Here is a 72,089-nt window from a genome sequence, read left to right on the forward strand (position 1 = left end):
TATGAAACTGCTCTTACTGCTATAAATAACTTTTTCGTGCCAAGAGTAAATGTGGTTGCTGAGAGATATAAATTCTGCCAACCTACAATCTGGTTTTAAGACAGAACACTCCACTGAAAATGCCCTGACCCGACTAACCAATGACCTTTTAACCGCTAAAGCCAACAATCATTTCTCACTACTAACACTGCTTGATCTCTCAGCTGCATTTGACACTGTAGATCACCCTCTCCTCCTCCAGTCCCTCCATTCGCTTGGCCTTCGTGACACAGCCCTGTCCTGGTTCTCTTCTTATATCACCAATCGTTCTCCTACAATGGAGTAGCATCTTCCCCCTACCTCTTTCTGTTGGGGTTCCTCAAGGCTCTGTCCTGGGACCATTACTATTCTCCCTCTATACTTCCTCCCTCTGCAAATTAATCAACTCATATGGTTTCCACTACCATTGTTGGACTGGCCCACCAGGATACCAGGAAAACTCCCGGTGGGCCCAGGTGTCAGTGGGCCCTCTTGCTTCTAACCATTTAGCAGATTTTATGGTCAGTCCCTATTTCTTTATGGGAAACAAATGTGTAATAATGGTAGAATATATTAAGTAGATATAAAAGACTAGGATAATAAAGAGGTTGATTGAGGAGAGTAGGAATAATAGTTTGGAAAGTGAGCCCATGGTCTAAAGTGGGCCCACAGTCTAAGGTTTTCTGGTGGGCCCCTGGCATCCCAGTCCGACACTGTCCACTACCACCTCTGATGATACTAAGATCTATCTCTCATCTCCTGATCTCAACCTAGAACTCCTAACTCGCGTCTCCTCCTGCCTGTCCGCTATCTCTACCTGGATGTCACAATGCTACCTTAAATTAAACCTCTCTAAAACTGAAATGGTTCTCTTTCCTCCAACTAACACCAGTAACATCCCGGAAGTATCCATCATAGCTAACAATTCCACTATCACCCCCTCACCTCATATCCAGTCACTTATTAAATCATGTCACTTCCACCTAAGGAACATATCCAAAATACGATCATTTATCACCCAAGATACTGCCAAAATTCTTATACACGCTCTCATCATATCATGTCTAGACTACTGTAACTCTCTTTTAATTGGCCTCCAGAGACTGTCACCTCTCCAGTCCATAATGAACACTGCTGCGAGGCTCATACACCTCAGCAACCGCTCCTCCTCTGCCTCGCCATTCTGTCAATCCCTGCACTGGCTTCCGTTACCTTTCAGAATCAAATTCAAATTAATGACCCTGACATTCAAAGCACTTCATAACTCTGCCCCACCCTACATCTCTGAACTCATCTCTATATACTCACCCACTCGCTTACTACGCTCCTCTACTGACCTGCTACTCAACTCTTCTCTCATTACCTCCTCACATGCTCACATTCAAGACTTTGCAAGGGCTGCACCCCTCCTCTGGAACTCTCTCCCACGGTCTGTCCGACTTTCTCCCAACCTTTCTGCTTTCAAGAAATCTCTTAAAACGCACTTCTTTCGAGAAGCCTCCCCTCACTCTGCTTAACTACCAAACGCTACACCACATACAGTACCACATTTCTCACCCACTTAATTCAATCTTGCCCCTTGTGTATTACGCCCCTTCCCTTTAGAGTGTAAGCTCTTTCTGCATAGGGCCTTCCTCACCTTTTGTACCGGCATTGATTGTGATCTATGTAACTCCATATGTAGCAGAGGCTAAAATTCTCAGTCAGGGAACTGCTGGGAATATACAGACTGTGAATTCAACACTGTCGCCTAATAATACACAGTCACAGGCAAAATATAGTACTAAGGAAAGGGATTCACTGCAAAACTATACAGCAAATACAAATAGAAAATACTGCTTTCGCTATGGCTCAACACAACACACTGCAAATCATGTTACATGTCCTGCAAAAGATAAACGGTGACACAACTGCACAAAAGTAGGACATTTTGCTAAGATCTGCCGTAGTTCTGCTAAAGATGTTCATGAAGTCACTACTACAAATGTCACAGTATTAAGTGTGAATAAAGCTGGTACATTTATCCCAGACAAGTTTATATGCACTGTCAGTGTCAGTACTGCTTCTGCTGACAAGGGACACTCCATTAACCTGATGCTTGATACAGGTTCAGCTCTTTCTATACTACCAAAGGAGATTTTCTTGAAATACTTTGCAAAAGATCCGCTTGTTGCACCTGCCCTGAAACTGGTCAGTTACTTAAAGAACCAGTAACATCAAAAAATTTTTTTTAAAAAATTCGTTAGTATACATCAAAAAAAAAACCACCAAGGCAAATAAAACTTTTAAATTGCAAAGTCTTTATTAAGAAATAACTTACCAAAACTCCACTTCCGCTCCTCTTCAGAAAAGGCGACACGGCGACCATCCATCTTGCGGCACTGGATTGCTCCTCCCTGGCTATGGACAGCTTGTGAAGCAAGGGACAGAATGGCATTGAGAGGAGGCGAGTGGCGGCGGATCGGGCGTTTGGTGTTTCTTGTGCACCACAGCAGCAGCTTCCACTCATTCCGGGGTGCCATCGTAGCAGCTGCCTGGTGGGGGGCACTTGCGTGTCTTCCTGCCCTGTGGATTGTAAATCCCCCTCCCTCTCTTTTCCTTGCCACCGCAGAGTCGCTGGTAGGAAGGCGCAGCCGGCGCTGTTAGATTTCTACTGCCGCATCCCATTCTTCTGCAAAGCGCAAAGTCAAGTAGAAATCAGCCGGCACTGTTAGGTTTGTGCCGCCCGGATCAGTGCGCACCAGCGCTGCTTCAAAAACAGAAAAACGGCTCGTGTTTTGGAGCAGGTTTAGAATAATGGCGATATCTGGTGCCGGCTGATTTCTACTTGACTTTGCGGTTTGCAGAAGAATGGGATGCGGCAGTAGAAATCTAACAGCGCCGGCTGCCCCTTCCTACCAGCGAATCTGCGGTGGCAAGGAAAAGAGAGGGAGGGGAATTTACAATCCACAGGGCAGGAAGACACGCAAGTGCCCCCCGCCAGGCAGCTGCTGTGATGGCACCCCGGAATGAGTGGAAGCTGCTGCTGTGACGCCCGATCCGCCGTCACTCGCCTCCTCTCAATGCCATTCTGTCCCTTGCTTCACAAGCTGTCCATAGCCAGGGAGGAGCAATCCAGTGCCGCAAGATGGATGGTCGCCGTTAGACTTTGGGGCACATTTACTAATTTTTCTGGTCGGGTTTTTTGTAAAAAAAATTTCAAAAAGTTGCGGGGAAAAAAGCATGATGCAACGAATCTCAATTTACTCCAGCTTCAACCTATTGAAGTCAATGGCAGATGTCCCTTTTACATTTGGAAGATGCTTCTTGCCTTCATGATCTTCAAGGGTTTCTCGCTGTTTGACGCTGGTTTTTATGCGAGTGACATATTCAAACAAGTAGCACAATTCGAATTGTCACACGATTTTGTTGAATTTTTCCGGCACATGATTTTTTTCTGTTCTGATTTTTTGTAAATTAAGGCCATTCATGGGTGGGAGTTTGGTCGCTTTTTTTTAATAAAAATTAGAAAAAGTTTTTCTAAAGTTTTCAATAAAGTTTTAATAAATATCCCCATAACTATAATACTAATATTTTTTCAACCAATGACATGTGAGGCCCCCTAGGCTACACATTCCACATGCCCCCTTTTTGGCTACTCCCACAAGATTAGAAATATCCAACACAAGGGGCCCATGATCTAGTGAGCCAGATGCATCTCAGGAAAATGCCATGCATGTGCCTTGCCTTGTGTGGCTTCTTCCAGCAGGTATTCTCCCCTCCCAACCAGACACAGGCCCAGCAGTGTTAAAGAGTCTCCCAACTGATAGAATTATACAGTAGGTGTAAGGACCCGTATGTGGGGTACCTTGTGCATTCACATTCATTTTAGTACCAATGTGGGTGCCAATGATGGCAAAAGCCTACTCGAGGCATTAAGTACAAGGGTCCTTTGTGTTCCAGAGAAATGCGCCTTTAAGCAGATGTCTCAAAAAATGCACAAGTCGTAGGTGCATGGGCTCAATGTATGGCACCCAAGTGTTCCTTAGCCTACCCCTTCCTGAAGGAGCCCATCCTTAAGTTATAGAGCAATTCGTTTTCATTTACTATTTATAATCCATTTACCCAGGATAAGATAATCCCAGATATCTACATATGTCTCTCAATCACATGTTACTGCTAAAACTGTTATCAACAAGGGCCTAATGTGGCAAGAACCTTAAAAAGATGTAACTTTTCTTGTAATTGAGCAGGAATGAGGGGACCATGGACCAGTCCTACCTCTCCATTTTCAGTGGTGCTTACACTGAACCCCTGATAACAAGAAAGTGAGAAGTGGCTGTATCTTTGCCGTTACCATAAATTCAAATTACTGACCAACTTTTTTCATTGGGATAAAAATTCTCTTTTTTTTTTACTCTCTAACCAAACTATAAACATTAATTCTTGTACATTTTTGAAATTATTTTTATTTGATTTTTTTAACATGGCAGCTGTGCAGAACCAACTTTATGAAATTTATAAACATTTTCCCAGATTACAGTCATTTTAATGCATTTAGAACGGTCATTAATGATCTCCCTCATTTTCTACAGCCCTTCAATTTAAAAGGCACAGAAAGAATTGCAAAGATATTTATTTATGGTTCCTGGTCAAATAATCGTACAGTGAATCAACAAAGCAAACATTTGACTTTTTTTTAATGAGTTCATTTTTAGAGACATTAGCGAGAACGTAACAAACTATTTAGCCCAGTTATACTTTATATTGGTTTATATGAAGCATAGTCGACGTGACTCCACATTACCCCTGAGCTCTGAGACTGTGGTTACGTAGAACGTAGACTTCACCATGACACATTCTTGCATTTACAACTTTTATAGACCAATGTTTTTTGCAGTTCAGTCACTATACCATTATTCAATTGTCTTCTTAAGAGCTATCGTAGAAGAGGAGGAGAACTCAACCAGTTTGTCATGTAAAATCGAGGGGCATATAGGTTAGCGTGTAGTGGAAAGAACGGGAGCCAGGATGTGGTCTTCTTATTCTCTCTTGTTTAGGCATTGCTGCGGAATACAGAAAAATGCAAAATTATATTTTCCAAACTTTTATTACAGTTTCAGCACTTGAAAATGTCATTGCCCTGTATAAATGTTTATTAAACTGGTGCTGTTGATAGGTGTAGTTGGTAGGCACTTCTTAATCTGTTCTGTTGCTGTTTATATTACTCCAAGTTTATGCCTTGACCTTTAAACGTTTGCCCATGAACCAGTTAAAGAAAGACTGTCATCATCTATAATCAAATTTCCACCCATTGTTTTCCATCAACACAAATACTGTCTGTATTATAATATTGTTTGCACCATCTAAGAAGGATCAGTGTCTACTACTGCACGGAAAACATTGGGTCCACTTGTGCCTCATTGCAAGCACTGGCCTTAATAATGTCTTAATAATGTTTAGTTATCCCAACTAAAAACATCCTGAATTGTAGTTTTATCCCTACTCACCAGCTGCTGAGGTCCCGGGCTGTCCATGAAGCAATAAGCTGTACAATGTTTGACACCACTTTTCCACCAGGAGCGACAAGATCGTCTGCGCTAACATCATTGAAGTTGCCGCAAGCTCCGCATAGAGCGCCGGCCAATCCCTCAGCAACTCGGAGTTTTAGTTCTCCACCATCACTCAGCTCTATCTTTAGGTCGGTGCCAATTTGAACTAAAGTGGTCTTTTCAACGACACTAACATCTAAACCAGAGAGCCGAGCTGACAGTGATGATGACCGTCCATTAACCTTTAAGAAAAAGTAGAAAGATAACTTTTAAGTCAGTCTAAAGTTTATTATATGAAACCCTGAAGATAAAGAACATTCTGGCCTTATAACTAATACAATACAATATTGCCTAAAATTATTGTTTTTTTATTATTTCAAAGCATTATCTCTTGATGCATTTTCCTAACATCTCCTTATAGTCATCTTTAACTTTCATCTCACGTTTAATAATAGTTAACCTGATCTTTGATAATTGTTTAAATGTTACAGAACAAAAATTCTCACCCAGATTTCTTTATCCTTAGAAATGGTGACCAGGGAATTTTGAATGAAAATATGGAGTCTAGTAACGCCTTTTCCACAACTCTGGATGTCAGCAAGAATTCTGAACCAAGAAGCCACATCAACTTTGCAAAGGGAAGCCACCTCTATGGGGCCATTTCCAACAGGTCCTCCAGACAGGCCATCAAAAGTCACAAGATTCTGGGGGTTTAAGGAACATTCTCCTTCCTCCTTGTAGCAGCCTCTCACTCCATTTTTAAGACCACAACGTTCCTTGGCACGGCATCCTATATTTTCACAGATGACTCCACCTGCTTGACACTTACACCTTTGGTGGCAATCACTAGAGACAAAAGACTCGCCATCCTGTTAAAGAAAGCAAGTAAACCTTTTTTAAGTAAACCTTAAAAATGAATGTGGCTAAAAATACCATATTTTATATACTGAGCTTATTGCAGCCTAAAGCTTCTCAATAGCATTAATTATCCAGGACTTCAAACTTCTCCCAGGAGGGTCACCATCTTGGAAAGTGCCTGTGACACTTGCATGCTCAGTGGACTCTGGCAAGCTGATGAGAAGCTAAGCTTAGGAGTTGTTGCAGATCTTAAGCAAGGGATGGTCTAACATAAAAATAAGATCTTACACTCAAGTATCTTCCATTGAAGTTGCAGCCACACTTGTCCATAGAGACACATTTTTCTCCATCAAACACAAAGCCAGTGTTGCACTCACATCCTTCAAAGCACTGTGTTGTGCACTTAGTTGGTGCACTGATACCTGAGCAGGTTTGATCACAAGTTCTGGTGCATAGTTCAAAATGACTATTGGCTGGGCAAGACATAGCTGAGAAAGCGAGAAAAATCATTGAAATTAACTTAAATGCTAGGAAAATATGGATGGTTTAAGACACAATTTTACACTCACAATATGTAGTACTTACGGCAGAAAGAAGCAGTTCTCCAAGGTGCAATGGTGACACCCAAGGTTTGGCAAGCAGCAGTGTAGGCTTGAAGGCTTTTGCAGAGGATATCGTCCTTTCCTTCTGCTGCACAGGAGTCATAGGTGCAGTGATCAAAGTATTCTGTTGGGCTAATTTTAGAGTGGCAGGCTCTAAATGGACCTGATGGATTAGTGATAATGCCACAGGATGATGTGCCCTTGAAAGGTTGAAGTTTGGCAGGGTCACACACAAAACACTTGTCACCACAGTCATCATTACATTTTGCACCAGCGATGCTAATTTTCCAGGCTGCACCAAACTGATTAACATTTTTGATGACTTGCTTGTTAGGAAGCTGGAATTCATCATTTTTATCTCCGTTGAAATTGCCACACAGGCCTCCCATTTTCCCTCGGTATGAGCTGGGTACATTTACAATAACATGGTACACGGCGTCATAAAGAACCTTCAAGCCAAAATCTGTCTGGATCACAATATTATTCCCTTCTTGGTTTATCACAACATTGCCATCATCAAGGCTTAAGGGTAGCTTGAGTATCTCTCCATCAACCTGTGTAATAAAGTCATTCATTTGGTTACCAAACACAGTTTATCTAATCTTTAATCATTATAATAAAGAAATTGATGGTTAACACAAACCTTTGCATTCCACTTCATGCCTCTTTCAATGGCTATTGTGTATCCATATACCGAGACCACCACCAGCCTTGTTACTGCAACATTTCCGTTGCCATAGCTTTCATTTTCAACTCCCACTGAGAATTTGACAAGTCTGGAGTCATCATCCACCACCTTTGCCAATGTGTAGGTGCAAGTGCCTTGGAAGTCAAAGGCAAGGCCATCAAAGGAAATATAGTGTGGATCACCTTGAGCCACACATTTACCACATGCTTTGGGTTGACAGCCACGAACACCGTTGACCACTGCGCATTCTTCATTGGGTCCACATTTTTCAGACTGGCAGTTGACAACACCATTTGCCCCACACTGGCACTTCTCACTGCATTGACCAGTGGGATAGAATACTTCATTGCTCTGGTAATATTTGTTTTGGTAGACACAGCCACAGTTGGCAATTGGGACACATTTATGACCACTCAGAATAAAGCCATTGTCACAGTAACAGGATTCCTTGCAGGGTGAATTGCAGCCGGTGGGTGAGTCAAGACCATTGCAGGTAACAGGGCATCCATTTCCACAGATCTCATAGTGGCTGTTTAGGGGACACGATGGAGCTAAGGAAATACAAATAACGATAATAGTGTTAATCTTGTTAATCTTTCATGGTTGTTAATCAATTAGTCCTATAATGTAAATTTGAAGCCTATTACATCACTGCTCTTTTATTTAGTTATAAAACAGAAGTGATGTAAGAGGAGCATAAAAAGCAGAGCACAGTTTTCCCTTGGACTCAGGTGCTTCTTAAGTGGGCACTAAGGGGTGTGCTTTTGTGCCCTCTAATGCTCTAACACTTGCATTCTGGGGATTAAATGACCCTTTATATCTGTAATAACTATCTTTCTGTTCTATTTAAGAGGTTATAATCTATGGTTTTTCTCCAGTTTTATTAAGATTATATATTCTGATATATTCCTTGCCCAGAAGACAAGGAAAGCTTAATAACCTGCGGGTTAGTAAATTGCACAGATCCAGAGATCTTATTCAATAAGCTCTCCACTGACATCTTGGTAGTATTTCTCAAGGCTCCACTGTGGGCACCTTGAGCTTGCACCTATATTTTCCTGTAGTGCACCATCATTTTCATAGCATTAGTTAAAGGCTCTCTTGTGACTATATAGAAAGCTCCAAGGACTTGGGAAATTCTATGAAAATGCTGGTGCTTAGGGAGTAATTTATTAATATAATATAAATAATATAAAGTTCCCCAAAGTATAGCTGGAGCTATATAAACGAATGGTGACCTTGGAGGGGGCTAAAGTTTTGGAACCGACCAATGTATGAACTTTTACTTATACGCTAAGACTGTTGCACAATATTAATTCTGAAATCAAATAAAATACCTGGCTTGGACCTCATGAATCCTTAGGAAAGTCTGCCATGGCAGTATATGATAACTATATGGTTTCTACCAGTTGGAACCCTTGGTTACTAAAGACAAAAGGAACTGCCATATGGACATGGGCATTTGTTTGTGCGGCTTTAAGGGACTTGAGAAATTAAACAAAACTTACCACAGAAAGTTACAGATCTCCATTCTTGTATTTGTACCCCGGCATTCTGGCAGGCAGATACATAGAGGCTGATGGCGTTACAATATGACGTTGGATGTCCACGGTATTGACAAGCATCAAAAACACAATCGTTAAAGAAAGGTGTTGGGTCAATGACAGATATACATTGGCTGAATGGCCCGTTGGCCTTTGTGATGATTCCACAGTACTTCTCACCCTTGTAATCTTGTTTTTGAGCTTCAGAACACAGAGGGCAATTTGATGTACACTCTGGAGTGCAACCAGGGACCTCACCAACTTTCCAGCTGTCACCAAACTGCACCACGTTGCCTGCTGCTTTTCCATTCTTCATAGTGAGATCATCATTGGAGTTTTTGTTGTTGTTGCCGCACAAGCCATTCACAGCATTATTGTATGTGCTGGGAACCGTCACAGCTACGTAGCTATTCCAGTCGTAGATCACTGTGACATCAAAGTCTGTCTTGATAATGCCCTGGCTGCCGCTGATATAAGCACTGATTTTATCTGTTTCATAATAAAACGGTAATGCAGTGACAACCCCATCAACCTATTAGAGAGAAATTGAACAGATCAGCTTTTTGAATTGCCACACTACCATCTTTCTACAGTGGCATAACTAGATATTATTGGGCCCCACATCAAATTATTTTTCTGGCCCCAAAAATGTCTAGAGGTTGACCTGTTTTACCAGTATTTATTCAAAATGTATATGAATAAGGGCCTTGTGGGCCCCTTTACCTCCTTCCTCTATAGTTACTCCCCTGATCTTTTAAATCATCATGAGTTATACGAAAAGAAACATTTTCCTAAAGAAAAGAAGACCATCTGCTTCATTTTTGCATGTGTTGCTCATTATTTTTTATGATTATTCTCTAGTGCAAATGGACCCCATGGGTTTGCCAGAATGCAGTGGCGGAACTAGATATTATTGGGCCCCACAGCAGATTATTTTTCAGGCCCCCAGGTTGATCAGTTTTACCAATATTTATTTAAATTGTATATGAATTAGTTCCTTGTGGGGCCCCTATACCTCCTGGGCTGCCCTGTAGCTGCAGGGTCTGCTTCCTCTATAGTTACGCCCCTGCCAGAATGGAAAACCAAGCCAACCAGTTACCAAATTTGAAATATGAATCGGGTCATTTTTTGACTCAGAAATCCATGGGTCTCAACCAAGTGCTCTTTACTACTTGGTGGTGCCCTCCTAAGGTTGTTTGATGCCAATACATGGTCAAAGGTCCAGTGGAATGACTGGTCAGAAATCCCTCACTGTGGCTCATTGTAGTCAGCTAAATACTGAGTAAAAAGCCAACTGATGAATCTGATTAATTTTAACAACCTTCACCACCATCGCCAGTTTGTTGATGGTTCTATCAAATTTATACATAATAAAGGATCTTACAAAAAATGCATCTTTGTTAGTCATAAAACCTCATTCCAAGGTTTATTAGAATTTATTCCAAATGTGCTCATGCCAGTTAAAGAATTGGAGAATATGTGTATATCGTAAAAGTAAGAAGAAAAAGACAAAAACATACCAGAATGCGACGTGGGAAGTCCATACTGAGGGTCAGTACAATGTCATAAACCTCCAGAGTGACCACCTTGGTATAAGATACTGCTTTGTTGCCTCTGTTATTGTTCTGGACCTTAACAGTGAAGCGAGTAAGAGAGGAATCACTGGAGGTCACTCCGACTAACTGATAGATGCAGGTGCCCATGAAGTCAAACCTTCTGCCATCAAATGTTGTGTAGTGAGGGTCGCCATTAGCTGAGCAAGTGGAAAAGCTGATTGGATGACACCCTCGTACTCCATTAACAACAAGACATCTTTCGCTTGCTTTGCAGCTTTTTGGCTTGCAGACCACCATACCCAAGGTGGCATCACATTTGCAGAGGACGCGACAATTATCATCAGACCAAAATTCTTCATCGGCTTTGTAGTAACCACCATTATAATTGCAACCGCAGCTTTTAACAGCAACACATTTGTCAACACTGAGGACAAAGCCATCGTTACACTGGCAGGTCTCCACACAGGCATCGGTGCAACGTGATGGGGCAGTGCGATCCGAGCAGGTGGCTGGGCAAGCGTTTCCGCAGAATTCATAGTGACTGTTTTCAGAACAAGGCAACACTGAAAAAAAGAATGTAAAAGTCAATAAGAAGTAAAAATGTCCTAGATTCTTTTTCTTTCAGTTGGAAGTGTGGAACAATGATATATGTATGATCAGGGCAGCCATCAGGGGGGGACAGGGGGGAGAGTTGTAGGGGGCCCGAGGGTAAGGGGGCCCTGCCACGCCACACTTACTTGATTAGACGGGCCCCCCATCTTTCTGACAGCTGCTGACTTCGGGAAGGCATGGACATTTAAGGGGCCCTAGCCACCAATTTTCTTATAATGTGGGGGGGGGGGCCTGGCCACCAATTTTGGCCACCAATTTTTTTTCTCATGGGGGGCCACAAATGTTTTTTTATGGGAGGCCCTCACCACCAATATCTTTTTATTTTTTATTAACATGTGGGAACCCTAGCCACCAATATTTTTATTGTTTTTTTACTGTGTAGTGGGGGGCGGACCTGTAGGTGGGGCTTTCAGTGGGCGCAGCCCAGGGGGCCTAGAAAATTTTGTCGTATGGGGCCCTGTGATTTCTGATGGTGGTCCTGTGTATGATCTACAGTATATAGCACTTAAATAATAAAACAAATGAACGTTTCTCCAATTTCTTCAACTTCTATATAAAAACATTCTGAAATGTCATACTTTCCTTAACAAAAATATTTACAATTTATTTTATGTATCTCACTAATGAGGAACTTTGTACAAAATTGGAGAAAAAAAAGTCATGAAAAGTTTGATAAAACATTGAAATAGTAGTAAAATGTTGAGATTTCAGTATATTTTTTTTTTCATGGATGAAATTTCCAAATCAATCCAAAAAAAAAAGTTCAATATCTCGGACAGAGACAGTATGTAGCTGTATTGATAAAAAAAATATATTAATGTCTATTAAGGTAGTGGGTATTTTTACTTTGATCCTAAATAGGGCCATTGTTTCTGAAAGCAAAGGATAAATGTGGTTCCTTTAGGGTTCCTCATCCTCACACAGTACTGATGTTATGGTGGCTGATAATGAAACTAAAAATGAAGCAACTATTAATTTATTGCAGTTGACATCTTTAATTTAGAAAAGCTGTGCCTTACCACATCCAGATGGTGTCCTCCAATCATAAATTTTAACGCCTTGTTTTCTGCAAGTATTGGCGTAGGCATTAAGAGCCTGGCATAGGAATTGTTTTGCTCCACCATTAATGCAAACATCGTAAAGACAGTTGTCAAAGAAGGTGTCTGGGTTAATTTTGGGATGGCATTCCCTAAATGGCCCATTGGTTGCTTTACTGATGAGACCACAGAATTGTTCACCACCATATGTGTTCTTCTTGTTGTCATCGCAAGTTGGGCAGTTTCCTCTGCAGTGGTCCCAACAGAAGGGATCTCTATCATTGACCTTCCAGGTTTTGGCCCAGTCTACGATTGCTGTAACTTTGTTGCCATCTGCTGTGATCATGTCATCATTGAAATTCTGGTTGAAGTTTCCACAGAGGCCGCCCGTTGCTCCATAATAGCTACTAGATAGAGTGACTACCACATACCAGTTGTATTCATATGTTACTTGAAGGCCAAAATCTGTCTTCACCACAGCATTGAGACCACTTATACTAACAGAAATCTTTCCATCGAGTAGTACCACAGGTAGATTAGTGATGGCGTCGTTAATCTAAGGGGGATACATTTAATAAAAGATGAAGATGCCTCAATACTAAAACAGTTGAAATGTTTGAATTCCTATAAACAAAAAGATGAATATCTAGCATCATAATTAAATTTAAATTTATGTTTGACATGGTATGGTCCTGGGGTTTAAGATAGGAATACACGGAACCCACTATTTTGGATTCGGCCAACCCCCTGAATGCTTTGTGAAAGATTACCGAATCCGGGTCCTAATTTGCATATGCAAATTAGGCATGGGAAAGGAAAATATTTTTCCCTCCCTGCCCCTAATTTGAATATGCAAATTAGTATTCGGATTCGGTTTGGCTGGGCAGAATGATTCGGCCAAATATGAATCCTGCTGAAAAAGGCTGAATCCTGGCCAAATCCCGAACTGAATCCTGGATTCGGTGCATCACTAGTTTAAGACACTACTGTGATCAACTTACCCTAACTTTGCCAAATTCACCCTTCAGTATGGAAACCTTGTAGCCATATGTGTAGATATTGACAGTTCTGACATAAGAAACTGACTGGCTTCCTCTGTTATCATTCTTCTCCTCAATCGTGAATGGCACCAGTCCAGGATCATTACCAAGGTATTTAGAAAGAATGTAGGTGCAGGTGCCCTGGAAGTCATAGTTATAGTTGTCGAACGTGTGATAATGTGGGTCACCCCATGCCCAGCAGGTACCAGTATAGTCTGGCACACAGACTGCGTTTCCATCCTGAATCTTACACGTCTCCTTGGTTCTACATTTCATGGATTTGCATGGGTCTGAAAGAAAATTGTAATTGATCTATGTGTGAATACAACCAGATAGATTTAAAGGAATTACATCTCATGCCTGATTAACTGTCACAGATATCAGCTTTGATTAATGTTTCTATTGATTAAACATTTTCTGACCCTCAGGAAAGTTTTGCTAAATGGGGAAGATATCAACCCATGAGATTTTGTCAGTTCGGTATTTAATACATCAGCCTCTAGGGGCAAATTCAATGCAATTTCTAATTTCAATATTTTCATCTTCATGGTTTGTTTTTTTTGAAATTTAAATTTTCAAGCTTAATCCATCCTTCTGAAAATGCAATTGAAAAAAAGTGACCAACTAAAACCTGGCGAACGTTTATAGAAGAGTCAACAGGAGCTGCATTTTTAACATTCAATCTATTTCACCTACTCATTGAAAATTAACAGAACAATGAGCTTTTCATAGCGAAAAGATCACTTTCCATGATAGGATTAACATTTTCCAGTTTAGTTTGAGTTGAATCACAACATTTTTCTTCTCAAATGAATATTGCAAAAACTGAAATTCAAAATAAATAGGGCTTCCTAAGTTCCCTCGGTTTCAATCTTTTTATAAAATATTTCATTTTAGTGTTTAAAGCACAATATAATGGATTACATACAGCTCTCACATCTGACACGTGACAGTTTCTCTGAGTTTTTACACTAAATTAACGTTAATATGGATTAAAGGAGAACTAAACCCCCCTACAGCTACAGATATCATCGTGACTTGAGCGCTAACACTTAAGCCATTAGTGCATGCGCAGTTGGAGTCAAAGAGCTCCGAAAAACAAATTTAGGTCAGAGTTGCTGAATGGGGCACGTATTATTTTTAAACGCTATGCAGGGAGAAAGCAGGGAGGGGGTGGGGCAGTGGAGCATGTGAATGGAGCTTTTAGCTGTAGGGGGGTTTAGTTCTCCTCTAAGGAGGTTATTTCTAAAATTTAAAAAAAATCTAATTTTTAAACAGAAAAAAACTCTACTAAACTCTAAAGAATTTGACTCAAAAAAATTTGGATTGAGAAAAAAATGTGAAAAATTAATTCGAATCATGTCACTTTCGAGTTTCATGCCCGAAAACTCTAATAATTCGATTTTTTGAGAAAAACACAGCGACAAAATCCCGAAAATCCCCAGGGCCAAAAACATCTTCAAACGGTTAAAGGGACCTCTGCCCTTGAGTATTACATAAATTTGACTGGTTTTGGCTGGAGTATTTTTGAATTCAAGTTTCTTTAAAACTTCAGAACTGAATAAATCTTGAAAAAAAAATACAAATGTTTTTGGAAAAAATTTGAATTCCTATATAAAAATTTTAATTTTGATAAATCAGCCCCTTTTAAGGTCTCTAGGGTAGTGATGGGCGAATTTATTCGCCAGGCGCGAATTCGCCGGCAGCGAATAAATTCGCGAAATGCCCGCGAAAATTCGCGGAAAAAATTCGCCGGCGTCAAAAATTTTTTTTCACAAAAACGGACACCGGCGTCAAAAACGGGCGCCGGCGTCGGAAAAACGGGTGCGAATTTTTCGGCGAAGCGAAACGGCGCAAATTCGCCCATCACTACTCTAGGGCAACATTATGACTAATAACTGAATCATTTTAGACTACACGTACCTTTATTGATACATTTTACAATGCCGTCTGTCACCTTGCAGATTTCATCACTTGTGCACCCTGTTTTTTCACAGATTAGTCCTCCCATTGGGCTGCAGGTACAGGTTTCGCTGCAGTCATTTGATACGACTCTTTCATTTAACTGTCAGAATAAATCAGCAGCGCAGTTATGACGGGAATAAACACAGTCAAACCACAGGTTAGTGCAACGTAATTATTATTTGTTGATTGGCGCCATCAATTTATTTAGAAATGTTTGCAATAAAACAAAAGAATCAATCTCATAAAAATACACAAACACATTGTTTCCTGCTTATGCCGGGAACCTCATATACTGTAGCACTTATTGTTTCATTTAATACTTAACTAGGGATAATGCAGATATTATCTCCACCGTCATTTATTTATATAGTGCTGACGAAGTACGTACATATTGCTTTATAATAAATCTTAAGGGAGTGGTATTTTATGTACAGTGTCCAGTAAATTATACTTTAATAATGAAAATAACAAAATGACTGGCCCATCACTTATATTGTGCGACCATGTTTTTGCATTCCATTGCATTTTTATTGCCAATTTTATCTACTAATTTCAGCAAACATGCTTAAGACAAGCTTGATGACTACAATGTGATTCATTTGATATTAAAATGGTTTGCTGCTTCCCAGAGAGTTGCAATGATAGAGTTTTTGTCTAGTTCACTGCTTAATTATATATTTCTCCCACCTTTGCATGACATTTAGCAGAGACCACTGGCCTACCAACAGAGCCATTAATCTTTCCCCAGCTTTCTGATAAGCTGTCATTCCAATGATTGGGTTTTGGACTTCCTGCCCCAACTGTCATCAAAGTGTTCTACTGTAGCCCAGCCCACTTCTTGCACAACCAACTTCCTGCCTTTTCCCCTGTTATTTTCCATCTAGGGTTGCCACCCAGCCAGTATCTTACTGGCCTAGCTGGTAAAACACCTGCCAAGGCTGCGGTCAGTATTACAAATTTACCGGCAATGTAGTCGCCCCTTGGCCCGCCCCCAATCCGCTGGACACTTAACTGTTCTCCTCCTTCTGGCCATTGCCAGTGGCTCCGCCGCCTTTTGTGTCACAACCCGCCCTTTTCTGTTATGACCCGCCCCCACCACCGGCTGGTAGAAAATTTATGAAAAAGTGGCAACCCTACTTCCATCAGTCACTGACCAATAGAGAGACTCAAGAGTAAATGGGGACAAACTAGGAAAGTTGAGAAATAGTCTGTATCTTTCAAAATGTTGGTGAGTGGGTCTCTAAGCCCGGACCACAAAGACAAAGACCAGGGCATAGGGCCGCCAGGATTTTAGGGGGCTGCCCAACTACACCCACATTGGTTCAGAAACACTGGGGATGCGCAGGAGATAAAATAGTTTTTTTAAAATCCTCATTGCTCCGGTCTCGATGATGAAAATATGCACCAATAAAAGGGTGACGAACATTAGTGGGCCTAGGGGTACCGCTATGTAAATCCGGCCCTGGTCATAGGTCTCTATAAAAACCTCTTGGCCCTCCCTATTCTATACTCTTTGACCCACTGTCTGTATCTATGAAGTAATGGTATCGAATTTTCATCCGATTTTCACTATTTTTTCGAGTTTTTTCCTGCACTGTTTTTTTCAGGAAAATGTATTGATAAATAAGGGGAAATAACCCGTGCGGATTTGGTCGGAGTATATTTCAGAAAATAATAAGATCATTTTGATAAATAACTCCCTCTGTGTTTACACATTGTGGGTTTTCTAAAACATTTATCAAATGCAAGAAAATAATTTCACTCACATTATAATATCTGCCGTTTTCGAAGCAGCCGCACTTGTTCATCGATACGCAGTTCTTTCCATCAAGGAAGAAGCCATCATCACACTCGCAGCCCTCAGAGCAGGTATTTGGGCATTTGGTGAAGTCTGTAACTCCAGCACAAGTTGTTGAGCAGACATCAGCGCACACCTTGTATTTGCTGTTGGCCGGGCAGCTTAGAGCTAGAATAAAGTGACATGAAAGTGAATTGGATATTCCGCTTTTTATTAGTCCATTGTTTCAATTAAAATTTGAAAAGGTGACTATCTTACGGCAGAAGGCTTCTGTTCTCCATGGTTGGATGGTAACCCCGGCTGCTTGGCATGCAGCGACGTAGCTCTGAATACTGTGGCAAAGGATATTTCCGTCTCCGACACCAGCACAAAGATCAAACAAGCAATTATTATAGTATAAGTCAGGGTTGATGGTTGCGTAGCATGCGCTCAGAGGACCATCCTTCTTCTTCAGGAAACCACAGTAATTATCTGTTTGGAATATTTCTTTTTTCTTAGCATCACAAGCAGGACATGGATTGCCATTTCCACCGCAACCTTCATCACAGGTCACCCCAGGGATCTGGACTTTCCAAGATGATCCGAATGCAGTAGCATCAGCCGTCAGCCTCTTGTCGGGAAGTTGGAATTCGTCCTTTCTATCATCATTGAAATTACCGCAAAGACCACCCAGTTGGCCTTTGTAATTTCCAGGGACGGTGACTATGACGTGGTAAACGAGATCATAGCTAACTTGAAGTCCAAAACTCGTTTCTATGATCGCCCTTATGCCGTGCTGGTAAGCCCGAATCTTTCCATCCTCCATTGTCAGTGGCAGATTGTAGAGCACATCGTTCACCTAAGGGAGAGAGACATCTTATCCTTGTTATGTTTTATGTAATATACATCTTTTATTCATATTTTTAAAAGGACATCACTGAAACCTCAACACTATTCTTCTACCTAAACTTTAAAGCACTGGAATAAAACTACCTCCAGAGACATATAGAGGCACATTATTCAAGGGTCGAATTTCGAATTCAGGTTTTTTTAAACTCCCCTAAATTCCCATAAATTCGAAATTAATTATTAAAATCGAATTTGTTAAACTCAAACAAATTTAAATGACCTGAAAACTTAAATTGAATTTGATTCAAATTATAAAAACTTGATTCAAGTTTTTTTTGTCCAAAAAAAACTTGAATGCCAGGAAGGCTACAAACATCACCAAATCAATCCCTGGACCTCTCCCAGTAATTTGTCAGGTTTTAGGTGGCGAATAGTCAATTTTGAGTTCTTAAAGGGCCAGAATATGATAAATCTCAAAATTCAAATTTGAATTAAACCTCGAATCGAGTTTGGATAATTCCCAATTCGAATTTGAGAGTTTTGACCAAAAAAAATTGAAAATTCTAATTCGCATTCGAATTTTCACTTCGACCCTTAATAAATCTGCCCCTTATAGTCCATCTATAATAGTTTGAGTACTACGAAAGAAAAACGTTCTAGTAAACTAAAAAGTTAAATACATCCAGTCTAAGGAATAAACCTATTTAGTTAAAGGGGATGTAGAGTCAAAAAATTAATTTCCTTTGACAGGTCCTCTGCCTAAAAATAAACATATATTCTATAGACTTCAATGAAAAAATCTGTACCCTCCTCTCCAGTCCTCCTTCTCTCCACTTCAGACTGCATGAATTCCTCAATTAAATTTTAATTAGGGACCTATTTTTTAAAATTTGAGATTGTTCCAAAAAATTGCATTTGAAATTGAGTTTTGAGATTTATAAATTTTAAAGAAAATATAAAAATCCTGAATGTAAAATATGGCATCTAAAATCTGAGAACTTTTAAAAGCCAACAGGAGGTGTATTTTCAACATGTAAGCTATTTTATATTTTGAGTTTATTTTATATAGTCAAATTTGTAAAAAGAAATGAGACAATGGGACGTATTTACTATAGGTTGAAAGTGAAAGTTTGGAGTTGTTTCACCAAAAATTAAGATTCCCCTTAACTCTACCAATTTTCTGAATGGAAAATACAACAAGTTTTGGAGAACTAAACTCTCAGTGGTAAAAATTCTCCTTGCATTGGCGTAACTTCCCATCTCTTCTCCAGGTGTAATTTCTTTTGTGAATATTTTCCAATTTACTAAGAGCACAAGAATGAATTTTCACCAAGAGAAATTTCTACAGCCTGGCGAAGTACAATAATAAAGATAGAGCAGCCACCCCATTCAAGATAATTTTCCAAATACATTATTTCTTTATGGCAAAAATTCTTTAGAGACTTTTCCCCACTAAAATTGTATGGGGGAAATATACTGGAAATTTTTCACAGAGAATTTATGCCACAACATCTCTCTTGAAAAAGTGTAATTATTAGTGATGGGCGAATTTGCACCATTTCGCTTCGCCGAAAAATTAGCGAATTTCGCAAAACGGCGAAAAATTCGCAAAACGGCACCGGCGTCTCATTTTTGACGCTGGCGCCTGTTTTTTCGAAAAATTTTGACGCCGGCGAATTTATTCGCTGGCGGCGAATTGCGCAAATTTGCTGCGAATTCGCGCCTGGCGAATAAATTCGCCCATCACTAGTAATTATGATTTTTAGTCAATATGAGATGTGTTGTGAAAAATACACCTGGCAAATTAAGGTGAACTTTGATGAAGTTAGACAAGGAGAAAATTCACACTTTAGTAAATGTGCCCCAATGTGTTTTTAGAGGTGATCTGGTTTTTCTGATTAAAAGCTTTTTTCATAAATATGTGGCATTTAGGTTTTGAAAAGTTAGATTGTGGGGGAAAACGCAACTGAGTTTATTCAAAAGGTTTTTTTCACAATCAAGTTTTATTTAAGCTTTTGATAAATCTGTCTCATCTCTATATTCCTCCCAAGCAGCCTATATGGAATAGATGTCTCTTTATAGTGTTGCAGATCTTTAGATCATTGCCAGCCTTACTTGGTATATGAAAAGATTTTTCCCTAAACCTTCTTCTAAACTGGGTCTTGACTGAGAACCAAGCGGTGGATTTCAGATCATATGCATTGTGTAGAGTATTATTATACAAATAAACCAAATATAGAACATTGTTTTGGATATCGACTTGTACTGTAATTTACTGCTGTCTGACTTACCAGAATGCGACCTTGCGCATTAAACTGAAGGATAAAGGTGTATCCACAGACTTCCAGGGACACTAATTTGGTCACCGCCACTTTTGTATTGCCCCATTTTTCATTTTTAACATTAATGGTGAAAGGAACCAAGTTGGCATTGTTTGTTATGGTCTTGGTGAGTGTGTATGTGCAGGTGCCTTGGAAATCAAATGCGAGGCCATCAAAGGACACATAATGTGGGTCTCCAGCAGCAGAGCAGGTGCCAGAACCAACTGGTTGGCATTTTTGGATTCCATCAAGTACTTTGCACACTTCATTGGGACCACAGGAGAAAGCTTTGCACTCAACTGTCCCACTTTTTGTACATGAGCACTGCTGGCTGCACATTCCATTGGGGTAAAAAACTTCACCGGATTTGTAGTATTGACCATTGTAATTGCAACCACACTGGGAAATTGGGACACAATCTCCACCACTGAGAATAAAGCCGTCATCACATTCACAGCCTTCTGAGCATTGAGCACTGCATCCCATCGGAGGGGCTAGAGTAAGACATGTTGGGGCACAGCCAGTCGCACATACTTCATAATGGCTGTTCTTACCACAAACAGGGCCTGTGGATTTGAAATAAAAGATAAAAAAAAAATCAAATCATGAAAAATTGCAAAATGCAAAAGTGCCAAATTATTAGTTACCCCCAATGAATTAAACATAGGCCAATGTCCATCTTTAGAAAGACACCCACCAGCCCATTGTCCTTGTAATTTAAACATCATCTTATCTGCATTTCCCAGGGATCCATTGACAATATGGTAACATTTCCTGATTTTACTCTACTGTGCATTTCCAAGTCTAGTGGAGTGCAAAAGACTTCTGGAAAACATAGGTAAGGTGGCGGCAATGCATTTAGATTGAAAGATCCATGGACAGGCGCTCATTGTCTAGAGCATACTCAGGGGCTTATTTACCAAAATCCGAGTATATAAATTAAAAAAGTCAGACCAAACTAGAATCCACGATTGGACCTTAATAAAAAAAAAGCATGATTTTATTGCATTGTGGACAAAAGCAATAAAATCGAGTGAAAACCTGAATCGTAAATTTTTTACTTGAGTTTTTTCCAGAATTAGTGATTTATTCGCCAGGTGCGAATTCGAGGCGAATTTGCGCGATTCGCCGCCAGCGAATAAATTCGCGAAAAGCCCGTGAAAATTCTGGGGGAAAATTCGCGGCGTCAAAAACGAGATGCCGGCGCCGTTTCGCGAATTTTTCGCGCAAATTCGCCCATCACTATCCAGAATGGCTCAATTTGTTTTGGCTTTTTCTCAAAAAGTCAGAATTTTTCAGAGTTTTGCCAGAAAAATCAGAAATAGTTGGGCTGATTCCAGCGCAGACCACAGAAACTTCCAAATGAATAGGGACCTCTCCCAATGACTTATATACAACCTCTGAAGGTCTGAGATGCCGGATTTTCAGATTCTGACTTTTTGCAGCATTGAGTTATAATAAATCCTGAAAAATTCGAGTTTTTTTTCCACTTCAAATTCAGATTTTACAGGAAAAAAAACATACATTTTTCGATTTTTTAACGTTCGGACTTTAATAAATTACCTCCTAATTGTGTCGAACATCCCCCTTATTTTTTTAAACACCTGCTAAGATATTTTTAAAGCATGGCAAAGTCTATGTAGAATTAAGAACTTACTGCAGAATTTTTCAGATCTCCAGGGATAAACGGTGACTCCAGCACGTTGACAAGAAGCTGCGTAACTGGCTATAACCTTGCATAGAATGTCTTGGCGTCCACTGAAGAAGCAGGAATCATACACACAGTCTTTGAATGAGCCTTGAGGGTCTACCTTGGCATGACACTCACGGAAAGGTCCACTCTTGTCTACTAGCATGCCACAGCTCTCCTTGCTGGCTCGGTGACGGAGTTCCAGTTCCACTAGGTTTGAACAGTCTCCCTTATCATCTTCATAACAGCCAGGCACATTTTTAACCTTCCAGCTGTTGCCAAATAGAACTGGCTTGGTGGCAATTTGGTTGTTCTTCATTGTAAAGTCATTGTTCTTGTCACCGTCATAATTTCCACAAAGACCACACACCACACCCGCGTAAGTACTTGGAATCTTGACTTCAACATGGCTGTCCCAGTTGAAGGTGACTTGTAGACCAAAGCTGGTCTGAAGGATAGCATTAAAGCCCTGCTTATAAATTGACAGCTTGCCATTGTCAACGATGTATGGCAGGTTGGTTAGTACTCCATTCAGCTAAAAAAAAGAAGTTTGCATAATATTACACATATTGGGATAGATATTTCATATATACAGTATAATAAAGTAAACCTAGAGTACATAACATTATTTGTTTAGGCCTGTAACAATTGCACATATATGCTGCCCTTTTTGTGTGTATTTAAAGGGGTTGTTCAGCTTTAAGTGAACATTTAGTATGATGTAGACCAGTGATCCCCAACCAGTAGCTCGTGAGCAACATGTTACTCTCCAACCCCTTGGATGTTGCTCCCAGTGGCCTCAAAGCAGGTGATTATTTTTGAATTCCAGGCTTGGAGGCAGTTTTGGTGCATAAAAACCAGGTGTACTGCCAAACAGAGCCTCAATGTAGGTTGACAATCCACATAGGGGCTACCAAATGGCCAATCACAAAACTTATTTGGCACCCCAAGAACATTTTTCATGCTTGTGTTGCCCCCAAACTTCTTTTACATCGAATGTTGCTCACAAGTTCAAAAGGTTGATGATCCCTGATGTAGAGAGGAATATTCTGAGTCAATTTGCAATTGGTTTTTGTTTTTTATCATTTGTGGTTTTTGAGTTATTTAGCTTTTTATTCAGCAGCTCTCCAGTTTCAGCAATCTGGTTGCTAGTGTCCAAATTACCCTAGCAACCATGCATTGCTTGGAACAAGAGACTGGAATATGAATAGGAGAGGCCTGAATAGAAAGATGAGAAATAAAAATTAGCAATAACCAAAACAGGCACATTTATCAAGGGTCGCATTTTGAATTCATGTGTTTTTTTTTAAACTCCCTTAAATTCGAATGAATTTGAAATTGGACTTCCCGAAATGTATTAAAAAAATCGAATTATGAAAACTCGAATCGAATTTGATTCTAATTTGACCAAACACAGAGTTTTTCCTCTGAAAAAAATGTTAGGAAGGCTGCAAACATCTCCAAATTGATCCCTGGAAATCTCCCATTGACTTAAACAGTTATTCGGCAGGTTTCAGGTGGCGAATAGTCTAAAGGGCCAGAGTTTGATAAATTTCGAAATTCTAATTAGAATTTTTTAAAAAACTTGAATCGAGTTTGGATAAGTCTCTAGTCGAATTTGACAGTTTTGACCATAAAATTTTCATTCGATCGAATGCCTTTTTATTCGATCAAAAACTTAGAAAACAAGCCTATGGGACTTTCCCATAGGCTTTTAAAGCAATTCGGTAGGTTTTAGGTGGCGAAGTAGGCAGTCAAAGTATTTTTAAAAGAGACAGTACTTTGACTATCGAATGGGCGAATAGTCACATCGTTTTTGCGCTCGATCCAGTACTTCGACTATCGAATGGCGAATAGTCACATTGTTTTTGCGCTCGATCTATTCGAATCATTCTACTTACGCCAATTATTTTTCCCTCTAGTCATTCACCCAAGCTTGGTGAACGGGCCCCTAAAAGCACCACCCCTTTAGCACTCTGTTTTAGAAAATGCAAAGAAACAGGGGGCATACTTTGATGGTGGAATGTTTATTAAAGTATCTGAAAGGGACATAGATAGTGATGGGCGAATAAATTCGCCTGGCACAAATTCGCCGGCAGCAATTTCCGATTTTCATGATTTTTCGTGAAAAGGTTCGAATTGCTTGATTTTTCGGGAAAAGGTTCGAATTGCTAGATTTTTTCATGAAAACATTCGAATTGCTCTATTTTTTCGCGAAAACATTTGAATTTCACGATTTTTTCATGAAAATGGTATAATTTCCCGATTTTTTCATGAAAATGGTATAATTTCCAGATTTTTACGTGAACTTTTAGATTTCACGATTTTCCGTGAATTTTTCTGCAAAACTGAGAGATTCGCCAATCACTAGACGTAAAACAAATGCTCCTTTCATTAAACATTTTCCCAGTATTTAATGAGTCTTACCAGAATTCTGTCTTTGTACTGCCTGGTGATCCCAATTTCGAAGTCACAGAGCTTCACATTCACTGTTGTTGTGTACGCTACCACTTTGCTGCCTCGGTTTTCATTTTGAACATTGACCGTGAAGTCCACCAGACCTTCTGTCTTCTTGCAGACTCCTGCTAACTGATAGATGCACGTCCCCTGGAAGTCATACCTGGCCCCATCAAATGTAAGATAATGGGGATCTCCTGTAGCTGTGCAAGAGCCGTAACTAACTGGATAACAGTTCTGAATGCCGTTGACCACTCCACACTTCTCAGAAGACTTACAACGGTTGATTTTGCATTCGACTTTTCTGGTGGAGGGGTTGCAAGTGCATTGATTTTCACACTTTTTGTCTCCCCAGAACTTTTCATTGGCGGCGTATAGTTTTCCCTCATAGATACAACCACAGCTTGATTTAGGGATGCATTTACCTTCATCGAGAACATACCCATCCTTACACTCACAACCTTCCACACAAGACTCAGAACAAGTTGACGGTGTTGCATCATCATTACAGGTGGAAGGGCAACCTTTACTACACAACTTGTATTGGCTGTTGTCAGGGCACTGCATGGCTAAAGAGACACAAACATGGAAGTATGTTAACACGTGAAGGTTTATTTATCAACATTCTCATTTTTGTGGTTTTAGAGGTTTATAAAACCATAACTAAACTCACTTTCTCTAAAACCACGAATGTCATGGAATTTATTAAGCGGGTTATTTATCAAAGGTCAAATGTATGTGAATATTTTTTCACTCTAATAAATTTTAATCAATTTGAATGTACTAACAACTTGAACTTCTAATATTCGAATCAATAATGCTTGAACCGCGAAAATTCAAATCAAGTTTTCCTCCGAAAAAACCTTGAATGTCAGGAAGGCCATTATCATATTCAAATGGTTCAACTGACCTCTTCCATTGACTTGTAAATGAGCTCGGCAGTTTTTTGGTGGACAATATTCGAATTAGAACTGTTTCCAGGGTCGAGGTATGATAAATCTCACCTCTGAATTTAAAATCGAGTTGGTGCTTTTAAATTCAAATTTGTGAAAAAAAAAAATTTGAATTCGGATTTACCATTAAAATCCTTATAAGTATGGCCCAAAAACATCCAAATATTCAGTAAAAAGTACAAATGAAAAAAGGTGCTGTACGATCTGAAAAAAACTTCTAAAACTGCTTAATATTTGAGATTTTCTAACAATTCCTAGCGAAAAAAAATATGAAAACTTCTAAAAGTCAGAATTCATTAAAATGGTCGGTTAAGATCCGCACAGCTCCCATTGACTTCTATAGGACCTCGACAACTTTTTCCTGGCAAATTTTTGCATTAGAGGCTTTCGTAGTGTTTACACTTAATACATCTCAATTTCTTAGAGCTTTTAAGAAATATAGAAAATCCACACATTTTTCAATTAGTGGAAAAAATGGAAATTTGATTCTTAGTAAGTGGGCCCCTTAGTATACCAAAAACGCTACATGACAACCATATTTTAGTGCTGCCCAAATTTTTATACAAATGTGAGACAATTAACTGACATACTGATGATTTGGTCTAAAATTGATGATGTCATTGAAATTTTGTAGTGATTTTTATAGACAGAGTGGCCTTAAAATTGTTGTGTAGTGCCACATGTAGCCCAGATTCCTTCAGCTGGACAGATATTTAGGCACCATTTACACCAGATCATTTTTAGAATTTTTTTATAGTAACATAGTAAGTTAGGTTGAAAAAAGACACACGTCCATCAAGTTCAACCTTTTAAGTCTATATATAACTGCCAGTTGATCCAGAGGAAGGTGAAAGACCTCATGTGAAGCCTCTCCAATTTGCCTCAGAGGGGGAAAAATTCCTTCTTCACTCCGAAATGGCAACGGGACCAGTCCCTGGATCAACTTGTACTATGAGCTATCTCCCATATCCCTGTATTCCCTCACTTGCTAAACACCATCCAACCCCTTCTTATACCTATCTAATGTATCAGCCTGTACCCCTGATTCACTTCCCAGCTCTCCCTGTAACACCCCTTTCCCTCCTCGAATCTCATTGGCTCCCTCCTGTCTGCTGGGAGGAGCTACTGGTGAATAAAGCATCCGACCCTTCCTTATACCTATCTAATGTATCAGCCTGTACCACTGATTCACTTCCCAGCTCTCCCTGTAACACCCCTTTCCCTCCTCTAATCTCATTGGCTCCCTCCTGTCTACTGGGAGGAGCTACTGGTGAATAAAGCATCCGACCCTTCCTTGTACCTATCTAATGTATCAGCCTGTACCACTGATTCACTTCCCAGCTCTCCCTGTAACACTCCTTTCCCTCCTCTAATCTCATTGGCTCTCTCCTGTCTGCTGGGAGGAGCTACTGGTGAATAAAGCATCCGACCCTTCCTTGTACCTTTCAAATGTATCAGCCTGTACCACTGATTCACTTCCCAGCTCTCCCTGTAACACCCCTTTCCCTCCTCTAATCTCATTGGCTCCCTCCTGTCTGCTGGGAGGAGCTACTGGTGAATAAAGCATCCGACCCTTCCTTGTACCTATCTAATGTATCAGCCTGTACCACTGATTCAGGGAGACAATTCCACATCTTCACAGCTCTCACTGTAACAAACCCCTTCCCAATATTTAGCTGGAACCTCTTTTCTTCTAATCGGAATAATGCAAAATAAATTAGGAAAAAATATCAACTTACGGCATCCAGAGGGTTGTCTCCATTCTGCAATTTGGACTTTGTTCCTCTGACAAGCATCCGCATAGCTTTTTAGACTCTGGCACAGAATCTGCTTGGAACCACCATTCATGCATGAATCATATACACAGTTATCCACATAGGTTTTGGGATCAATTGATGAATGGCACTGACGGAAGGGACCATCTGCCTTGGAAATGAGGCCACAGGTTTGCTCACTCGCATATTGTTTCTGGAGATCAAGTGAACAAGTCTTGCACTCTCCATTGCAATTGTGCCAGCAAAACCTGTCTCCGTCCTCTGCTTTCCAACTTTTACCAAAATCAACAAGGTTTGGAGCTTGTGAACCTGCAGGTGTGGCCAAGTCATCACCAGGGTTTCCGTTATAATTACCACACATACCGCATACGCTTTCATAGAAGCTGCTGGAAATGGACACTCTGAGGATGGAGTTCCAGTCATAATACACTTTCAGGCTAAAATCTGTTTCAATGACAAGGGAACCTCCCGACTGGTACAATCTAACCTGGCCATCATTTAGATTCATGGGAAGACGCTGCCGTTGGTCATTCACCTACAGCAAAAAGGAAAGTGCAAAAGGTTAAACAAGGGAAGGAGGGACTTTATCATGGAAATGATCATGGACGATGGGAGGTAGCTGGATGAACTGAAGTAGAAGAAAATGTCATGCTAGATACTTATGCAGATACTTACCCTAACAAAACCATGTTCATATCTCACTAAAGAAATGGTGAACCCGTACACTTGTACAGTAACAAAGCTGACATAGGCAACTCGGGTGTTGCCTCGATTCTCATTCTTGGCTTCGATATTAAAAACTGGGAGACTGCTGTCGCTTCCACAGGTCTTCGCAATGGTGTAAGTGCAAGTGCCCTGGAAGTCATAAAAGCGACTATCGAAGGTGCGATAATGTGGGTCTCCAAGTGCGGAGCAGAAAGCCTCAGAGGTTGCAACGCAGACTGGTTTCCCATTGGTCATTTGGCACTTTTCCTTAGATCTGCATTTTGTGGTTTCACAAGTTGCCACAGTAACACCTGTAGAAAAGATTAAAACAAATTGGAGGTTGTTTATAAGGAAAACTCTTTATTTATTACAATGTAAGTTTAAGATCAATGTGAAGAATGCTAGAAGTCTAGTTTGAGTGCATTATAATATTGCCTGAAAGACCTACACCTTTATATAGTCATTGATCTCTAATATTCTTGTAATTTGCATTATGGGGGTACATTTAGGGGCTGATTCATTAAGGGTCGAATATCGAAGGTTAATTAACCCTCAATATTCGGCTAGGAATTGAAATCCTTCGACTTCGAATATCGAAGTCGAAGGATTTAGCGCAAATTCTGTGATAGTATGATCGAAGGATTATTCCTTCGATCGAACGATTAAATCCTTCGAATCGAACGATTCAAAGGATTTAAATCCAACGATCGAAGGAATATCCTTCGATCAAAAAAACTTAGGAAAGCCTATGGGGACCTTCCCCATAGGCTAACATTGACTTCGGTAGCTTTTAGATGGCGAACTAGGGGGTCGAAGTTTTTTTTAAAGAGACAGTACTTCGACTATCGAATGGTCGAATAGTCGAACGATTTTTAGTTCGAATCCTTCGATTCGAAGTCGTAGTCGTAGTCAAAGGTCGAAGTAGCCCATTCGATGGTCGAAGTAGCCCAAAAAATACTTCGAAATTCAAAGTTTTTTTACTTCGAATCCTTCACTTGAATTTAGGGAATCGGCCCCTTGGTGTGGTGTAAGTTGGAAAGGGCACTCAATGAGCTGTCGATGAGAGGCAGAGAAGTAAAATAAATGTGTTAATTTGGTACCAGCAAACAGACGTGGCCTCCCCAAGCTGAAGGCTCAGAGCATCTGGGCCTCCTTATGACTCTTGATGAGATACGAATGCAATGAGTTAAGTTTAATATTGACCCAGATGTGGATTCAAGGGTCCTAATGGACACAAAATTACACCCCATAATGCCTAAGTACTTGCAGTTGCGGCAGTGGTTATACTTTTGATTTGCTGTGTGTAACAGTCAGATGTAGGGAAGCACTGTATTTAATACAAGTAGTAGGCAGGTGATAAGTACAGGGCATCCATGTGCCTTGTGTCCTCTGGGGTTCCCCTAACATGTCTGACTAAATGATGAGCAAGCCTGGGGCAGCTGAGGATGCCTATGTCCCAACTACCACCCACCCATATACATATATTTATTTATATATACTGGTAAGCTAAGGGCAAGTTGCAAATAACTAGTGTACTTTATGCCCAATATTGTGGACTTTCACCTTGACTTAATTGTGATTAACCTTATGGAGTAAATTAAAGTCTATAGTCTTAAGAGTTAGTAGAATAAAAGTATCGGAGATTACACCAGGTCTAGTAAACCCAAGCAACCAATTAGGTTTCTGATTTCAACTATTTGACCAGGTAATGCAACTTTCTGGTTGGTTGCTATGGGTCAGTAGAACTGATGAAAACTTGTTGCATGTTGCAGAATTAATGTTTCAATCTTACATTCTGTTTCTTTGCAAAGTAAACTTACACAACTGACATACTTACTACTGATGCACGTAGCTGGGGATCCATAGCTGTTCAGTTTAGTGAGTCCGTAAGACAGAATCATGAAGGGTGAAGATGGATTCTCCACAAGTTGGAAAGAGTAAACTTTTCCATATGTTTGAGTTGTCCAAGAATAGTCAGTACCAGGTATGTTTTTCCATGTCAAGCCCTGAATAGGAAGTTTGTTATAGGCCACCTTAGAGATGTCTGAAGTCTTAGCAACCAAAGTGCCGTAGTTGTCAAAACCTTGTTGTCCATAGACGTAGAATGATGAGCAATAACAGGTGGTTGCAGGAATAGTCATCAGGATAGGATCATATTGGATTCCTGATCTGTCTGTCCACCCTGTACAGTAGTAAATAACTTGAATTCCAGCACTAGCTGTGATATAAATGGCCGTTTGAGCTGGAACCTCCAACTGTATCACTTGACCTTCAGCTATATTCTGAGAAGATTGTTTTGAATCAACAAGATAGTCAATCTTAGTGTTCTGAGAAGCAACTATAAAGACAATGTCACTCCTTGTCTGGAAAGTAATAGGGGGCACGATGAAGCTTTTTCCCCATCTGTTGACCGGTGGAAGTTGCTCATAGACGTGGTTACATTTGGTGTTTTTCCATGTGCAGGTGTGACCACTCAAAACAGCCACAGGTTTCTGAGACACCACTTTGCTTCCTGATAGATCATCTCTGCTTAGGAGCTGAAGTGCACTATAGGCTTCAAGTGTTACACTGAGCTTACTTCCCGCTGGATAGACCTTTTCTTGGAAGGTTACTTGTCCTTTCAGGAAAATGTCCACGTTGGTGGGCTGGTCATTGCTAACTACTGAGAATTCCTTGAATCCATCGGGAGGACCATCTAGAGGGGTCACCACATAGTACTCAGTTCCCAGGTCTTGCACTGGGTGGACGATACTTGTATCAGCACTTTGCAACTTGAAATTCATCGAGAGCACCGAGATGGGCTTGTCAGCCGTAATGATGATCACATTGCAGGATTTGCTTGTTTGAGGCAGCTCTGCAATTGAAGGTATCTGGACCGTGAGGGTGGAACGGTCATTTACTGATAAGACTCTTCTGAAGGCAGACTTGTTCATCCAGACAGTTACAGAAGTAGAGGGTTCATAGCCAGTAATGAAGAGTTGGAAGTTCGCATTGCTGTAAGATAACTGGTAGTTTTGCATAAAGACTGTAATAAACTCCTTGCCCTGTGGAGCTGCTAAGCAGGTTCCTGAAACAAAATCAAGACTTTTTTTTAGTGTCACCTTTCAAAACATAAAATATATCATCAACACTGATCGTCGCTGCATTTTCTTTTATTCTGACACTGGAATTCTAATCATTTGGATCTCCACACCTTAATTCTGCCGACAACTCTTCTAAACATTAATGGGCTTATTTATAAGGTTTTAGAGGTTTGCCATTAAAATTAAAAACTCAGGCTTTTGATTTTGTATTAAAAATTTGCAATATAAAAAAACACAATTGAATAGAATCATGTAAAACTTGAATACCTCAAATTACAAGCTCGAAAACATTTGAAAATCATGAATTTAAAAAATGGCTTGAATTTTGCCTAAGCCAACACCCATTGACTTCTACGTGAACTCGCGAGCTTCAGAATTTTGAAAACATAATACAAATTAGGGCATTTTTGTGCAAAAACAATTATGGCATAAAGTAAATGCAATGGGATTATTTTGACTCCAATAAGAATTATTTGTATTTTAGTTGGGATTAAGTACAAGATACTGTTTTATTATTACACAGAAAAAGGAAAAAGTTTTTAAAAATTTGGATTATTTCCAATCTTTTGCAAATCACCTTTTGGGATTTAGCCGGAGCTGTGTATTTTGGCTTTTGGCAATACGATAACTTGTGAATAATAGACTCCTTAGAATAGATGGCAAACTGGGGGATGCAAGAGGGTCTGTGTTCCCTCCAAACTTTTTACCCCAATTCCAATTTTTAATCCAAGTGGGATCCAGTACATTTCAGTGGAGAATGATGGGTTATTCAAAGTCATCTGAAAATGATGTGGCTCTTGGGCCTTTATATGGAAACTGGGTTTGTCAATGATAACTATATAATTGTCAGTAGAGTATAAGTAATAGGCAATACCCCATGCAGTGGGCAAAGTGCAAAGTGCATCAGAACCAAGCTCTTAACTCCTGCTCTAATGAAGGGCTGATTTGTGTGTCCTGACACTGTGCTCTTCACTAACCACTGGGACTTTTATCTAGTGCAGTGCAAAGTGGGGAGCAAATACTCCTAGAATGAACACTAGTGCTCTTGCACTTGCACCCCTTAGGGTAAAAAAATTATGCTATTAACTTATAGTATATAACAGATGTATAACTCAAACTGTAGCCTTGTGTCTTTATATGGTCACAGAACAACCCCTCAGTGACTTCTAATATCCTTATCATTTACAGTAGGGGGTACATTATCCCTTATAATACATGAGTGATACTCGGAGTTCCCTGTATAACTCAGCCTGTAGCCTTGTGCCTTTATATGGTCACAGAACAACCCCTCAGTGACTTCTAATATCCTTATCATTTACAGTAGGGGGTACATTATCCCTTATAATACACGAGTGATACTCAGAGTTCCCTGTATAACTCAGCCTGCAGCCTTGTGCCTTTATATGGTCACAGAACAACCCCTCAGTGACTTCTAATATCCTTATCATTTACAGTAGGGGGTACATTATCCCTTATAATACATGAGTGATACTCAGAGTTCCCTGTATAACTCAGCCTGCAGCCTTGTGTCTTTATATGGTCACAGAACAACCCCTCGGTGACTTCTAATATCCTTATCATTTACAGTAGGGGGTACATTATCCCTTATAATACATGAGTGATACTCGGAGTTCCCCATATCTTTTGCTTTTGTGTCGTTAGTAATGTTTCTAAATTTGTTCCCATAATATTTCTTGACCCCCCTCCCGATACTTCTGATATCCCTATAATTTACATGTTCCCTTATAATACATGAATGATATTCCCGTATTATAAGTTATTTTCTAATATAATAATAATAATAAAATAATAATAATAATAATAAAATAATAATTGAGGGTGCAGTGACCGTATAATATAGTAAAACACTGGCCAGAGGCAGACTCTCCCCTACTCTCTCCTTGTTGTGTCTCTGTTTCCCGGTGTCTCTGAGGTTGGGAATAGAATCTGCTGGGATTCATTTCTGAATGTTGTTATACAGGATTAATATGGATTAATTCAATGCACTAATTGATCTTAATCTCGGCTCAGCCTGATCTTATTCCTAACGGATTTATAGATTTAAATGGAATAGGATGACAAACTTCAGAGCTACTGACCTTTTCAAGACAACCTCATTAAAGTGACTATTATATTTCAGTTTTGGTCATTTTTCAATACTTATTATAAAGTTCTTTCCAAAGTGCAGGGATAAAACAACACAAGATTTTTCAAGGGCTTTTCAGACCTCGCTGCAAAATTAAGACTTGTGACCACTATGGAGACTTCCACCTACAGCCTCTCCACAAGCCCAAAGATGTCATAGCCCAACCCTGTGCCGTTAGACTGTATATCATGGGGGTTATAACACCACTGGGGTTCAAACTGTGGGAGGTGATAAAAATGTTTGGCGACTCAGTCTTGAGAAAAAAACAGCAACAAGGCAGGCAAACTAAAGCTGCCAGCTGAAGTAGGACAGAATTAGAAATTGAAGGTATATTGGCCCCTCAAAGACTAATAATAATAATAAATGTATGTTAGCTTTAATATTTATATATTCATATGATATGTTTTCTCTGGTATGAAGACATAAAGTCGTTTTGGTGCCATTTTAAAATTTCACAACAGGTCTGGGATCCGTTATCTGGAAATCCATTATTCAGAAAGCTCCGAATTTTACAGACTAGCCTCCTCCCATAGACTCCATTTTATACAAATAATCAAAATTTTAATAATAATAAAACAGTAGCTTGTACTTGATCCCAACGAAGATATAATTAATCCTTACTGGAAGCAAAACCAGCCTATTGGGTTTATTTAATGTTTACATGATTTTCTAGTAGATTAAAATGTGAAAATTCAAGTTAAGGAAGATCCCTTATCTGTGAAAAAACCCTGGTCCCGAGCATTCTGGATAACAAGTCCCATACCTGTACTTGATCCCAACTAAGAAATAATTAATCCTTACTGCAATCAGAAACAGCCTATTGGGTTTATTTAACATTTACATGATTTTCTAGTAGACTTGGGGGCCCATTTACTTAGTTCGAGTGAAGGAAAAGAATAATAAAAACTTTGAATTTCGAATGGTTTTTTTTTGGCTACTTCGACCTTCGACTACGACTTCGGCTTTGAATCGAACAATTTTTAGTTCAAATCTTTCGATTCAAAGCCGAAGTCATAGTTGAAGGTCGAAGTAGCCAATTCGATGGTCGAAGTAGCCAAAAAAAACATTCGAAATTATAACTATTCGACCATTCCATAATGTACGAAAAGTACTGTCTCTTTAAAAAAAACTTCGACCCCCTACTTCGGCACCTAAAACCTACCGAGGTTCAATGTTAGCCTATGGGGAAGGTCCCCATAGGATTTCTAGCAATTATTTGGTCGAAGAAAAATCGTTCAATTGATGGATTAAAATCCTTCGAATCAAACAATTCGAAGGATTTAATCGTTCGATCAAACTATTTGTGGTAAATCCTTTGACTTCGATATTCGAAGTTGAAGGATTTACATTCGGCAGTCGAATATCGAGGGACGAAAAAAGTCCCATTCCTGTACTTGAACCCAACTAAGACATAATTAATCCTTATTGGAAGCAAAACCAGCCTATTGGCTTTATTTAATGTTTATATGATTTTTAGTAGATTAAAAAAGAAGATCCAAATTATGGAAAGATCCGTCATCCGCACAGCCCCAGGTCCCATGTATTCTGGATAACAGGTCCCATATCTGTACAATTAAAAATCAGAGAGCAGCATGGGAACCCCTAACCCCCCTAAAAGCTTTACACCTACATTAGGTTCCCATGGCTGGAAATTATAACTATGGATCAGTTTACTGGCTAAGGCTTTGTTTCCAGACACATAGAAAGATAGTAACCTAGAGGAGGACCATGGAGGACACTTTTATTTGGGGAAATCTATTGGTGCTTTTCTTTGATCAGAGCTTCCTAAACTGTGGCATGAGCAGAGGGTGACTTTATTCTTTTTATCAATAAAGTATCCCATAACACCACTTATTCCATGAAAAGACAAACATTTATTCCTAATTCCATTTAAAAAAAAGAAAGGTACAAGCAGCCCCAATGGGACTTACTCATAGGGTATGTCTATTATTAAATAGTGGAGGGTATGAAACGCGTAAGGCATAGTACAATGGGCTCTTTATGTACCATTTTTAAAATGAAATATTGAATACATTTGAATCTTGTTGTGGAATATGTCAGGCTTGCCAGGTCTAATTTTCAAAACCATCCAAAGTCAGCTACAAAACCAGCCCAAAACTAGCCAAAAGTAGCCCAAAAATAGCCTAATATGTGATGTGAATAAAATTCTAAAAAAAAATGAATTTATGTGAAAATACGCCTTTTTCGAATTTTTTAATGTATAACAAATTTTCCCATGAAGCAGAATGGGACAGATTCGCCCATCACCAGGGTCATAACTACAGAGGGGGGCCCAGGAGGTATAGGGGCCCCATAAGGCCATAATACATATACAATCTCAATAAATATTGGTAAAATAGGTCAACCTCTAGACATTTTGGTGGCCAGCAGTTTTTTGCCCTAAAATTGTCTGAAATTAAGGAAAGTCACCGGAAAACGCAAGAATGCTTAAGAGGGACGGGAGACTGGGGTACAGGATCCCAAAATGTAGTAACTCCCAACTTCTACACAAGTCAGTCCCAGTGCATGCTGGGTATTGTAGCCTTACATTAAACTTGCCAGTTGGCAAATTGTTGAACAAAAATTGCATTACCCAACATGCACTGGGGGATGCAGGCTTGGCACATTAGGGCAAGAAAAAACTTTGGTATAAACCAGCCAAAAAGTAACCCAAATCTGTACCTTGGCTAGTTTGTACTTTAAAATCCGCCTGGGCTTTAAATTAGTAGCCCAATTTGGCTGGAAACCTGCCAACTCTAAAATACATGGTGCTATTGGATACTTTTTGTGATGTATGTGCGCTCTTTGGTTTTGGGGCCATATCCAGTTAACCCTAGGCTTTTTTTCAATGACTATTTGTCCCCCCCATGGAAAATCTATATATTTTTACTATATCGTTGTCTCTCTTTATTGTATTATTATCTGGTTCTCCAAACATACAGTATATAAAATGTTTGCTCTATGCACGAGCATGGACATGAAATCCCAAAGGTCTAGCATCTCACCCATATATTCTCAGACCTGATGATCCAACAATCCAATAGGAAAATGGAAGCTAAGTAAAATCCACATAAATGAATCAAATAGAAGTTGCAATGGAAGCAAAGAAGACTTTGTCCACACTTACACTAGAATTCTGGGGTAAATGGTGCATTGTGGGTTATGAGCTTGATGATGGGGGGATAGGTGAGAAGACACCAACCTCAAGGTAGGAAGAGTTGTGGAAGCCCACCAGTTTGGGTGTGATATGTGACTTTTAAAATGGTTTTATTCCTAAGGAAACTTGGAACTATATATTGAGACTGGTCTTTCAAGTATCCAAAACTGACATGACTCAACTCAAACCGCTCCCAATTTGTCTAGCAAACTAGTATCACCTTCACTGAATTGGACAAAGGCTAGACATTGTTGAAGCACATTGACCCCATGCACTGATAGACTACCTTCAGCGTTTCATACCACATCTCTACATCAGGAGCAACCACTGTCTGGTGTTACAGTTCTGCTACCAAAATGGTACCAGGCATTAGACTTTTATCGAAAGATGGAAGCCCAAAGCCCAATACTATTCATGTTTCTGGTTAATGGGGTTGTTCACCTTTGAGTTAACTTTTAGTATGGTGTAGAGTTTGATAGTCTGAGAAAATATGCAGTTGGTTTTCATTTTTTATTATCCATGGTTTTTGAGTTATTTAGCTTTTTATTCAGCAGCTCTCCAGTTTGTCATTCCAGCCATCTTGTTGCTAAGGTCCAAATTACCCAGGCAACCATGCACTGATTTGAATAAGAGACTGGAATATGAATAGGAGAGGCCTGAATAGAAAGATGAGGAATAAAAAGTAACAATAACAATACATTTGTAGCCTTACAGAGCATTTGTTTTTTTTAGATGGGGACAGTGACCCCCATTTGAAAGTTGGAAAGATTCAGAAGAAAAAGGCAAATAATTAAAAAAAATAATGAAGACCAATTGAAAAGTTGCTTAGTATTTATCATTCTATAACCTACTAAAAGTTAACTTAAAGTTGAACCACCCCTTTAATAATAATAACTGTCAGGATGATACAGCAAGTGCCAGAAAATCTTCTTGGTTAAATGAGTAAAGTAAAAGTGGTCTCTTTAGAACTTATATTTTTCTGAATAGCTTAGTTATCCCGAGAGAGAGTGGAGAAAAGCAATGGAGGGAAGGAGAAGAGGAAAACAGAATGTGAAAGAATAGAATGAAGGAATGAAAAGGCAGTAAAATAACAGAAAATTGAGCAAAGAGGAAAGTAAAAACGTTTTATATTCCTAACCTAACCTTTATATAAAAGAAGGAAAATAATATCACACGATAAGCTGGAATGTCTCAGTGGCACATAAAGGTGTGTTGGTGGAACTGTGTTACAGGTTAACAAGGGCAACGCCAACAATAATTTACACCTGTGGGATTTACTGTCGGTTCCTATAGAGAATCCGAGTGCAAAAAAAAGTGCAATTCACTATGTTTGTTTAACCCACCCAATGGCATTCTTTCCTAACATTCCAAAAGGGGGCAATTTGTGTTTATGGGAAACAGGGGGAACATGCGATTGGGACAGATATTTAGCATTTAACCACTGGGAATCATTGGTTGTTAGAAGAATTACATGGCGGTTCCAGCACAGGCGCATCTCACCCGGCAGTGTTTTTGGATAACTGATTTCTGGTGACCCATGTCACGTGACCAAGGAGCCCAAAATCCCCCCTATGTCCTATTACTTATAAGTAATATTCAGGATATATTCAGTATATTTCAGGTTAGATGAGAAACTCTACTCACCAGACAGGAACGCCAACAGAACCCCCAGCTGCAGGATTGTTACCCAACCCATGTCTGTACGTAGGGGACAAACAAGAAGAAAGAGTCAACATATGAAGGAATTCCTCGAAATTATTTACGTCAAATATGGTCACCATGTATTTCAGATGAAACGTATATGGGAAACTGCTCAGAATCCCTATATTTTGTATATATTTTCATATATTCCCTTGTCACAGCTCAGCTTGTGCCATAAAGCTAATTATCGAATTATTAGGGAGGAAAGAGAGATAATTGTTGACCAGAAATGTAACATCTGGCAATGAAACGTTAACAAACCCATGACATTTTAAGCACAAAGCTGGAACACATGAATTCTGGGAAAACAGCATCGGACTTGGTTTGGTGGAACACCAGGGAATAAAAACGGTGGTCCCACCACCAAGCCCCCCTACCAAAAACTGATGTCGCTCCCCCCTCAACTGCTCTCGATGGGGGCCACAATATAAGGAACACACTGTTTTGGGGGTTCAGCATTTGTTGCTAAATCTGCAACTCGGCAGGGGCCCTGAGGGGTTATGGGGGTGTCTGAGATGGCAGCCCCAACAGGCCCCGAACCCCAGTCCCACAATAAGGGAAAATGGGAAAATACATGTCAGGAGTGAAACTGCCACTTTTCTACTGAAACAAAGAAAGTCAAGTGAAGTGGCAGTGGCTATCTAATTATTCCTGCTGTTATATATACCGGTTAGACGTCAGCTATGGGATCTATTATGCAGAATCCTTGGGACCTGAGGCTTTTCTACATACGGGGTAAAAATGACCAACCACTAAAAACAACCCAACAACATTTTACACAACATCAACATGGATTTATAAAGCTCAGTCGTCATCAAGAGCAAGGTGCACGCAGGGCAGGGTGCAAAAACATCTGCTGTATTTTGTTTGTACTTTGCCCCTGCTCTGCACATAGGAATTCTGTGCTCTGTGCTCCAAAACAGACCTGTGTGCACCCCATGAATAAAGTGCAACCCCCCTAAATTGATTGTCACTGCTCTGCACCTGCCTCTGGCTGCCACCACTTAGTATCCTGCACTTGTGTCCCTGCTACCCTACTATAAAGAATCGTTTACATAAAGAAGACACAATGCCGTAGTTAAGAGCCTTCTGTATAATACGTCTCCAAAAAATAGATCCCATACCTTCCCCCGGCTTTTTCTTATCTATTAAACACACACTTATTTTGTGGTTTTGTCATTTTTCCCCTGTGCAAAATGCAGCTGATTTAAAAAATGTGCGTGCAAGGTCATCAGACACCAGTTGGGTTTCAAATCAAAGCAGAGGGTCTTCCAACCCTCATAGTTTTTTTTTGTTTTAGAAAAGTTGAAATTTGTTGGATATTTGTGATTTACAACCAGTGACTCATGAGTAACATGTTGCTCTCCAACCCCTTGGATGTTGCTCCCAGTGGCCTCAGAGCAGGAGCTTATTTTTGAATTCCAGGCTTGGAGGCAAATTTTGGTTACATAAAAACTAGTGATTGGCGAATTTGTCCCGTTTTGCTGCGCCAAAAAATTCACAAATTTCCAGCAAAATTCACGAAACTTTGAAAACTTAGCAAAACACACATTTTGACGCCTGTGTCAACTCTGGCGCGGTGTTAAAGTCAATGGGTGTCCGAATAATGTTGACGAGCGACAGTTTTGACTAAAGCGACTTTTCTGGCCCGCTTCCAAAATGTTTTGCCGACCTCGAATTTTTGCAGCAGTTTTGTGAATTTTTGTGAACGCGGTGATTCCTAGCGCCCATTGCTAATAAAAACCAGATGTTCTGCCAAACAGTCTCCTGTAGCTGCTAGTCCACATAGGGGCTACCAAATAGCCAATCATAGCCCTTATTTGGCACCCCCAGAAAATATACTTGTGTTGTCATTGGCTTGTTACAGCTGAATGTGGCTCACAGGTATAAATAGTTGGGGGCCCATACCCCAGATGAGGGAGCACTCTCACTATAAATCACATATTCTAACTGTGCAAACTCCAAACCTTATTTGTAATGTGCAATATATACACATACACTAGATCAGGGGTCCCCAAACTTTTTTTTACCTGTGAGCAACATTCAAATGTAAAAAGGAGCAACACAAGTAGGAAAAAAAGTCCCTGGGGTGCCAATGAGGGCTGTGATTGGCTATTGATTGCCCCTATTTGGACTGGCAGCTATTTTTGGCAATGCACTGTACATGGTCATGCAACCAAAACTTTCCTCCAAGCCTGGAATTCAAAAATAGGCACCTGCCAAGGGCAGCGCCGGATTCGCTGGCCGGGCGCCCCTAGGACGTGCACTCCGCGTGGTCCTAGCGCCCGCTCGCACTACCACATGCTTGCGCAAAAGCACTGGGGAGCACAGGCATGCCGCCCCCAAAAATGTGCCGCCCTAGGCCCGGGCCTCACCACAAATCCGGGCCTGGCCAAGGGGTTGATGAGTAACATGTTGTACCAGAGCCACTGGTTGGGGATCACTGCACTAGATAGTCCAGCCCATGAGCAAAGCACAATTAGTACTGATTTATACAATCAGTTATATAATCAGTTATATTATTTAAATAACATCATTATATAATAACAGTCTATGATGTTATTTAAATGAGCCCACTGTGCATCGTTTTAGCAACCATTACTATAATAATCCTGTACTCTTCAATAATAAATTCTGAGAATTAAAAATGCTTCATGTAAATCAACATAAGTAGAACTAAAGAGCAGAATATCATCTACTTGCCCTTAGTAAAACCCCATCACTACAAGTGCAGAAGCAGAACCACCATAATAACGTACCTGCAGGCTTGAGTGGATATGATATAGAGCAAAGTATCCGCCTTATATTCTCTCTGCTTTCCTCTCAGCAGCCAATAGCGGCAGGGCTTGGTACCTGGGGAACAGGTGTAACAAGGTGTGAGAGGGAGGGAGGGGTGAGTTGGAATTACAGAGAATTGACAGAGACAATATCATGGAATGTGACAGATACGATCAACACTAAAGTGGCTACAGAAGTAAAACAATTGCTAAAATGTGAAATTTATGTTCAAAACACTTTTCAAGATGGTGCGTCTGATTTACAGCAAATTTGTCTCACATTCAAACCCCAAAGAGAACTTAATCTCAGCTGGAACATTTTTATGGTTCCAAAGGTTATTCCGAAAGAATGTAATAAACTGACTTCTCCAAAGCCTGAGATTCTCTGCCCCCAAAGATTCCCAATTGTCTCATTTTATTTTGCCCCAAATTTTACTTGGCTCAGTCATTCCTAGTTAACTGTACAGGTATGGGATCCGTTATCCGGAAAACTGTTATCCAGAAAAGGCCTGCTCCCATAGACTCTACTTTATCCACATAATCTAAAATGATTTCCTTTTTCTGTGTAATAATAAAACAGTCGCTTGTACTTGATCCCAACTAAGATATAATTAATCCTTATTGGAGGCAAAACCAGCCTATTGGCTTTATTTCATGTTTATATGATTTTCTAGTAGACTTGGGGCACATTTACTAAGGGTCGAATTTTTTGGTTACCAGTTTTTTTTTGATTAAATTAAGCCGTTTTTGATTGAATTAAAATCTTTCGATCATTTTGAATTGAACGATTCCAACGATTTAATCGATCGATTAATCGAGTGATTTTCAAAAAAAAACAACTTAGCCAAGTGTTGGCTATAGGTTCTAGGAGGTCCCCATAGGCTAACATAGCAATTCGACAGGTTTAAGGTGGTGAAGTGTCAAAGTCGAATGTTTTTAAAGAGACAGTACTTCGATTTTCGAAAGGTTGAATATTCGAAGTTTTTTCAATTCTAATCAAAGTTGAAGTCAAATTTGGCCTAGTCGATGGTCGAAGTACCCAAAAATTCGAAGTTTTTGAATTCGAAAATTCACTTCGAATTCACTTCGACCCTTAGTAAATGTGCCCCTTGAGGTATGAAGATCCAAATTATGGATGAATCCATTATCTGAAAACCCCAGGTCTTGAGCATTCTGGATAACAGATCCCATACCTGCATATACAGACCATTACATATCTATACTTGCTAATATATACAGGTATGGAATCTGTTATCCAGAAACCCTTATACCCCCTATCCAAAATACTCTGAACTCCAGGAAGGTTGTCTCCAATAGACTCTAAGATATAATTAATGCTAATTGGAAAAAAACCAGCCTATTGGTAGGGATGGGCGAATTTTTTCGCCTTGTTTTGCCGAAAAAATGACGCCAATAGACTTGTATGGCGTTGTGCTTCAAAATAAAAAGACATGCGTCAAAAAAAATTCGCCGTGCGACAGAAAATTTTTGACGCCCGTAGACTTTAATGGGCGTCAGCGATATTTTGCTGGCGGCGAATTTTAGGGGAAATGAAAACGGGTCAAATTCGCCCATCCCTACCTATTGGGTTTATTTCATGTTTACATGATTTTCTAGTAGACTTAAGGTAGGAAGATCTAAATTACGGAAAGATCTGTTATCCAGAAAGCCCCAGGTCCTGAGCATTCTGGATAACAGGTCCCATACATGTGTATAATTAATACGGCCTCTAAAAAGTAAAATTCCCAGTGTACGGCCAATGGGTTTATGATCTCACCAGTAGTACATGGGGTTTGGGTGCTCGTGCCCCAGACCTACAGTTCAAGGTGGACCAAATTCCTGCCATTTTCTCCTTTGGTTATAATTTATACGGCCCAGGTGGTAACGACATAAATCTATTTTGGTGGTAAAACAACCCTATTGGGACTATTTAACTTTTTTGACATTAAGGGGCAGATGCATCAAGGGTCGAATTAACCCTCGATATTCGACTGGGGAATGAAAATCCTTCGACTTCGAATACCGAAGTCGAAGGATTTTGAGCAAATACTTCGATCGAACGATTCGAAGGATTTTAATCCAACGAATGAAGGGTTATCCTTCGGCCAAAAAAAGTTAGGCAAGCCTATGGGGACCTTCCCCATAGGCTAACATTGGGTTCGGTAGCTTTTAGGTGGCGAACAAGGGGTCGAAGTTTTTTCTTAAAGAGACAGTACTTCGACTATCAAATATTTGAACGATTTTTAGTTCGAATCCTTCAATTTGAAGTCGAAGGTCGAAGTAGCCCATTCGATGGTCGAAGTAGCCAAAAAAACACTTCGAAATTCAACGTTTTTTTTCTTCTATTCCTTCACTCGAAGTTAATGAATTGGCCCCTAACTGTGCAGAGAGGCCAATCTGAATTATCCAGGTCCCAAGTAATTGAACCCATACCTGTAATACCCTGCACTTTTCCTATGGAGTATTTCATAATACTCACAATACAATATGAATAAAGTGTAAGGCGTAGACACATGTTTATAGGCACCTTGATTGCACAACAGTTATGTCCAATGTAATAAACTGAGGTGCGTCTACTCCCCATACACAGGACAAAGGGGATCCCGGCAGCAGCAAAGCCAATCAGTGACGGCAGTTTAGTTTTATGGAAATTCCTTCTTTCCTCCCCTGCAACAGGTACAAGAGTCTCAGTCTGATCCATTTCTCTGATTCTTCCCTTAGTCAATAGACACAAAACCACATTGTGACAAAGGTAAATGACCAGGAAACCCTTGAATGGGATCCGTTATCCAGAAAGCTCCAAATTACGGAAAGGTCTCCTAAAGAAAGTGATGGGCGAAATTTGTCCCACTGCGCTTCGCTGAAAAATTCTCGCATTTTCGGCGAAATTTGCAAAATGTCGAAGAATTTGCGCAACGTGAATTTTGACGCCGCCTACATTTTGATGCCCACGTCAGTTCTGATGCTTACGCCAATCTTGATTAAATGAAGTTACGCTAAAGTCAATGGGTTACTGAATAATGTTGAGGAGCAACGGTTATGACTTTTCCGGCGGGCGTCCAAAATTTTTTGATGCCAGCAAATTATCGCTGCAAATTTTTTGCAGCAGTTTTCCGGGAGCAAAGCACGGAAATTTGCAGCAAATTCGCGCCTGGCTAATATATTCGGCCATCACTACCCATAGGCTCTATGTTATCCAAATTATTCAAGTTTTTAAACATTTTCTTTTTTTTCTGTATAGGTTTTTCCAGATAACAGATCTTTCTGTTATTTGGATCTCCATACCTAGAAAATCATATAAACATGAAATAAACCCAATAAATTGGTTCTTCTTCAAATAAGGATTAATTATATCTTAGTTGGGATCAAGTACAAGCTACTGTTTAAATTTTACTGAGAAAAAGGAAATCATTTCTAAAAACATTATTTTGATAAAATGGAGCCTATGGGAGACGGCCTTTCTATAATTTGGAACTTTCTGAACAACAGGTTTCCACATAATGGATCCCATACCTGTATAAATAAAACATTAGCTTGTACTTGATCAATCCCAAAATAGAGATCCAGAGAATTCTGGATAGCAGGTCCTATACCTGTACTTGATTTCCACTAAGATATAATTAATCCTTATTGGAAGCAAAATCAGATTTTTTAGTAGATTTAAGGCATGAAGATCCAAATTAGTCATCCGGGAAAACCCCAGGTCCCTAGTATTCTTGATAATAGGTCCCATACCTGTAATTGAGGGTCCCCAACCTTTTTTACCCATGAGCCACATATAAATGTAAAAAGAGTTGAGGCGCAACACAAGGCTGTGCCTAAAAAGGGCTGTGATTGGCTATTGATAGCCCTATGTGGACTGGCAGCTGCAGGATAATCTGTTTGGCAGTACATCTGATTTTTATACAACCAAAACTTGCCTCCATTTATACTTCCCATTCTTCTTAAAGGGATACTGACATGGGAAAACGTGTTTTTTTCAAAATGCATCAGTTATATCAGTCATAGTGCTGCTCCAGCATAATATCTGCACTGAAATCCACTGCACTGATTTTTTTTTATAATTTATTTTCAAATATGACATGGGGCTAGACATATTGTCAGTTTTTCAGGTGCCCTTAGTCATGTGACTTGTGCTTTGATAAACTTCAATCACTCTTTACTGCTGTACTGCAAGTTGGAGTGATATCACCCCCTCCCTTTCCCCCCAGCAGCCTAACAACAGAACAATGGGAAGGTAACCAGATAGCAGCTCCCTAACACAAGATAACAGCTGCCTGGTAGATCTAAGAACAGCCCTCAATAGTAAAATCCAGGTCCCACTGAGACACATTCAGTTACATTAAGTAGGAGAAACAACAGCCTGCCAGAAAGCAGTTCCATCCTAAAGTGCTGGCTCTTTCTGAAATCACATGACCAGGCAAAATGAGCTGAGATGCACCTACACACCAATATTACAACTAAATACACTTGCTGGTTCAGGAATGACATTTTATATTGTACAGTGAATTATTTGCAGTGTAAACAGTGTCGTTTAGAAATAAAAATGTCACCATAAAAATCACTGCAGAATCCCTTTAACCATATATCACTTGTATACTTGTAAGACAATGAAAAAAATTCTGGTAGTTCCAATAGGAAAGGTTACCATGGTGATTTAACTTTAGGAAATGTTTTTGTCTCTCCAAGCCCACTAGGAGGCACATCAACGTAATGAACAAATTCATTGCAGAAATACTTTCCCCAGAAAAAGGTTTTTCTATAACCCCATGCCCTATACACTGAATAAATTGATGTGAATGCCTTTTTTGATTCTGCCCCAATCTACTTTGAATTATGTGCCGTGAGGACTGTGGCTTGGGAAGTTGCCAGTGGAATCCAGTGCCTGGGGTACATACACCTCCATGTAAATACTGTAGCTCTACTATGAGTAATGACCTTCATATTTCAAAGGAAATCTCTGAAATGAATGTATATAATTACCTTCTTCAGGCTGCTTGCACAATATTTAATGTTGGCTACAATGGAAAAACATAAAATCACCAACATATTACGTCCAGCTTTATGATTTCATTCTAAACGTCAGGAGCCCAGTTGGTCTACCGTGTGCATAATGTGCCCGTCTCAAGCTTCAATAATCGTAGCAATTGCCAACTGCCCGTGTCCATACGCCATTCAGAGAACATGTTTCACAAGTTAACTCTTCCCATTTACACTACAGATATGCCCCCCCTACTGACAATTCCATTTGTTTTTCTAGTTACTCAAGATTGTGGGACGTCAGCAGACCTCAGTAGTGATGAGCGAATTTGCGTCGTTTCGATTCGCCGAAAAATTCGCGAAACGGCGCCGGCGCCCGTTTTTGACGTCGGCGTCCGTTTTTTCGAAAAAAAACTTTTGACGCCGGCGATTTTTTTCGGCGAATTTTTGCGGGCGTTTCGCAAATTTATTCGCCTGCCACGAATCGCGCAAATTCGCCGCGAATTCGCGCCTGGCGAATAAATTCGCCCATCACTAGACCTCAGCAGAATTATCTTCCATGGTTCCTCTTTATCACTTTTATGTACTCTCTCCTCAACAGTTTAGACCAGGGGTTTTGTAGACCTGCAGATCTTTGAACTGGTGACCAGTAGATCAGAGCAGCCCAACATTATCCATAAAAGATTCCATTATATCAACCCTCAAGGTTCTTCGCATTAGAAAAAACTGATGCCTTAGGAGAAGGTGTTGATCTTTTGAATGTACCGTATTTAGTATATATATTATCTTTCAAAGCACTACGATGAGGTTACTCATTACTGTCCCTGGAAGTGTAGAATTCGCCCTCATAGTCCTTGACACTACACCTTCACTTAAAGTAGACAACACCTGGACAACCTCTTGTTTAAACTAGCGAGTAAGTGCAACATGTCTAGTAACCCATAGAAACCTGTTCTCCTAGTTCTATTAAAGTACATACATTGCATGAAGTTTTACTCTTCCTCCACACCCCTGGAACTATAGCAGGGTGACTGTGACCCCAATGTTTCTATATATCTGTAACCTTGTTATGAGCTAAGGGGGCCCACCCGGAAGGTCAGTTAGGGGGAGATTTGGGGTGAGTGTTTATTTGTACCCTGGGTACCCCTGGAACTATAGCAGGGTGACACCCCAATGTTTCTATATATCTGTAACCTTGTTATGAGCTAAGGGGGCCCAGTCTGAAGGTCAGTTAGGGGGAGATTTGGGGTGAGTGTTTATTTGTACCCTGGGTACCCCTGGAACTATAGCAGGGTGACACCCCAATGTTTCTATATATCTGTAACCTTGTTATGAGCTAAAGGGGCCCAGCCTGAAGGTCAGTTAGGGGGAGATTTGGGGTGAGTGCTTATTTGTACCCTGGGTACCCCTGGAACTATAGCAGGGTGGCTGTTACCCCAATGTTTCTATATATCTGTAACCTTGTTATGAACTAAGGGGGCCCAGTCTGAAGGTCAGTTAGGGGGAGATTTGGGGTGAGTGCTTATTTGTACCCTGGGTACCCCTGGAACTATAGCAGGGTGACACCCCAATGTTTCTATATATCTGTAACCTTGTTATGAGCTAAAGGGGCCCAGCCTGAAGGTCAGTTAGGGGGAGATTTGGGGTGAGTGCTTATTTGTACCCTGGGTACCCCTGGAACTATAGCAGGGTGACTGTTACCCAATGTTTCTATATATCTGTAACCTTGTTATGAGCTAAGGGGGCCCAGTCTGAAGGTCAGTTAGGGGGAGATTTGGGGTGAGTGCTTATTTGTACCCTGGGTACCCCTGGAACTATAGCAGGGTGACACCTCAATGTTTCTATATATCTGTAACCTTGTTATAAGCTAAGGGGGTGCAGTCTGAAGTTCAGTTAGGGGGAGATTTGGGGTGAGTGCTTATTTGTACCCTGGGTACCCCTGGAACTATAGCAGGGTGGCTGTTACCCCAATGTTTCTATATATCTGTAACCTTGTTATGAGCTAAGGGGGCCCAGTCTGAAGGTCAGTTAGGGGGAGATTTGGGGTGAGTGCTTATTTTTACCCTGGGTACCCCTGGAACTATAGCAGGGTGACACCCCAATGTTTCTATATATCTGTAACCTTGTTATGAGCTAAAGGGGCCCAGCCTGAAGGTCAGTTAGGGGGAGATTTGGGGTGAGTGCTTATTTGTACCCTGGGTACCCCTGGAACTATAGCAGGGTGACACCCCAATGTTTCTATATATCTGTAACCTTGTTATGAGCTAAGGGGGCCCAGCCTGAAGGTCAGTTAGGGGGAGATTTGGGGTGAGTGCTTATTTGTACCCTGGGTACCCCTGGAACTATAGCAGGGCGACACCCCAATGTTTCTATATATCTGTAACCTTGTTATGAGCTAAGGGGGCCTAGTCTGAAGGTCAGTTAGGGGGAGATTTGGGGTGAGTGCTTATTTGTACCCTGGGTTCCCCTGGAACTATAGCAGGGTGACACCCCAATGTTTCTATATATCTGTAACCTTGTTATGAGCTAAGGGGGTCCAGTCTGAAGGTCAGTTAGGGGGAGATTTGGGGTGAGTGCTTATTTGTACCCTGGGTACCCCTGGAACTATATCAGGGTGACACCCCAATGTTTCTATATATCTTTAATCTTGTTATGAGCTAAGGGGGCCCAGTCTGAAGGTCAGTTAGGGGGAGATTTGGGGTGAGTGAATATTTGTGGCCTGGGTACCCCTGGAACTATAGCAGGGTGACACCCCAATGTTTCTATATATTTGTGACCTTGTTATGAGCTAAGGGGGCCCAGTCTGAAGGCCAGTTAGGGGGAGATTTGGGGTGAGTGCTTATTTGTACCCTGGGTACCCCTGGAACTATAGCAGGGTGACACCCCAATGTTTCTATACATCTGTAACCTTGTCATTAGCTAAGGGGGCCCAGATATTTGTCATATGTAGGATTGGTCAGATATAGGACTAGTTTTGTATATATTCTCGGAACGTAAGATAGTGAGGCAAGCTAAAAAGTGCAGCTTGTGTTCCACCTAATGATTTATTGCTGGAGGAAGCTTTCCCTTTAATGGAACTTGCCTAAAGTGAAGGCCACAAGGCTTGAGGAATTCACGCTTAGAATTTACTCCTTCAACAGTTCCACTGCAGGTGATCCAGGGCTTGCAATCTAAGGTGTATCTTAAACCTACTAAGCAGTTTTACCATGGTGGAACATTGCTGAGTTCTATCTGTGACTGTATCTGACATCAAATCTCTAACTCAACCGATTTGTAAGTATATTGTGCATTTGACAATAAACCCCTTTTGTTTTGATTTCAAAAAACCCTGGTGTCCTTCTTGCTTTCAAAATGGAGCAGAAAGTTGAAATTCCACAGCCCCCATTCCCTTCCTTCTTTACTTAGTAAGGAAAAGGAGTCCAATGAGACCTACCGTGAATAGCTGAAAAAGTCTTTTTTTGGGACAAGATAGGTTTACAATGCCATAGACATCAATAAGAAGTGGATATTTAGAAATTTGGGATATGGATAATGATGAATTGTGATACCCTTTCTCCTTACATGTGTTCCCTGTTTAACTGATCTATCCAGATAAAGGGCACACTGCAAATATCTATCCTGTACCTGGAGAAGAACTAGGAGTTGGGGAGAAAGTGGAATTTGCCCAGAACGGTACAATGCAGCACAATTCAGCAGTATCACAATGGGAGCTGAGAAAAATGAGGCGAAATTGTAAAAAATTGGACTGGTTCCTTAGGTTCAGCCTGGAACTCTGGGTGGAGAGAGTCAGGCAAAGTTTCCTAAATAAAATAGAAGGGGTTTTGGTTAGTGATGAAGATGAAAGAGTTGGTACTCATTAGTTCAAGAGGAGCCCAAGAATAACATTCAGCTTTAACTTCTGTAGGAATGACCCACTAAAGCAGCAGTACCTTAACAGCAGTAACCAAACAAAATGAAACAAATGTGGTATTTTATTATTTAATAATAAGTGGAATATTTTGTACCACCATTGACATGTCATCTGTCTAAGTTGAGCATTGTGCATGCCCCAAAACTGGATGATCCCTCATGTACCTTTTTGTTTCCTTTATTTTTAGGGTCCCTGCTAATTACCCTCAAACACAATAATATGCTAATAACTACAAAGAGTTCTGATTCTGAATCTGAAAGTGTCAAGGCCGCCGGGAGCATTGAGAGACGCGTCTGCTCCCGGCGGCGAAGGATCCAAAATGGCGGCGCCCAGTCGGCCCACGTGGACGCTCGGACGCCAGCGCCGCAACGCCGACGCATGCGTAAACACGCATGCGCAAACACGCCGGCGCTAGCACGCCAGCGCAAGCACGCCAGCGACGTCACTATGGCGCCAAACTCAACTATAAAAGGGCGCCCAGGACGCCAGAAGGGCGCCCAAGAATAGGTTCTGCTACCCTGAACCTGGGTTTCTGTTATCCTGTTATCCTGATTCCTGCTCCTGCCTTGGTTTTGACCCCTTGCCTGGACCCTTGTTATTTATGGTAAAAGTTGAACTTGAAGTTGCCTCAAGAAGCAATTTTGGAAGACTGAAGCGACACATGGGTTTTACCACCAGTGATTCACATTATTGCCAGTGGGAAAGCCTTTACAGGAGATTAGTCACCCACAGAAGCAGAGTTTTATCTCTGGCGATTCATCTCCTGCTGTGCCATTGTCTTTAAGCGATGGTTAGGGCAGTTGTACCACAATCTTTTTTTGGGTTTGGTATCTTTGCCATGTGCCCATCACTGCCTTTGGCCCTGCAGAAGAGAGAATAGGATGCAAAAACAATGAACATGTATGTATATGTTTGTACTGTATGTATAAAATATATATTCTATATTCAGAATATAGAATCACACAATCAAATCCAGGTTTGGTGACTACTGGGTGTATCTCTTGATCTTTCACTTTGTGAACCAATAATCAAGTCAAGTAAAGAGTGAACCCGTGACTTTACTTCCATCGCAATTGCCCTTTAGTGTAGGTTTTTGTCTTAATGTTCCATTAATGTTTTTTCTAATCTTACATCTTAATAGCAAAGGAACATGATAAAGAACTGACTAATGCACCCTGAGTTATACATTTTATGGAACCACCATGAATGGGCTCTTGTCTTCCAGTGAATATTGTCTTCTTTTTCCATTTAGAAATAAATTGCCAGAATTTAATCATTTACTATAATTGTATGTAATAAATCAAACACTAGAGTGAATCAATGAGACTACATACAGTAACCACTAACATACCTCTAAGCTGGCGATACCTGCCACTGAGATAACTTGTCATATGCAAATATTCTATAGAAATCATTTTTACTAAACAAAATACTTTTTACTAGAAGTTTATATTCAGCACATACAGATGAAATAGGCTTAGATGAAGAATCTTTTCAAGCAGTCATGGCCAGTTTACCGTAAAATTAGCTGGTAAGTTGTGGGCATTGTCTGGGACATTCTCTATAATACTGGCAAGGTCCAATGGCAGCAAGCAGAGTACTTTATTGTACAAATTTAGAGTTTGTGGTGTATGGAGTAGCTCATTCCTCTGCCCAGTTCTTTAGAAATCCAAGTTCCTTTTCCATTGTCAAGGCCCGAAGGCGCAGTTTGCAGTGTGAACCAAGGAGGAAGCGGTATAGGAGGAACACAGTTCGCGGTACAGAAGGATTAGGCAGGAGAATCGTCAGTTCAGGCAAAGGTCGGTTCAGGCGGCAAGATATGGTGGTCAGGATTCAGGCTTGGGTCAAGGATCAGAAATACACACAAAGAACACACCCAGGAACTCTAAGTAGAAGAAACTATAATCGGGCAAAGATTCAGGCCTCTGACGTCCTTTTATGCGAATTTTACGCTGTGCCGAAATGGCGCACTGGCGTCCGACAACCCACATGACTCCCCTGGGCGCCGCCATCTTGGGGAAAGCAACGAAAGCGTAGGGAGTGTCGGCGAGCACTCCATACACTCAATTCTTTGTTACACATTCATCTCTCTAAACTCCTTTGGCCTCTCTAACATGGATGTGTCAAATATGAAATAAGTAGTCAGGTCCTTCAGCTTTTAGCCCAGAATTTAAGATTTTGTCTCTAACTCTAGATTTGCCTGTGGTATCAATGTTTACCATGACTGCTGGGTCTTCACCGGCCCCTTCCAATAATATTTTTTCACTCATTTCAACACAAGCTGAACCCAAGGACTGCTGTATAATCTGCTGGCAGATAATACTCGCCATCTTTGGATAATTGAATGCATTATTACCACAACCATCTGCCCTTCCTTACGCACTTTGCCAGAGGCCTGGAGACAAGTTAAGATTCAAACATAATAACATGACTATGTTAGTTTAGGGAACTTCAAATAAATGTGCGATTTGCTAAATGTTGGGTTAGGTTGTGTCTATTGTTGAGGCTATAGATACAGGGAAACCAGAAATGTTAAATAATTTTCTCATCATCGTAAAAAAACAGGGTGATTTATTATGCCCTGGTTTCAATAAATAACAAAGGTGAGTAATAGAGGTAGACATAAGCTGACATAAGTCAGTCTTGCGTTTGTTCATCATGTGCTTTAGCAATTGCTTCTTACCTTTACACAAGAGACTCCTTAACTGGATAGGAAGAAATATTATAAGCAAAAAGAGAGATGTAGTGTTGCCACTTTGTAGACCCTAGTGTGACCTAAGCTTTGGACTTTTAAATGGAGCCATGGGACTCATCAGTGTGGAAAATTAAAGTGTTCTCTTAACCTTTGGATAATGCAAGATCTAATGCAAATTCCCAGTTCTTTTAATAAATAATTGTGGGCCAGTTTATAGTCAAAATTAAAACTTTATCCAACTTTTTTTCCCAAGGATGATGTTTCTTTCTGTTTATCATTTTGGTCACATCTTACCAACCTCATTATTATTTATTTATATAGCGCCAACAAGTTACGCAGTGCTTTGCATTAATTTATAAAGAACAAGGAAGAAACAGCAGATAACAAACAAGGTTTACAGAATACGATAGGATTAGAGGGTTCTACTCAGAAGAGCTTACATACTAAAGGGTTAGGGTACCACTGAGGCATTATGATTCTAGAAACCAACTTGTGAGTTATAATACATTTATGACCGATTAATTAAGAAATGTTGAATAAGCTTCCCTAAACAGGTGGGTTTTTAGGAGACAAACAAAACTGCGACAATATTGAATATACTCCAGCTAAAACCTGTCAAAGTCAATGGCAGATGTCCCATTTATAGGGATGTAGCGAACGTCGGAAAAAATGTTCGCGAACATATTCGCGAACTTGCGTCAAAAATGCGAACGGTTCGCGAACGTCGCGAACCCCATAGACTTCAATGGGAAGGCGAATTTTAAAAGCTAGAAAAGACATTTCTGGCCAGAAAAATGATTTTAAAGTTGTTTAAAGGGTGCAACGACCTGGACAGTGGCATGCCAGAGGGGGATCAAGGGCAAATATGTTTCTAAAAAATCCATTGTTGACACAGCGCTGCGTTTTGTGCTGTAAAGGGCAGAAATCACACTACGTCACTCAGGTGATGTTTCTGGACACGGAATGTGAAAAAGCTCACACAGCTAGGTGGCACTTGGTTAAAGACTGGGCAAACAATGCCTGCAAGGGCAACGTATACAGTAGTGGATACGGAATATATTATTGCTGCTGTAAAAACATCACTCAGGTGATGTTTACGGACACGGAATTATTATTGTTATTTAGACAGAATGTAAAAAAGCTCACACAGTTAGGTGGCACTTGCATACCTCCCAACTGTCCCTCTTTTGACCACTCAACCCCCTGTCCCTCTTTTGTACTGGAAAGTCCCTCTTTTCTTTGAACTGAACAGCCAGAAAAAAAAACAGTTTCTAACTTAATTAGCTTTTGGCAGAGAGCTCAGAACAGCTAACAGGTGCAAATAAGATACTTTGTAACAATTTTGACTCTGGTTGGTGCTGGTAGTGGTGAACTACTAGGAGGAGCAGCACACCAGTCCCTCTTTTCTCTGAACTGAACAGCCAGAAAAAAAACAGTTTCTAACTTAATTAGCTTTTGGCAGAGAGCTCAGAACAACTAACAGGTGCAAATAAGATACTTTGTAACAATTTTGACTCTGGTTGGTGCTGCTGAACTACTAGGAGGAACAGCACACCAGTCCCACTCTCCAACACAGCTAGACTAATAGCACTGGGCTCTTACAGTAGCAAAGTAAAAAAAACAAAAAAGAAAATAAAAGCAGTCCTTAAAAGGACTATTGGGTTATTGCAGCAGTCAGCAGATGAGATCAGAAGAGATCAGTGCCCACAGCAGCTACATACAGAGCACTGAAGTAGAAGGTAGATTACTAGTCAGCAAAGCTACCCTAAAATGTCCCTCAAATCCCTGCAGAGTTCTGTCCCTACAATACAGAGCAGTATCAAGTAGATTACTAGCCAGCAAAGTTACTATCAACTGTCCCTCAAATCACTAACAGCTCTCTCCCTACACTAGCTCTTCCAAGCACACACAGGCAGAATGAAAAAACGCTGCAGGGCTTCAGTTTATATATGGAAGGGGAGTGGTCCAGGGGGTGTGGGGGTGGTCCAGGAGGAAGAGCTTCCTGATTGGCTGCCATGTATCTGCTGGTCTGGGGTGAGAGGTCAAAAATAAGCGCCAGCTAAGGTGAACCCAAATTGGCGAACGTCGCGCGACGTTCGCGAACATTCGGCGGACGCGAACAGTCGATGTTCGCGCGAATTAGTTCGCGGGCGAACAGTCCGCGACATCCCTACCCATTTACAATTGAAAGAAGTTTCTTGCCTTCACGATCTTTGAGGTTTTCAGGCATTTTGACGCTGGTTTTTGTGCAACAATCTAAAAAGACTTGGTTTTTGAGCGACAATTCGGAAAAGCTGCACAATTTTAATTGTTGCATGATTTTTTCGCGACTGATCACAAACCTGCATTTTTTTTTCTGAATTTTTAGTCAATTTAAAACATTTGTGGTTGGGCTTTTGGTCAATTTGGTGAGTTTTTTTTTTTATAAATACCCCTCTAAAAGCAGGGAATTATCCACTCCCTCTTTGTAAAAATGCAAATCTAGATAATGAATAAAACAACTATATTTATTTAACTAAATACTTTCTGCTTGTCTATAGATAAGTACCATGCACTGGTGTTCAATGAAAGGACTGTCACTTCTAAGAAATGTTCTTGTCTATATTCCAATTTTCTCACCATACCATACAACAACACTATTATAATCTAGAGGCAACTGTACTTGGGTAGTTGTCTAAGGTCAATAAGGTCGATCTGATGAAGATTGATGGCTGCTAATGATTTGGGAATCCAGAGAGTATAAGGGGGACCAAATCTACTACAGTTGACTTTGGACTATTCATGTCTGATTGTCATCTAAGGTGTTACAATTATGTGTGTCATATATCTGTATAATCTTAACAAGTCTAACATCATACTTGGTTTCCCCAAAGCAAAAAATATTCAGCTGATGCTTTGAACAGACCTAACCTTCAGACTTCAGTTGATTTTAGAAGCACAGGGCTCATTTATATTAGTCTGAAAAAGTTCTTGGGGTGGAATACCCCTTGGTCTCTTAGATACACCTGAAAGCCTAGCTTGAAGGTGAAATTGGGGGTGAAAAGTACATTGTTGTCCTAGATATTCTATGGGCTATATAACAGATACAGCACATATCTGTAAATGTATTATGAGCAAGGGGGCCCCTTAACAAAGGATGAACCTCTAAGTCTAAACCACTGGAGTAAGGGCTTGCAAACTTTCAATACAAATACAATGATTGTAAAAAAAAAAAACTCTTTTCTTCCTGCTGTGGCATCTGAGACACTGGTAGTGATAGTTGAGCACCAATCAAAAACCTTCACTTTGCCCTACTCAATAGATGTCACCTCTACTCATAAATGTCTGCCAAAAGCAGAGTACTTCCCATTCTTTTGTGTAAGGCCACTCAATGTTGCTTATGCAGACGCTCTCTGGGTATTGTCAGTGGTTCTACATGTGGAATGTCAATGTTGATGCCAAACCTTTATATGGACACTGAACATGGAGTTATTCCTGCTCCTTGTGACCCAGGTACAGTATTTCTCAATGATTATTGTACTCTGCCTGCCCCAATGTGGTCTGAACTTCATATCTGATCCTGTGCTGCCTGCCCTGCTTTGGACTGGTCTGCCTGGTCCTCAGTATTTAAGTGGATTCTCCAGCCTCTTATTGCTGTCTGACTTTCGCGTCTCACCTCTAATTAGTCTATTGGTTTATTCTAGTGTAAATGCTCTGAAAATGCGTTCCTGTGCTACACGTGAGACCAGCTGACATTCCAAATTGTTTTCATTTTTGATAAACAGCTTTGCATGCAAAGAGATGGAAGATTATTACTAACCAGGAATAACTTTTGAAAGGTAATTTGGGTAATAGTTATAGCTGTGGGACAGCAGGTCTACAACATTATTTTACACTAGGACCTCCTACCACTACATCTGCTGTCATTCTCCATAGCCTACACGTTCAGCCCTATTTCAACCCCATACCATTATTGCTGCCATCATTCTCCATAGCCTATACATTCAATCCTATTTCACAGGCAAAAGTGCTGCAGAAAAAAAAAACAATGAATGTGTCAAAGTACTATAGTAGCAGGTAATATGGACAAGAATTCCCTCTACTCCACCCACCTACAAAGCAAACAAAAAGCTCAGTCACTGCATTGCCCTCTACTAAACCTTTTCTATCCCTCTTAGCTCCTTCAGTGAGTCACTACCATTAACCTACTGCAAATTTAGCCATAAAACACATAACGCACCGGCGATTCCCTATGTTTGCTCAGTAACCTGTTCCGCGTGCCAAAGTACATACTTCTGCCTGTTTTTTCAAAAGTCTCTGCATGTTTGCATTGGGATGCTCTACTCTTATGTGAAGGATGGCGTGTGAAAGGAAAGCTTTCAAGCGATGGAATGTATAGAACAGTGGCCTACTGGGGGTGCAGAAACATAAGTCATGCTCTACTGAACCTTAAACAAGACAAGTAGACAGTATTTAAATAGAACATGTATGATTTTCTGAGAAATGTCTTGCAAAGAGGATTTATAAATGAAGTGGTTCTGCTGCAACTTGGTCAAATCTGTGTACCTCACTTTGCACTCATCTGTTGACTGTAAGCTGCCATCAAAGCCTTCTACTCCAGCCCATTGCTCCAGTTGCTGACTTACTGCTGCCCGTGTAAGCTGCCATTAGAGTGTTTGAGTCCTATTCAATGCTTGGGCTATAGACTCCTTGTCCCACCCACTGTCATTTACCATAGTCTATCCCAGGGGTCTGCAACCTTTTTCACCTGTGAGCAACATTGAGATGTAAAAAGAGTTGGGGAGCAACGCAAGCATGAATTATTTTCCTGGGTGGTGCATAATAAAGGCTGTGATTGTCTGTTGGTAGCCTCTATGTGAACTGACAGCCGACAGGAGACTCTGTTTGACAATACTACCGGTTTTTATACAACCAAAACTTGCCTCCAAGCCAGGAATTCAAAAATAATCACCTGCTTTGAGGGCATGGAGAGCAACATCCAAGGGGTTTAGGAGCAATATGTTGCTCAACAGCTACTGGTTGGGAATCACTGGTTTAGCCCATTGCTTGTGTAACAGACTACCTATGACGACTACGAGTGGTCTAGTCTCACCCACTGTTTGAGTTACAGACTCCCTAAACTGTAAGCAGCCATAGATGTTTCTAGTCCAGCCCATTGCTTGAATTACCAATTTACTACCCTTACTGTAAGCTGCCATCAATGTTCTGTTGCCACCCACTGCTTAAGTTCCAGACTCTTTGCCCCATCCCAACCCAATGGTTTCAACTAGCCTATTGTTTGTGATACAGACTCTCTGCCCTGTAAGCAGCCATCAGAATACATTTGTTATAGGTTCTGTATTATGATCCATAAGAAAATAATTTTGGGTGACCATCCACATAGGGGCGAAACTGGTCCATAGTTGGGTATCTCCCCTGGGTTTTTTTTCCACAGAAATACTTCTGCTTGATAGGTAAGTTGAATTGTTGAGTTAAATATTGAGTTCTTTACCCCTGGGTACTGCAATTTGGGTGTTTTGACTGAGTCTCAGAATGTACAGAATCTGATCTAAGCTAAACCGCATGGGGCAAATAACCTGCCTGGCCATTAATATGGCAGTCATCAGGATGAAGGGGGCACACAGGGTGAAGGACACATGCTTTGTTAGTTAGAAAAGAACTTGAATTTTTCTTCTCAGCCTTGTAGTCTCTCCTCCCCAACACAGAACTTACAATATCAGCACTTTATAGTGTAGATTGCTGTACGTAGGGTGGATCCAGTGCCCTATAACACACTTATTTAACAAAATATAAAACAGTGACAAACAGTATGGCCAAGAATGGACTTTGAAATTTGGCTTCTATGTTGTTTGAATAAACCAATAAAATTGACACCAAGGGCCTGACTTACTAACAATCACATTTCTATTTTTTCCAAGAATCTGAAAAAATGTTTAGCTTTTTCTATTTTTCTGAAAAGCTCTAAAATTCTGAGATTTGAAGTGTAAAATGCCATGAAAACCTGTAATATAAAAAAATTCACCAGGGAAAAGTTGTCGAGGTTCTGTAACCTAATAATAATAATAATTCTATTTAAATAAACCCAATAGCTGTGTCTAAAATATATTTTTTATACTGATTATTATAGATCAAAGAATAGAACCCCAGAAATGTATGTGCATAATTCTGTTCTCTAATTGAGAAATATGTGGCAACTCTTGATTGGTTTTATTAGGATTTAAATTTTGTCTTAAGTAACAGAATACAACAATTTGTATGCGCTCAAACCCTGCCCCCTTTATCCATGAACAAATTTAAAACATACTTATTAACAATAGCGTTGAGATAGGCACTACTCATGTCTAAGAGTACGTGTGAGACCACACGAAACACGTTAGGAGAATTGTTGGGTAAATAAAGCTCTTTTCTATAAACTCACCAATGTCTGCTGATCCGTGGAGTACACGCAACATTGGAACTAGTTTTAAATTGTGTCTGTTAACATGGTGTTGTGTGCCTATGATTAAAGGAGAACCACACCCTCTATATTAAAATCCCCTACGCTACATAGACCCCCTCCCTGCTCCCCCCCGCAGCCTAGGTGTTACCCTTGGTAAATGGCCGGTGGCCTCTGGTGGCATCTGGTTAGCGAGGGCTCCTTCCAAAGCACAAGGCGGCTGTTATAGGCAGAAGCATGAGCCGTAATGGGACCTTGGGATTTGGTCGGGTTTTGGGATACCATATGCACCAGAATTGCTCTAAAGTGCACCAATGAATGCCCATGAAATCTGGATTTATTGCCACTTTCAAGCTGAAATAATCACTTTGGGGACTAGTGACCTGCAATTCTCCTGTTATATACTGAGTTGCTAAAGAAAAAATATTAAAACTTAAAATGAAGCCCTGTATGTAATTTAGCATCTGTATAATCCCCACTCTTGGCTAAAGATACAAAGGTGTGATAATACATTTACTTGGGCCAAGCTGTATTTATCTTATTACACATTTCTAGTTCTTTCCTGGGGTTTGTTTATTATTTGGTGCTGAACTTTATCAGAGCACAAAATATCTCTCAAGCTCATAGAAGCTATTTATTTTTATTCTGGTACACCTAACCATAGATCAAATATCTATACATAATTAAAAAGAAGAAAGAAGTCAGAAAATGAAAATTTTTTAAAGTTACAGGAGAAAGGGACACAACTAGTTAGATACTAGTCTCCTAAAACTACTACAGGTCTACAAGTTGTCCCATTCCTTTTATCTCAAGGCAACCATGGTTCGCTTTCATAATTCTGCACAAGTGCAATGTATAAAATAAAATATGCTGACCACCCACTTACCATTTGTGGTGCAGATTAGCAACCTAGAGAAACCTAGAAAACATGGCAGTTGGCTTCCTACTAAAAAAGGCAGTTAAAGGGCATGTAAAGGCAAAAAAATAAAATCCCATTTTTACTTTCTTTAATGAAAAATAAATCTATCTCCAATATACTTTAATTAAAAAATGTGAACACTTTTTATAAGAAACCTGACTGTATTTAGTGAAATTCTCCCTTCATTTACTGCTGAGGATAGGAATTGTCAGATGGTCCCTAACTGCTCTGCAGTGAAACAATCATACTTATGTACAGCAGGGGGAGCCCCCGCCTTACTTCCCAGCCATGTAGAACTAAAGCTTGTCCTGTATTGATCATTTATGAGGATCCCTAAGCAGCCCAGACCACACTGAGCATGTGCACAGTCTTGGTCTTGCAAAGATGTATAACAAAGTTACAAGATGGTGACCCCCTGTGGCCAACTTTGAAAGCATAAATCATTTGTTTGATTAGGCTTGTGGTGCAGTAAGTTCATGTTTGTGTTTAGTATACAAAATACAGCATTTCTAGCCTTATTCTATTTTAGACTTTCATTGTCCTTTAATATAGGCAGGCATTTGGAGAGTTAGGAATGATGCGGGGCAACACTGTGTGGAGCATGTATCATCAACGAAACTAAAGAGATGAAGGCATGATGGGCTTGAGTAAAACTTGGGTTTGAGTTATGCACATGTTCTCACCCAGTGTGAGTAGGTGGATTCTAAAGGAGGAAGGTGACATCATCCTGCAGTAAATCATATGCTAAGTTCTTTTTCTTAGGACTTTTAGCACAAATTAGATGAAATGGTCCCACCCAAGCTTATATAACCCAGCATTTCACCAGTTAGGGAACTACTTCAAGAAATAGCATATGTCCAGTCTATGATATAGTAGTGTAACAAGAGTGAAGAAGACCTCAGTGCTGCTGCTATAGGAGTCCCAAGTCCTATAGCCTACTACAGATTGAATTTATGCGCAACCTGTGGATATCTAGTAGAATTAAGTCAAAGGTAACATTTAGCGTTTTCTTGAAAATGTTTCCCCACTCATCAGAGGGGCTTCCTCAGTTCAACTCGGATGAGAGGTGAAGCGTTTTCAAGAGAACTCTAAATGTCCAGTTGCCTTTAACTTAATTCTACTAGATACTGCAGTGTCGGACTGGGACACCAGGGGCCCACCAAAAAACCATAGACCAAGGGCCCACCTAAAGTTTTTAGACCAGGGGCCCACCCTCAATACTATTTTCTTCCTCTCCTCACTCAACCTCTATTCTTCTAGTCTCTTTTCCTTACATATTATAATATATTATTTCACCTATTTAGCCACTTTGTTCTCATAGAAATAGGGAATGGCCATGAAATAGGCAAAAAGTTTAGCAGCATGTGGGGCCACTGACACCTGGGCCCACCGGGAGTTTTCCTGGTATACTGGTGGGCCAGTCCGACACTGAGATACTGTATGTCATGACCGGGACAATAAAAATCTTTATAGAAACATCATGTGGATAGCTGGACATGGACTACAAAAAAGGAAGTAAGCCTTCTCATTGAATCAAACATCAATCTATCAGTATACTTGGGTTCTTTTTTTGTATTGCTTGATTCTTGGGTGCATCTTCTAAAAGTTGGTTATACAAACATTGCTAGACTATGTCACCATTAGAGCGGCAAATCATGTGAATGGAAATTATGTAGACCTCTCAACTGTGAAATTCACTTCTGGCTCACCAAGTATTGACCAAGCCATGATCAGAGATATTAATTAGGGTGAAGTTTGTTTTTGCCACATTGATGGATCATTATATCACTACAATGTTTGTGTGAGTATACAATAGGTGTTCAATGTATCATTTTGGGGGAAACTCTAGTGACATAGGAATGATTTTATAAATAACCATTCCATCAGGGCACCGTGGTTCCCATCCATTCATGCATTCAGTCATCAGGCTCATTATCCGCTAAGTACTATTACATTACACTACTGTATATTCTTGGATTAGAGAAGATTAACCATAACCCAGCATTGGATTAAGCACCATATTATTTCAAGGGTGATTGGAAAAAACTTCCATCTTTTGTTTCTTTATTTGTTTAACGTAATCGCCTTACCAAGAACATGAGCCCTGGTGTCTAACCACAGAGGCTGGTGTTTACATAAAAACACTAAAACAATGCAGTTATTTATTCTCATTATCTTAGCAGTTAGAGAGAGATCACCCTCTCTGAATAAAAAAAAAAACATATCCAATGTAACATTACAGCACAGGTGTAACATAATTGAGAATGAGCATGCTTGGAAAAGAAATACGTTTCAGAGGGTATGGTTATATTGATGATATTTTTTGATGGTTAACAGGGCCACATTGTGTACTTTCAGGGATTTTGTTAAGGCTCATTGTTGGTGATGTCTAATATGGAAACAGGTTGAAAGAGATATAAACCCTGTAGAAAACTTGAAGCACAGCACCGGTTTATGTTTAAAAATAAAAAGCCTTTATTAAGCACATTTGGCAATGATCTGGATACAGTGACGTTTTCAGGCTCTATGGCCTTTTCTCAAGAGAGATATAAAGAGAAAGAGATATAAACCCTGCAATCAAACTTCCAGAAGGTTACAGTGTAGCACCCAAGGAAAGATTTCCCAATATTTATATTCATTTCATATGGTCCATGTCATTTGTTGCATGTTAATGTATTTGCTAAAACATATCCACTGTCAGGACCAAGTAGATGGACTGGACCATACCAAACCACTTTGTTTGTTTGGGGGTATCGAGTGAGGCAGCTCCTTAAGTTGACTTGAATCTCTGTTACTCTATGGACTTCAGTGGAAAAATAATTTGCATTAGACAATGAGGTCCTGTAGTCCTGCACCCATTGACACTGCACTCTGCACCTTGTGCTGGTATTGTATCTAGGTGCAGAGCACAGCCACCCTTGAGGGAAGAAATGCTCCCTCAATGAGCCCCTTAGTGCTCTTGTACATCTTCCCTGAATCTAATTTTATGAGTCTCATGATAGGCCTACATTGAGCCACTGCACTTTGCACTTTGAATTGATTAAATCCCACAAGAATTTTTTTTTATATGACTCTAATTGCAGCTATTTATTGAACAGGCAGAGCAGAAGCTCCTGTTTGGTTAGGTAGGGTATAATGGATACGGCTTTGTTTTTAAGGCAATATTTATCGGCTACTTTACAAAATATTTGTTGGCAGTTGCACATAGTTTTCTATAGTGCGAATTCTAATAGATCAGAATGTACATGGAATTGAAATGAGAAGTAACAGCATTTATATAAAAGCATAGGGCTCCTGCACTGACCTCTCTTTCAAACTACAGCAACAAGACTAACTTAAGAGGTCAAGTATGGGGAATCAGAGTCATTCTCAGGAGCCTATTTTAACATCTTGCCTGGAGTTGAACCTGGAGTTGTCCCCTGATTAAGTTGGTCTGGCTGAGGCTAAAAGACTTCATTAGTTCGAAGTTGAAAACATGATTGAATGTCTCTCCAGTTTATGACTTCTAAAAAATTGGCTCACCTTCTTTACCATCATCCCAATGTTAAAATGTTAGCCAACATACAGGGGAATGTAATAAAAGTCGCAAAGAGCAAAACAATTCGCACCAATAAAACTAAAAATCCACATCTCGCAATGCAATATTGTTCCTTAAACTGTTATTGCATTGCGAATTTTAATTGCGCATTGCGAATTTTAATTGCGCACTCATAAGAAGTGCTTGAAGGTGTCGTAATCTTTTGGAGCAAACATAACGACTTTTTCAGTAAGAAGTTTTATTACATTGACTGCGCATTGGCGCAAACTATAAAATTCGCAAACGGTCTTTCACTGTCGGAAGTGGTCGCTAAACAGTTTCCGGGCTCGCAAAAGCTATATTAAATTCGCACAAAGCAAAATTTGTTCGCGCAAAGGCATAACTTTTCGCATTGCGAATAGTTTTTCCGTTAGCGATTTTTATTACATTCCCCCGTTAATCCTTTGTTTCATTGCTCCCACAAAAAAAAAACTTTACTCTTATATTGGCTTTTAGAATCTCCCCCCTCCGTGAAAGATATTTTATCGCAGCTATGTGGGCAAAAACTGCTGAACTTCATTTAAAGTGCAAATTTATGGATGACTGGCAGGGCTGGAACTAGGGGTAGGCAGAGTAGGCACGTGCCTAGGGCGCAAAGATGGAGGGGCACAAGGCACGTACTTACTCCTACCCCTAGTCTGGTCCCTTCTCTGCTGACAGCCCACTTGTTCCCATCTGTGCGAGGGCGAATGCGTACGAGCATCTATCCACGCATGCGATGAAGCATCTTTTCGCGCATGCGCAGATACGTCTTTTCGCGAATGCTCATAGTCGCCTATTCGCACACACGCGACCATCTAGCTCGCGTGCAACAAAAACGGCACAGTAGCCGGGCAAGCTGCCTAGGGCGCCTACCCGACTTGGCCCGGCTCTGATGACTGGTCTCCTTTCTGCAAACTAATTGATCCTGGTCACAAAGCTAAAGTCTTAAATTTACTACAAATCTAAATGTATTGAAATGTAAGGTGGCTTTATCAATTCATAAATATTTTGAGTGAAGTTTATTTTATTTACTATGTTACCCATTTTTCTTTACAATGTGTGATTTTGAGTATTTATTTATAGATATTTGTTTGTACATGTTGTACAACATTGTATATTCTTTTCTTTTGTTATCTTGACATACTCATAACATCTGCGTAACATATTCTATTATGTTTCTGGAAAATTCAATAAAAATGACTTAAAAAAAATAAAATAAAATGGATTTTGATAAATAACCCCTAAATCTTAGCACACTCTTTTATAAAAAATACCCCTTTATCAGGACCCGCCTGGTTCGTTCACCTATTTGGTGGAGCCACAGGAGTCTTTGTTGGGTCTTTCAGTGCTGGATTTCTTCTGAATATGCTCCTCCGTTTCTCTCCACACAAGATGGCACATATGTGGGATCCTTTCTTCCTACATCTGCAGCACAGGGGACAGGGTGCTCATAGGGTGCTTAGCCCATAGTGCTCTGTATGTAAGCAAGGTTCAGGTGCCACCGCTTCATTTGTGCCATCCTAGGACCGGGCCTTTGTGTTCTTGCCACAAGGTTGGGTTTTGGGCTGCTTTGCACATGTGGTTAGGGATGTAGCGAACTGCCGTTTTGGTGTTCGCGAACGCCGTTCGCGAACACCGGCAAAAAATGCGAACGGTTCTCGAACAGTTCGCGAACTTCGAACACCCGCTAAATCGTTCGATTCGAACGTTCGAAGGATTTTTCGTTCGATTCGAACGTTTGAAGGATTTTCATCATTCGATCGAAGGATTTTCATTCGAATCGAACGGTCGAGGGATTTTAATCGTTCGAACGAATGGAAATCGGTCGAACGAATGGAAATCGTTCGATTTTAGCGGTCGAATGGTCGCGAACTCAAATTGCGAACGTTCCCAAACGTTCGCGAACATTAGGCGGACGCGAACGGTCGAAGTTCGCGCGAACAAGTTCGCAGGCGAACTGTTCGCTACATCCCTACATGTGGTCTGTTTCAGTTGAGCCGCAGGCAATGCATCATCTTCCTCAGGTGCAGGTGACTGGTGATATTTGAATTTCCTTACATGGCCTAAACTCCTGACTTTCATCAAGTCACAACATATTGGCTCCTACCAGCCAGTTCTACACCATTAATGGAGTTGTTCACCCCTAAATTAACTTTTATTATGATGTAGAGAGAATTCTGAGAGAATTTGTAACTGGTTTTCATTTTTGGTGGTCTTGAGTTTTTGAGCTTTTTATTCAGCAGTTCAAATCCAGTAATTCATATAACTAATGGGATTTTCATTTTTTTAATGGCATCTGTGGTTTAAAGTCGAGCGGTTGTACCTGGCTGGGTTAATATGCAATTCAGATCTGTAAGTGTGTTGGGGTTATAAAAGACTAAATACTGGACAGAAAATAAAGAGGTGGTGTTAGATCGACATCTAAGGGCTTTGTTGGTCCATTCCTTTTGGGTATCCTGGTTCTCTTGGGTTTCCCAGACACATTTTGGAACAGTGGTGTGGGTTCTGCATGTGGTGGCACCTTGGACCCTGTAATGCACTTTTGGGGCAATGAGAAACAAGGCACCGGGGCAAACTGTGCAACTGAACTACTTGCTTTTCTGAGGAGGACACATGGTTCGACTGGAGCCTTGGGTGCCCCCCTGGGGCTGCAAAACAAAGGGCCCTCCAGGCAGTCCCCAGGCCTCACAACAACAGTGGCTCTTTATGGACCAGCAGCCAGGGGAGCAGGTCTGGGCCAGCGGTGGTCCATGAGCCAGTCTGACCCTGGGAGGACAATTGACATGGTTCTTGGTAGACACAAACTAGAATTCCTCAAGATCAAAAGGAAGAAGTTTGAGGAACGTGGCAGAGAAAGAAATCTCTACTTTAACATAAAAAACATAAACTAATTTGATTTTTAATGGTTACATCTCAAAAATCCAACAAATCTTGTTCTTTTGCCTCTAAGCGACCAATAGATGTAAAGGATAAACCAGCCTATAACTATTTCCTAAGGCTGAAAGAGTATCTCGTATTTATGTCAACGATAACCGGTTAAAGAATGTCACATTATGCACAAAGGTAATTCTGCAGAATATTATAAAATACCTATTCAACCCCCAACCTAAAACAATACCAGTTCTGTGAGTTGCTCTGAATTGAGGCAGAACTGCTGCCGGTGTATATGGGGGGGGGGGCAGAATTAAAAAAGAAACACAGAGGTCCCAAAACTCAATATACTCAGGGGCCAGTTTATTAACATTCATATTTTTTTTTAAAAATTCAAACTTTTTGAAACATTAAACATTTTTCCCGTGACAGATCGTTTTAGAACACAAACCTTTCGATATTTATTAGGGATGCACCGAATCAACTTTTTTGGATTCGGCCGAACCCCCAAATCCTTCGTGAAAGATTCGGCCGAATACCGAACCGAATCCGAACCCTAATTTGCATATGTAAATTAGGGGTTGGAAGGGGAAAATTTTTTTTACTTCCTTGTTTTCTGACAAAAAGTCACTCGATTTCCCTCCCGCCCCTAATTTGCATATGCAAATTAGGATTCGGATTCGGTTCGGCCGGGCAGAAGGATTCGGCCAAATCCGAATCCTGCTGAAAAAGGCAGAATCCTGGCCGAATCCAGAACCGATTCCTGGATTCGGTGCATCCCTAATATTTATTAAGTGTAAAAACCCACGAAAAACTCTAATGGAAAAGCTGCCGAGGTTATGTAGAACTAGTCAATGGGACTTTGAGGTAACTGGACTTTTGTGCTTTTTTTATTTGGATCTTTTAATAAATAAGTAGATATTTGTTCTTTTTTTCTTAAATATGAGTTTTATATTAGAATAATGGTTGGAAAAAACACAAAATCTACACAAATTTGAATTTTGATAAATAAGCCTGTCAGAGTTCCGTGTAGGGTCACAGAACCCCTCAGTGACCAGGCCCGGATTTGTGGAAAGGCCACCTAGGCCCGGGCCTAGGGTGGCAGGATTTTAGGGGGGCGGCATGTTGCCCAACCACACCCAAATTGGTTCAAAAACACTGGGGATGCGCTGGAGATACAATCGTTTTTTAAATTTTCCCATTGATGATGAAAATTTGCACGAATAAAGGGGAGGGGACAGGGGCGACGGATGGCAGTGGGCCTAGGGGTGCCCTCTATGTAAATCCGGCCCTGTCAGTGACTTCTAATATGCTTATCGTTTACAGTAGGGGGTACATTATCCCTTATAATACATGAGTGATACTCAGAGTTCCCTGTATAACTCAGCCTGCAGCCTTGTGCCTTTATATGGTCACAGAACTACCCCTCAGTGACTTCTAATATCCTTATCATTTACAGTAGGGGGTAAATTATCCCTTATAATACATGAGTGATACTCAGAGTTCCCTGTATAACTCAGCCTGCAGCCTTGTGCCTTTATATGGTCACAGAACAACCCCTCAGTGACTTCTAATATCCTTATCATTTACAGTAGGGGGTACATTATCCCTTATAATACATGAGTGATACTCAGAGTTCCCTGTATAACTCAGCCTGCAGCCTTGTGCCTTTATATGGTCACAGAACAACCCCTCAGTGACTTCTAATATCCTTATCATTTACAGTAGGGGGTACATTATCCCTTATAATACATGAGTGATACTCTGAGTTCCCTGTATAACTCAGCCTGCAGCCTTGTGCCTTTATATGGTCACAGAACAACCCCTCAGTGACTTCTAATATCCTTATCATTTACAGTAGGGGGTACATTATCCCTTATAATACATGAGTGATACTCAGAGTTCCCTGTATAACTCAGCCTTGTGCCTTGTGCCTTTATATGGTCACAGAACAACCCCTCAGTGACTTCTAATATCCTTATCATTTACAGTAGGGGGTACATTATCCCTTATAATACAGGAGTGATACTCAGAGTTCCCTGTATAACTCAGCCTGCAGCCTTGTGCCTTTATATGGTCACAGAACAACCCCTCAGTGACTTCTAATATCCTTATCATTTACAGTAGGGGGTACATTATCCCTTATAATACATGAGTGATACTCAGAGTTCCCTGTATAACTCAGCCTTGTGCCTTGTGCCTTTATATGGTCACAGAACAACCCCTCAGTGACTTCTAATATCCTTATCATTTACAGTAGGGGGTACATTATCCCTTATAATACAGGAGTGATACTCAGAGTTCCCTGTATAACTCAGCCTGCAGCCTTGTGCCTTTATATGGTCACAGAACAACCCCTCAGTGACTTCTAATATCCTTATCATTTACAGTAGGGGGTACATTATCCCTTATAATACATGAGTGATACTCAGAGTTCCCTGTATAACTCAGCCTGCAGCCTTGTGCCTTTATATGGTCACAGAACAACCCCTCAGTGACTTCTAATATCCTTATCACTTACAGTAGGGGGTACATTATCATCATCATCATTTACATATTTATGTATTTATGTATAACTCAGCCTGTGTTAGTAAATGGCCATAGAAATTCTTAGTGATTTCTATCCTCCTTAAACTCTATAGTTGGAGTTACACACTGTACTTGGTGTGACATCAGACCTTTAGTCTGTAGTGATAGGCGAATCTGACCCTTTTCACTTCGCAGAAGCTTCACAAAACTGCATCAAATTCGCCCAAAAAATGCTCAATTTATATAAATCTTTGGGTTTATATCAAGCACCTTAACATTGGCAGGTGCACAACCCCTATACCCAGAGTTTCCACCAGCCAATAAATGTAGCAAAACAACATACTGTATTATAAGGAAAGAATCAAAACATTTCTCTTTTGCATCTCCAGCCTCGGGGCATTGAAATAAAGTAGAAACGCTCTCCAATGCCCCCAATGATTGTGTATAATTGGCGATTGCCGGGAGTTGTGGCTGCTGCACCCTCCGGCCGGGAGTCCGTGTTGTATTTCAGTAATGTCTGCATTCTGAAAGGCTGGAAATTCCTGTTCTGCCGTATTTAGCTGTTTATTCTTTGATTAAGATTTGCCAAAGGCAAGAGATGTTCTGTAGGTTTATAATCGGTCTCTTTCTAAACAGAGACATCAAAGTACTGGCTGCTCAGCTTATCCAATGGGATGGAACCAGGGTCATTGGAATATTCACACATTTAGGTGGAAATATAGGGATGGGATCCATTATCCAGAAACCCATTAGCCAGAAAGCTCCAAATTACGGAAATGCTGTCTCCCACTCCATTTTTTTTAAAAAAATCTCTTTTATTTATACATTTCAATAAAACAGATAAAGTCGTCGTCTGCACAAGCTTAAAGTAGCAGTACATATAAATTACAACTTTACCATTGAAATACAGAGGAGAGGGGAAACCTTAGTACAGAGAAACAAGGCTTAGGGGCACATTTACTTTGGGTCGAATATTGAGGGTAAATTAACCCTCGATATTCGACCATCGAAGTTAAATCCTTCGACTTCGAATATCCAAGTCGAAGGATTTACCGCAATTCATCCGAACGAATGATCGAAGGAAAAATCATTTGGTTGAACGATTAAATCCTTCAAATCGAACGATTCGAAGGATTTTAATCCATCGATCGAACGATTTTACTTCAATCAGAAATTGCTAGGAAAGCCTATGGGGATCTTCCCCATAGGCTAACATTGGTGCTCGGTAAGTTTTAGGTGGTGAAGTAGGTGGTCAAAGTTTTTTTTAAAGAGACAGTACTTCGACTATCGAATGGTCGAATAGTCGAACGATTTTTACTTCGAAACGTTCGATTCGAAGTCGTAGTCGAAGGTCGAAGTAGCCAGAAAAATAAAAGTATTTTTCATTCTAATCCTTCACTCGAGTTAAGTAAATGTGCCCCATAGACTCCATTTTATCCAAATAATCCAAATTTTTATCCTCTGTACAGGCTTGTACAGGTATGGGATCCGTTATCCGGAAACCCGTTATCCAGAAATTACCAAAAGGCCATCTCCCATAGACTCCATTATAATAAATTAATCGAAATTTAAAAAAATGATTTCCTTTTTCTGTGTAATAATAAAACAGTCGCTTGTACTTGATCCCAACTAAGATATAATTAATCCTTATTGGAAGCAAAACCAGCCTATTGTCTTTATTTCAAGTTTATATGAATTTCTATTCAAATTACAGAAATATCTGTTACCCGGAAAACCCCAGGTCCCGAGCATTCTGGATAACAGGTTCCATACCTATTCTTGATCCACACTTAGGTAAAATTAATCCTTACTGGAAGAAAAACAATTCTACTGGGTTTTAATTTATGTTGAAGTCTTTTTTTTAGTAGACTAAAGGTATGAAGATCCACATTATGGAAAAATATGTTATCTGGAAAACCCCAGGTCATCTTCAATAACAGGTCCCATACCTGTACATATTTATAGAATACAGATAATTATTATTGTTAGTTATCGTATCACAACAAATGACTTCCAATAAAATAACAAACAATGGGCCAGACTCAATAAGAAGAGAAACGCAGAATGTCCCATAGAGCTCGATGCAATTCAATGAGAATCTCACTGTTAATTAAGAGAAATAAAAATGATCCTCAATTCGAATCTCGCCCAAAAGTTTTCACATAATAAACCATAAAATAACAATTTCACATGGAATTGAATCTGAACCTGTGAGTTATAGAATGAAACAGGTGATTAGAGAAACTCTAGAATGAAGAAGGGATAGGAAACCCTGGACACATCTAGTGATGGTAATTATAATTAATGGTACAAGTAATGGACTGGCAATTGGTCCTATCAGGGAAATGTCCAGTGGGCGGGGAAAACCGAGAGCCGCCAATTGGAAGCTGAAGCCAAATGAGAGGCAAAGCCAACAAGGAGCCAAAGCTGAATGGGGCCAAAGCTGGACAAGAGCTGAAGCTGAATGGGAGCAGATCAGAAGCCATTGAAAGTAGCCAAAATATAAGCTGTAGAGGAGAACGAAGCTGCTGTCGACCAGGAGGAAGAAGACTCCTTGACACTGAACACTATTGGTCTTAAAGGAACAGTTCAGTATAAAATAAAAACTGGGTAAATAGACAGGCTGTGCAAAATAAAAAATGTATCTAATATAGTTAGTTAGTCAAAAATGTAATGTATAAAGGCTGGAGTGAGTGGATGTGTAACATAATAGCCAGAACACTACTTCCTGCTTTTCAGCTCTCTAACTCTGAGTTAGTCAGTGACTATAAGGGGGGCCACATGGGACATAACTGGTCAGTGAGTTTGCAATTGATCCTCAGCATTCAGCTCAGATTCAAGTCCCCTCAAATCACTGATCGGTTACTGCCTGGTAACCAATCAGTGGAAATCAAGAAAGCTGAAAAGCAGGAAGTAGTATTCTGGCTATTATGTTACACATCCACTCACTCCAGGCTTTATACATTACATTTTTGGCTAACTAACTATATTAGATACATTTTTTATCTATTTACCCAGTTTTTATTTTTACATTGAACTGTTTCTTTAATAGGGTAGGGACGGGAGACTGGGGTACAGAGACCAAAATCTGGTAACTCCTGACTTCTACACAAGTCAGTCCCATTGCATGCTGGGTATTGTAGTCTTACATTAAACTTGATGGTTGGAAAATTGTTAAACAAAAACGACATTACCCAACATGCATTGGGAGACACAGACTTGGCACATTTGGCTGGGTTCCAAATAACAAAGCAGCCAAAGGCCCAAAAAGTAGCCCAAATCCATACCTTGGCTAGTTTGTACTTTCAAAACCCGTCTGGGCTTTAAATTAGAAGCCCAATTTGGCTG

At 40.3% G+C, this 72,089-nt stretch overlaps 1 protein-coding gene across 1 annotated transcript; it reads right to left on the bottom strand.

Annotated features, from left to right (window-relative positions):
* Window positions 1–4,617: 4,617 nt before the first annotated feature.
* On the bottom strand, window positions 4,618–38,060 carry LOC108697889 (IgGFc-binding protein). The gene is made up of 20 exons (XM_018228367.2): window positions 38,009–38,060; window positions 29,816–31,045; window positions 27,949–28,289; window positions 27,238–27,808; window positions 24,516–25,114; window positions 22,056–22,623; window positions 20,369–20,964; window positions 17,508–18,087; window positions 17,218–17,417; window positions 15,410–15,551; window positions 13,448–13,776; window positions 12,429–13,002; window positions 10,762–11,360; window positions 9,206–9,773; window positions 7,653–8,248; window positions 6,993–7,563; window positions 6,696–6,895; window positions 6,056–6,418; window positions 5,508–5,791; window positions 4,618–5,063 (listed from the first exon to the last, which is right to left on the bottom strand). Exons 1-20 carry the CDS (start codon window positions 38,058–38,060, stop codon window positions 5,054–5,056), a joined length of 8,973 nt encoding a protein of 2,990 aa, XP_018083856.1. The 3' UTR covers window positions 4,618–5,053.
* Window positions 38,061–72,089: the final 34,029 nt, after the last annotated feature.

Source organism: Xenopus laevis, chromosome 7S (assembly GCF_017654675.1).
Source record: "Xenopus laevis strain J_2021 chromosome 7S, Xenopus_laevis_v10.1, whole genome shotgun sequence".
Classification (NCBI taxonomy): Eukaryota; Metazoa; Chordata; class Amphibia; order Anura; family Pipidae; genus Xenopus; species Xenopus laevis.

Coding starts and splice junctions, on each gene's coding strand:
- LOC108697889 (XM_018228367.2), bottom strand. CDS start 38,060: ATGGGTTGGGTAACAATCCTGCAGCTGGGGGTTCTGTTGGCGTTCCTG. Junction 22,624..24,515: donor AGTACAAAGACAGAATTCTG/GTAAGACTCATT, acceptor TCTTTTTTTTAG/CTGAATGGAGTACTAACCAA. Junction 6,419..6,695: donor TCAATGGAAGATACTTGAGT/GTAAGATCTTAT, acceptor TTTCTTTAACAG/GATGGCGAGTCTTTTGTCTC.